Source organism: Pinus tabuliformis, chromosome 9 (genome assembly GCF_031772625.1).
Source record: "Pinus tabuliformis cultivar Carrire ecotype Pingquan chromosome 9, CPIR1, whole genome shotgun sequence".
Taxonomy (NCBI): Eukaryota; Viridiplantae; Streptophyta; class Pinopsida; order Pinales; family Pinaceae; genus Pinus; species Pinus tabuliformis.
This window is the reverse complement of record NC_142307.1, coordinates 1,292,427,534-1,292,499,622: the sequence shown is the minus strand read 5'-3', so window position 1 is coordinate 1,292,499,622 and position 72,089 is coordinate 1,292,427,534.

Sequence of the window (72,089 nt, the reverse complement as noted above, 5' to 3'; positions counted from 1 at the left end):
GAGTCTTGCTGAAAATCAATATATCATCTAAGTAGACTATCACAAAATCATCAAGAAATGGTCTTAAAACATCATTCATAACTCTCATGAATGTTGCAGGAGCATTGCAAAGCCCAAATGGCATAACCAACCATTCAAACAAACCTTGCTTCATTTTGAAAGTTGTCTTCCAAATATCACCTTCAACAATCCTAATCTGGTGATAACCACTTCTCAAGTCCAACTTACTAAAATAAACACCATATTTCAATTGATAAATCAAATAATCAATTCAAGGAAGAGGATAGTGGTTCTTTACTGTGATTTTGTTCAAGGCTCTAAAGTCCACACAAATGTGCCATGTACCATCCTTCTTTGGTACCAAAAAACCAGGAGACCCACAAGGAGCTCTTCTTGGTCTGATGACCCCTTTATCAAGAAACTCTTGGATTCATTTCTTAATTTTTGCATTCTCCATAACTAACATCGTATACATGCCAATATTTGGAAGAGGAGTGTCCTACTGTAATTGGATTTCATGTTGGGTTCCTCTTTTAGGAGGCAATCCTTTAGGTTCCTGAAACGTATTATCATATGTGTTAACAACCTCAATCAAATTAGATTTAAGTTTTGCATCACATCCTTGGAAGGATTCATTTTCAGTATCATCTTTGGGTTTGATCATCAACAATACAAAATTCTTACTAGCATTAACAAGCCTCTTCATTTGTCCAACATTCACAAGAGACAAATTCAATTTCTTGTGATGTGCTCTAACAATATACTCAATCCCATCTTTAAAAAAATGATACTTGTTCTCATGGCGATGAAAGATGGATTTCCTATCATATAAGTATGGGCTTCCCAAAAAAATCCCGCATATGTCAAGTGGTACTACATCAAGTTCTACCTCATCAATAAAATTTGCAGTGATGGCAAATTTAAGTATGCATTTTCTTGTCACTTGCAATTGTGCATTGTTACACACCCAACCCAAAGGATAAGGTTTAGGATGAGGAATGGTTTCCAAATTTAGTTTCTTGACAATGGCCTCTGAAATAAGGTTGGATTGGGATCCATTATCAAACAGAGTATCTACTTTGTTATGTTTTGTTATGACCCTGATATGGAAAAGCTCAATTCTTTCTTTTTCATTTTGAGTTTCAATGGGCTTGTTAGAAGAACTAGTACTTGCAATAGAATCCTTACCTTTCAATCCCATGGCTGTGATTTTGGTTTCATCTCCAGAATCAGATCCTAAATCATGTTGAGTTGTTGCAATAGTCTTTTGTTTCCCCTTGTTGTTAAACTTTTTGGGTCTCAACTCAGGATGAAGTTTCCAACAATGGTCTTCATCATGGCCTTCTTTTGAACAATGTTTACATGTGAGTTTTTCTCCCTCTTTCTTGATTGAAGCATTCTTTTTACCCTTGCCTTTGAACTTCCCCTTTCCTTTGTCTCCACTCTTGAATGGCTTCTTGCTAGTCTCTTGAGGAACATTTTTCCCTCTTGCTTCTAAATGAGTTGTCTGTACACAAACTTCATCTAGCTTTGTAGGGTTAAACATAAGAATTGTATGCCTCAAGTAACTATGTAAACCACCTATGTATTTAAGGAGAGTGTCTTGAGAGGATAAATCTACACCCAAAATGAGAGCTCTTCTTCTAAACTCTTGGGTATAACTTTGAACACTCATACCTTTTGCTTGTCTAAAGTTTTTCCAGTCCATTATTGCTTTTTGCATATAAGCTAATGGATAAAATTGTCTCCTTAATGCAGCTATGAAATCATTCCAAGAAGAAATTATCTTACCTATTTTCTTTAAATCCTCTTGGGTTTTGGCCTCCCACCATATGAGAGCTGCACTTTCCAAATGAAGAGAAGCAAGTTGGATCTTAGTGGAATCATCATCAATTTGTTGAATCCTGCAATAGACTTCAAGTTGATGAACCCAATTATCCAATTTCTCAGCATTTACTTCCCCATTGTACATAGGAAATTCAAATTTGACATCAAGCTTTAACAAAGGTGTTTTAACATGTCCTTTTGGAGTTCTTGGAGGAGTATGTGAAGGGGTTGAAGTAGAAGAAGATGAGGGGTGAAGGAAAAGGTGGAGGTAGAGGTGGTGGTTTGTCACCATTTCCTCCATTACCTTTTGGAGGATTTGAGATCTCTCCTTGCAACCTTGTGTTTCTCTCTTCAAATAGAACTTTCACCATTTCAGACATTTCAAAGAAATATTTTATGAAAGTTCTCTCATCCTCAGACATCATCTCATGTCCTTCTTCATGTGCCATGACTGGTGAAGCTTGAGGTATGTGTGTCTTCCTTGAACCCACTTGAGGATTTGGCTCTTCAAGCACTCCTTCTCCTCTTTTTAGCTTCAACCTTGTAAGCATTAGAAAACACTTGCAAACAAAATCAAACCTTCAAAATAACCTTGAGCTATGATACCAAATTGATCTGTAATTACAAACTTTAAGGTTTATGGAAAATATGCAAGGATTTTTTTATGTATTTTAGATAATGGATCAATTTTTAAAAGTATATAAATTAATTTTTTTAAATTCACTTTGCAGCATAAAAACATAGACAAATATACCATACACAACAACACAAGACAACAAAATGATAAAGGACTTCACCCCTCCTGGGCTACATCTCCTGGTCCAGCTTCCAATGATTGACCTCTTTCATTAAGTGCTCAAATATGTGATTTCAAGGATTTACAATGCCAATAATGTAGAAATAATGTTTCCAATGGCTCGAGAATACCCATAAACCCCAAGTTGGGCTCTTATTGGGAACAAATTGACCAAAAAATGACAGAGTTGTGGCTCAAAGAAGTTTTTCTTCTAATTGATCTACAAATTGGCCATTTTGTCTAACCATCCTACATTTTCTACCATTCTAGAGATCACCGAGTGCCAATTTCGCTTGGCACCGACGAGATTCATGTCGTCTTGGGTGAGATTTATTGGACGATTAAATCGTCCAATAATGCCTAAGCACTGGATTTCTCACCCCACACCTGGTCATGTGGGTGCATGTGGTTGGGGGCTGGGCTAACCGCGCCCTCACCATTCCACACCTTCTGCCATTAGTTGAGGTTGTATCAATGCCCATGAGGTCGGGGGCTGGGCTAACTACCCACCCCTTCCGGGCTAACACCTTTCTTTCTATGAATGGTTCTGCTATGCCACAAAACTTGGAGTGGATTCTTATTCCACGTGCCCATTCCTTAGTTCTCATTCCATGCGCCCACGGTCTTGCACCGTGCCATATGGCCTTGGGTCGGGCTTACCTCTAGCCCTTCCCAACCAACGCACCAAAGCCCTCCACCACAGTGATTTTTCATGTGTTGTGACAATGGGTCAGGGTAAGCCTCGGGTCCTCGGGTCTCGGATCCTGTGGTCATGTGGGGTTCCAGGTAACTGGGGGCTAGGGGCTTAGCCCTAACCCCTTTCCCCAATGTTGATTGCGTTAAATTTTAAATAGAAAATGCCGACTATGGTTATTAAGAACCACTTATGGATTGAAGGTAGAGCGAAGCGTTATATATGTTGAGGTTGGGGTTCGATCCACCCAAGCCTCTGTTCGAACTTACCAAAATTTTAAAATTCCACAGGGGTGCCACGTGGCACCTTGCATTGGACTACAATAAAAACCCATTAACCAATCAGAATTCACCCACGTGCCTAAACCAGAGGAGGCCACTTGTTAGCCTCTGATTAGTCCGAGGGTACCATGTTAGCCTGTCGACTCACTATACAGACTGCCGAGTCAACAGTTCTGTCCTTCAACCTACAAATTTATTTTTAGTTGTTTAGGAAAATGATCATAACACAAGATCTGGAGCGTATGATGTCAATTTTGAGTGATTCAAGTTGTGTTGTATTCAGGACAATGAGCTCTATGCTTTAGCATTGGTTTCGAGTAGTTTTGAACACTTTCATTTTTTAGCACTTTACTAATCCACTATATCACTGGTCAAGAGATTCCTAGGCTCAAACAAAGAAACACACATGACCAGGCTTTACCGCAATCCCACCAAAACCGGTCAAGGGATCACTAGGCTCTAAACAAGCATGGATTCCTCTGGATTTTTTCACCAATACCTTGAGTAGTTATCTCGTCTCCACTCTCAAGCTTTATCGCGTATCTTGTCATTATTAGTCAAGGGATTTCTAAGCCCTTGGGAATTCTTTTGAGTCCACCTCACCAAGTTCCAAAACCATCCAACAATCCAAGATCATCCAAAGAGAGAACCCCATCACACCATGGTTATCTGGAAATGGACAAACAAAGCTGAAACCACTGTCACACCTGGAAAATCCCATGTCAATGACAATAAGAGAACCAAATACACACATGCATGTCCAAATTAAAAAGGAAATCATACATACAACTCGATACCTATAATGTAATCCCACTGTAACCGCTTGATCCAACTCTTTCTTGCTTGATCTTACTTCCCTTGTCCTTCTTTTGCCTTCCTTTCTCCAATGCTAGAGTGCTCCAAGAATGCCGGTGTACAAGAGTATGAGAGAATAGAGAGAACTATCAAAAGTCATGAACTGATCCTCAAAAACCCTTTTATTATTAAGGCCTCTATTTTCTTCATTTTCCGCTATTTTCCTTCAATTTCCTCCTCACATGAAACTTGTGACCTTTTACCTTCTTTTTCTTCTATTTTCCTTTATTTTCATAAATAAAATGTCAATTAATGTCACATTGTCTTTCCAAAGCCTTTGCCAATTCCCTTAGCCATAATAAACCAAATGAACACCCACTAGGATGTTTTGCCCAACATTCAACTTGGAATACATGTCCCATGACCTTGGTCTTATTTTGCCTTTATTAAATTTATTACATAAACTTTTAACTCAAGTTGTTACAGATTACTTGAATGCATCAAACTATTCAATGTTGTTTATAAGCCTACTATGTTGAAAGGACAATTTTTAAAGATAACCCGTTGATCAAACTTTGTGATAAGGAAATGTAGAATAAATTTTAATAAATATTCCTCAAAGTTAAATCTAGGAAATAATAAGCTTTTAAAGTTGATTTAGCAATGTAGGTCATGCAAAAATATATATTTTCCAAAACAAATATTGATTACCAGATGTTGAATCTAAGGTGAATACATGGGCTCTTCTTGACCATGTTGGGGAAGGAAGACATCATGAAAAATACTTAACTCCTTAATATAATATCTTCCATAAATGTCTTAAAAGTCAAATATAATGTAGGGCTCACTGTTTTGAAATATTTAAGAGAAAAAAGTGTTCTCTTTGCAGTTGCAAACATTGGCTTCTCATAAACAATACACACACAAAAATTTATGTCAAACTTTTCCATCTACTTAAATAATTAAGCATAGACATCTTCTTTACAAATGAACAAACAATACACATGCACAAACATTTAAGTCAAGTTTTCCAGCTACTTAAATAATTAGGCATAACATTCATCTTGTGATCTAATCTTTGTATATACGGTGTAACGAATTGCACTTAGTTAATTACGCTCTTGAATTATAAATTATTGAAACTGGAATTTTATTTATTACTTGGAATTTCTTAGTGTAATTACAACAATTACATCAGGTCAAACACATACCACCCATAAATATCTCCATAGTAGAGTGGCAGGAATAACCATAAGATTCACAAGATTCTAATGGTAGTTAGTTTAATCTCAACGATTCTTCTCCCACTAGTCTGGAGCGAAGAAGGAAGGAACCTGCAATGTGCATATGGTGTTTTAACCTTCACTACCATCTATTATCCTGTCGGTAACATAAATTATGTATTTTTTAAGTGTGAAATTTATCATAATTTAGTTGTCAAATCAATAGTGGGGTAACTATCACTAGTTGCTATCTGTGAATGCAAGCTAATTCATCATTGTTATTCAAGGAAAACCATGCTACCTGGAATTACTCACTAGTGGTCCAAGGCTTACTCACTCTCACTCCTGCCAGATGTCGGTGGGCCTTAGGTTGTTAACATGTTTCCTTAAATTCTGGGAAGACTAGCTCTTAGCTAAGCAGAAGCAATTTTAAAGCAATCTCAAAACCCACCACAAACTTTTATGTGCCTTTATAGTGTATTCTCTTTTATTTTTATTTTTTTCTATATTTTAAGAAGAATTTATTGGAATAATAAATTTATATCATTTAAATACTCTTAAAATTTTTCACAACTATAAATATATTTCAATGCAACTTAAATAATATAAAAAATAATTTTATTAAAAATTATATTATTAGATTCTAATAAAAAAGCCAAAATGTAAAACTTACCTTTCTCTATAACAAAAACTCTCTTCAAATGAACATTTCATAAATATAGAAAAAGTAAATTACAAAATAGATTACAAATCTAGTTGGATTTTTTTTTTTTTGCATTCCATAGGCATGCATAAATAAATATAATATTTATAAATTGAACCCTCATTTTGTAAATGTAACATCATTTATATTGTTAAAATATTTTATTGTTAAAATATTTGAAACAGTGGAAAAGACATTGTATCAAATCTCATGATTGAACTTTTCATAGTAGGATTTATGCTTAGTATTAAAGTTTGTGTTGTTTTATGAAAGAATTTGTTGTATTAGGCGTTCTATAATTTAATAAAGTGATGTTATGTAAATATTTTGATTTGATAAAATTACATCCTAGTTTAGATCTACTAACTGTTCAAGAGATTTGATCCCTCTCGACGTTTTGTACATCCAGAATTAAAATAGCTGTAAGATGATTTTAAAAATAATTTCTTCAATATAACATAAATTATAAAACATTAAACTTCATATATAACATAAATTATAAAAATATAAATTTATCATTAAAAAACAAAAATAAAATTTTACAAACACAAATTATAAAAAAAAAAAAAAAAATTAAAATACCAAACTTTATCTTATAATCTCACGATTAAAATTTAAACATAATTGAATTTGAATTTGTACCTATATTAACTTATTAATAAATAATAAACTTAATAAAGAGATTATTTAATTTATATTAAATCAAGTTATATTACTCAGTGATAAATAACAATAAGAAAGATTATTTAATTTATATTAAATCAAGTTATATTACTCAGTGATAAATAACAATAAGAAAGGCCCAGAAAAAAAGAAATTATTTAGTTTATATTACATTGGATTATATTAGTCAATAATAAATAACAATTAAAAAAGCCAAACAAAGAGTGGAGTTTAATACATTTTTATTGTTAGATTTTAAATTACTTACCAGGGACGAAAAACCATTCATGGAAATAGTTTGTGTCACATGCATGAAAAGAGATAAGGTAAGAAAGTGATGGAATCATGAAGCTTCTATATCTGAACACGACACTGATGACAATTTATCACATTGTGCTTTTCCAAATCGTATATGATTCCCACAACAACTAATAGCCAAATTATAATAATTTATATATGTTAATAGTAGTAAATGCCAATAGTAATGATAAAAATAAAGCAAAAGGTTTAAAAGATATTTTTATTGTTCCCATCACATAAATAAAGAGAATGTTTATTTTATATTAGATTAAGTTAATATATATATATATATATATATATATATATATATATCCCATTAACAAATAACAATGAAAAGCTAAAGCAAAGAGTTTAATAGAAATGCTTTTATTGTTGAACTTTAAAATGTTTATACATTGTTGAAAACTACACATCGAATTTGTAAGAAATAAATATAGTATATATTTTAATTCATTTTGGGTGTGGATGTAGCATAGATAAATATTATTCAAAGTCTTAACTAAATTATTTTTTTTGAAATAAAAGATAATTAATTGGAATTTTATGCTTTTAAATAGGCTACATTAGAGAGGAATACCATGGGTTAAGAATATTATGGGAAAAAATCATGGTTGTAAGTCCCAAAACTATAAATGTTTATATGACATAACATTATTTTTTTTAATTTTATTTTATTTTTGTGTTTTTTTTTTAATGTAATTTGATGGAGTCAATATGTTTTAATTAATAATTTTATTTTTTTAAAATTTTTTTTTTAGTTTATTTTTATTTCTATTTTTATTTAATTATTGTCAAAAAATGTTTAGATAACATAACATAATAAGACAAGACATTACACCATCTTTTCCATACTAGGCTAAAGAGCAGGCACACTTTTTTTTTAAAATAATATGATTAATAATTATAATTATTAATTAAAATATTTTGAGTCCCTCAAATTACATAAAAATAATAATAATAAAAAAAACTCAAAAAAAAAATGTTATAACTAATCTAGCCTAGATCCATCTTAACTTGGGATCTATCAAGCTCTGAGAGAGACCAAATCTCTCTAGGTGTAAATTTTTCCTCAAGTTTTGCACTCAAAAAAGAGGTTTGCACTTTTAGAGATTTGATCCCTCTAGGTGCTTGATAGATCTAGAGTTAAGATGGATCTAGGCTGGTTACTAAAATCTTTGCTATTTTTCTTTGTATATATTTATAGATAACAAAATCATAAATACTTTCATTTGTATTAAAAGACATTCTTTAAAGTTCAATGTGTGGGAGGCGTATAATAGGCTATATATATATAGACCATAAAAAATAATTCAACATCGACCTTAAATAATTTATATCAACTCTCTCTCTATAAAGTAATTGAAAGGATAATATGATTATCCAATTTTAAGGTCACGACTAAGCTAGACACCAAATTGGTGTATGAGAGACCCCCTTGTTTGTGGGACAAGGGACCCACCTTCGAGCAACATGATATATATATATATATATATATATATATATATATATATATATACCATAAAAAAATAATTCAACATCAACTTTAAATAATTTATATTAACTCTCTCTCTATAAAGTAATTGAAAGGATAATATTATTATCCAATTTAAAGATCACAACTGAGCTAGACACCAAATTGGTGTATGAGAGACCCCCTTGTTTGTGGGACAAGGGACCCACCTTCAAGCAACCATCCAAATTGGTATATGAGAAGGCGCCTTGTTTGTGGGACAAGGGACCCATCTTCAAGCAACGATTTCACTGCTTCTAAGTCTACGAAGGCATAAATACTCTACCCCCCTCTGGTTTTGAACCCATGACCTCTTAGGAATAATCACATGCTCTTAACCATTAGGCCCACTTAAGCTGTATAATAATAACAATAATAATGTTGTTTTACTTATACATATTTTCTATCATGGTGATTTGTAATTCTTTTAGTATTTAACATGTGTAGTTTCTTTATTACTTAACATGGAGTTGACATGTTGCATTTAAATTTTTTTAATTAAAAAATCAATGTTGACCATAAATAAAATATTTCAATGTGTTGTGTAGTTTCATTTGTCCTCAATATAGAGTTGACAAAAGGCATTAGAAAAAATGGATGTGGATTATAAAAAATATATTTCAATGTCCACCTCAAGTAAAATAATTATGGTGCTTATGTAGAAAATCTTGTAGATTCACAAGCTCATGCAATGCACTAAAGAAAAAGACAAGAATTTACTTCTACTTTCAACCAGCGGAAGCAAATAGATCAATGAAAACAATACGAACAAGAAGAAGATAAATCAATGGCACATAACACAAGATGTATCTGGGGAAATCCATTGCTCAAAACCCCGCTATTTGAATTGCATTAAATCAGAAATATGAGTGAATATACAAAGCTTGTTCTCACAAGAACAATTCCGCACAAGTATTCTCAACTCTCTCAGCTCACAAGCAAGCTCTTGACCAACACTTAGCCAATTTTGTAGCTCTCTAATCCCTTATTTCGTTGCACCCTTGGTCAAAGAATTTGGGTGAATACAATATGTTTTGCTCAACATTGAGCTTAACCTGCACAAGTATTTCCTATCCTCCACCTGATGACTTCCTTTGGCCAATACTTAGCCAAATTTCAAAGCCTCTAAGCTTCTAATTCTTTGCACAATTCCTAGGATGAATAGCCTATATTTAAAGGGAATTCATGCTTCCATAATTGGGCAATCAAAACATAGGTCCTTTTCTGATTGCATGCATGATATTTACAACTCAGTAAATCACACAACTGATAATACACTATCCTTGCAATCCAGTCTCAACTGGGTCTTTCTTAGAATAAACATACATGAGCTTCTGATGAGGGAATCTTTAGTTAACTAGAGTGACACTTGTAGATGCACTAGTGTACCAATTGACTATTAACTCTCTATTAGTTCCACAAAAAGTTTGAAATTAATGTAACTGAACATAACTCAGTAAACTGAGTTATCTAATTTACAACACAATTTAAAATCATACCGGACCCCTAAAACTTAGGGAGAATGTATACATGACTACATAAAGACTTCCAACTCGAAATTCCTAAGCTAATTAAGTTAATTAAACTTAATTAACTATTTAGAAGTTGCTATGAGAATAGAATTCAATTTTAATTCTCAGTTTAATTCAAGGGCAAATTAAACTGGAATTTCTTATTTCCATTTCTCAACACTTCCTCTCAACAAGAAAGGGATTATCAGCGACCCCGATCCTGTCTCTCTAAAACTTGAATTTACATCTTGACAATGCCTTTGTCAAAATGTCAGCATCTTTCTCCTCCATGGGAATGTACTCTAACAACGTAATCTGCCTCAATACAAAATCTCTGAGATGATGCTATCATATATCAATATTCTTGGACCAATCATGAAAAACTATATTTCCAGAGAGTTTGATACAACTCTGATTATCACAGCAAATCACATTTGGATCCATCTGCTGACCAAACAACCCAACCATGATATTCCTCATCTAGATGGCCTCACATGCTACCTGAATCGCATCCATGTACTCTACCTCTGCCGAACTAAGTGCAACTGATATCTGTTTCCTGTTGTACCAAGAAACTGTTGCTGACCCAATTATGAAAATCCCTCTTGATGTGATTTTTTGGTCGGATGAACTCCCTGCCCAATCTACATCGGTGAAGCCTTGAAGCTTCACTCCCTCTATCTGTCTGTACCATAATCCATACTAAGAAGTGCCCCTGAGGTATCTCAACACATGCTTTTCCGCCTTCCAATACAGCTTGGTAGGCCTAACCATCGCTTGACTAAGTTGGTTAACTGCATAGCACATATCCGGTCGTGTATTCACCAAGTACATGAGTGAACCCACAAGCTGCCTATAAATAGTAGCTTCCACTACTTCCCCTGAAGTAGCATCCTCCTTCCTCCAATTACCTGCTAAAAGAGTCTCAATGGGTTTGCTTCTCTCCATGCATAATCTCTTAAGTATCTCATTAGCATACTTTCCCTGAGACACAAACAACTCCCCATCACCCTACCATATCTTCATGCCAAGAAAGTAATGCATGAGCCCCATTGTTGGCATTATGATACAGGTATGACACAAGTGTTGTCCTTCATGGAAACTCTCTCAGATAAAAGATCACAATATAACAGGTAAACATCAAGAATGAAGAAAGAAAGGTATACACAGGTTCACCATATACCAAGTCGCGTATACACGCAGGTTCACTATATAGAAATTTGCGTATATGAAAAGGTATACGCAGGTTCACTATATACCAAGTCGCGTATACACACAAGTTCACTATATACAAAAGCGCGTATAATGTACACACGCACTTTCACAGAAGAAAAAGCGTGTACATGTCGGAAAACTGAGTTTTGGTCTGTGGTATTTGGACCATGGTATTTTCGTATTGGTCCATGGTATTTGGTCTGAGGTATTGACCCTAGGTATTGGGTCCAAGGTATTGGTCCTACATGGTTTTGGACCATGGTACTGAGAGAGGCCTAAACCTATATAAGGAGAAGAAGATCATTAGGCCAAAGGGCAAGTGTGCAAGTGATGAATATCTGATGAAGTGTGAGATCTGGTATGCAGGTTATGGGTATGTGATGATTTGCTAAGGATGCACCTATGTGGCGAATGAAGGTTGATGGACCAGGATCATGAAGACTAAAATGCATTATCATTATATGGTATGATCATGAATAGTTCAGATCTGAATACTGATGCATGTCTTATCCTTTATATCTAATGACCTGGGTATATCTAAAGTAGAAAATTTCAGTGAAGGTATAAGTAATGATTTTCAGATCTGTACGTTGGTTCCCTTCGGTGAAAGGACGTATACACGATAGTTCGACACTGCCAAGTAGCATATACATTATGAGATTTGATATTTGAGGTTGCTGTTGGTTCTAGTGGTTGTTGCAGAGTTCTGGGTTCTGCTTTGTGTTCTGGTGACTGTGTTTTGATGACAGGGTTTCAGTGATTCAGTTGTTGGGTGATTCAGAGATTGATGATGCATATATAGTTGATGGTTGTATTGCAGTGGTGATTGATTTTGTATTGATGGATCCAGTCTGAAAATTTATGAAACGTGGTCCCTGGAAGAAAAGAGAAGGTTGTAGCCTTCTGCAGGTGGGTGCCTACGTACTGGTATGAGTCTGCACCAGTACAAGATTGTAAACAGGTTTTTCTTATCTTAATGAAAACAATAGCAGGTAGTTTTTGTCCCGCATTGGGTTTCCACCTTATATCATGGTGTTCATGTGTGTCTCTTATGTGTGATGATCTGTTTTGTTCTTACTGCACCCAGTTACTGTTTATATGGTTAATGATGTTCTGATGCACTGATTAAATATTAACATATGATGAATTAACTGAATCATAAGTTTGTTGGATATATGCTAGTTGCATTAAACACAGTTGCGTGTACACGCGAGTTTCCTTAACTGAAGTAGTGTATATGAATCTGATTATGGAAATGAAAAATTTATTGATTTGCTAATACTGATTCACCCCCCCCCTCTCAGTATTGTTTCCACCAATTGGTATTAGAGGAGGTCCTTCAGAAGAAGTTTGATCGCTTAAAGGAAGATCCATCATGATGAGTAATCAAGAAAGAGAGGGATCCATCAGATCGCCAATCTTCGATGGGAGAAATTTGGTTTACTGGAAGATTAGAACCACAACCTATCTACAATCGCTTGGAACAGATGTTTGGGAAATCATGGGAGGAGGATATACATTGCCATCAGCAATTCCTACAGATATGGCAGGTAGAAAGTAAAATGAAACCAATGCCAAAGTTGTTACTATTTTACTAGGAAGTTTGTCACCATCAGAGTTTGTCAAGGTCATGTAGCTCAAATCAGCCAAAGAAATATGGGACAAAATCATTTTGAGCTACGAAGGAGATGCTCAGGTAAAACGTGCTAAGCTTCAAACTCTCAGAATTCAGTATGAAACTCTTAAGATGCATAGTGATGAAAGCATAGCTCATTACTTCCTACGTATAGACGAGATTGTCATTTGTATGAAGAATCTGGGTGAAGAAATTAAGGAAGTTGTCTTAGTTGAGAAAGTGTTGAGATCCTTGTCTGCTAAATTTGAACCCAAAGTGTCTGCCATAGAAGAAAAACAGGATCTAAAGAATATTACTATAACGCAACTTCACGGAATCTTAACTACCTTTGAGATGAGAAAAGGAGGACCATCAGATATGAGAGAAGCTGCATTTAAAGCATCAACAAAGGGAAAAGAAAAACACTATGAATCAAGACACATTTCAGAAGAAGAAGATGAGGAAAATTTTATCAAGAAGCTTCAACGGAGTTCTAGAAGTTTCAAAGGTAATCTACCTTTCAAATGTTTTTCTTGTGGTAGAGTTGGTCATTATGCTGCTAGATGCCCTCATAACAAAGGAAATATGTCTGAAGGAGGTAATAGAAGTTATTATACTCATGATGATAATGATGGCTTGTCCAATAGTGATGAAGATGATCAAGAAATTAAACTACTCATGGCACATGAAGATAATGGCTTAGAAAAGGAAGATTTCCTTAAAGAAATCAATCAACTTAAAATCAGTTTGGCAGAAAAGGATACAGTCATAAACACAGTGACACATCAACTCACTGAAAAGGACAAACATAATGAAGTGTTAGAATGTGAAGTATTAAAGCTAAAGAAAAAGAACACAGCTCAAAGGAACGGGGACAGTAGGAGAGACAATTGGCCGTCCGATGAAAGTAAGGATTCAGATTCCAAATCACCTCAAGAAGAGCAAGCAAATGAAGCATCAGATAAAATCATAGATCAACAAGATCTATTCAACAAAAGGGAGAGTGCCCTCAAAGAAGAAGTTATCAACTTAAAAGCTCAGTTGGAGTGTGCTTTCAGAGTATGTCAAATGCTGTAGGAGTAGAATGAAGAACAAGAAAATGAGATTCTAAAACTAAGGCAACAAGTGGAAGAAGGAAGAAAGTCTGAAGAAACCTTAAAGAAACAACATCTGGAAAAGGAAGAACAACATCAGGTTGAGGTAAATATCTTAAAAGGTAAATTAGAAGGAAAAGGTAAACTATTATGATTTTAAGACAATGCTAAGATTTTGGATGATATTCTTAATAGTCAAAGGTCGCTTGCTATCAAAACTGGTCTTGGTTTTTATGAATCTGTTGAAGGTGAATCTAGCTCACAAGGTGAGGCAAGGAACTCTAATGCAAAATATGAAATGCTCAACAAGGAGATGAGAGGTCAACCCCATCAACAACCAAAGAAATAAAGTCTTCAAAGAAAATCTTCTACTCTTAATTGTGGAAGTGATAGTCGGTTATTTCCTTCAAGGAATGATGTTGAATGTTTTATATGTCATAATGTTGGACATGTTGCAAACAGATGCAGAAGTAGAATGGTTCAAAACCATCACACAGAAAGATCATCACGTTCTAGGTACTTTAAGGGATATTGTTTTTCTTGCAATATGTTTGGTCACAAAGCTATTGATTGCAATAAAAGGAATATGAAACATGTAAGATGTTATGCATGTAACAAGTTTGGACATAAAGTAAAGGAATGCAAGAGAAAAATTTGGACACCAAACCAAAAGGAGCATACATCATCACAATCCCAGGAATTGAAGAAGACAGAATTATTGTCAGAAAGATGTGGCATAGCTCAGTTTGCAGACATAACAAACCCAGGGGAAGCTAAAAGTGTAAACCTTTAGTATTCCAATTTTCATACGCAGCTATTATGAAGCGAAGTCGCGTATATACGCGAGTTAGAGGCTGCACAGTCGCGTATATGGTGCTCTGAAGAAAAAGCAGCAGGATAGACTCAGGAAAAGAAGTCTGATATGGTTCGGTCATGGTATGTGTTGGTTGGCACAGGTTCAGGGGGAGCATATGCTTCGAATAATGCATTGTTTGCATTATGATTAGAAATATTTGGTGATGATGCTTATGTGGCTAAATGATACATATTGCTATTTATTGTTGGTTGGCCAAGAAAATGGTATTGCAGGTTACAGGTCTGGATGCTGGTGACAGATGTTTATGGTGCAGATCACATATGGTGTACTATAGTTGCTGATGACTATCATGGTCTTGTTTAGATTGCTAGTCATTGTTATAAAAGTCATGTATATCATTTGATATAAAGGTCATGAAAAGACCTAATTTGTAACCCCACTTTGCATGGGAAGGATGATGTAATAATGTCTATTTCAGTCATGTATAAGCATTTGGTATATCCCCACTTGGTTGGGTGGATGAGTCAAAATGGTGTATCCCCACTTGGTTGGGAGATTGATGTATGTATGATTCATTGGTGATAGGAAGGTCATACTCACTTAGTTGAGTTGTAGAGTCATGTTATTCTTTTGAAAATTATTTTTACAGACTCAGCATGTGCTTAGGGGGAGCATGAATGGATTGCTACATCTTAGCATGTACAAAGGGGGAGCTCAATCAGAGATTTCAGCATATACTCAGGGGGAGTATGGACAACAAAATGTATATCAAGGGAGAGAATATCTTGGTCCGCCCTTTGCCCTTGATGTCAAAGGGGGAGAGTGACTTGGTGTGGTTGTTGCCATCAAGTCCAAAGGGGGAGATTGTTGGCATTATGATACAGGTATGACACATGTGTTGTCCTTGATGGCAACTCTCTCAGATAAAAGATCACAGTATAACAGGTAAACAACAAGAATGAAGAAAGAAAGGTATACACAGGTTCACTATATACCAAGTCGTGTATACACACAAGTTCACTATATAGAAATTCGCATATACGAAAAGGTATACACAGGTTCACTATATACCAAGTCGCGTATACACGCAAGTTCATTATATACAAAGGCGCATATAACGTACACACACACTTTCAGAGAAGGAAAGGCACGTACATGTCAGAAAACTGAGTTTTGGTCCGTGGTATTTGGACCATGGTATTTCAGTATTGGTCCATGGTATTTGGTCCGAGGTATTGACCCTAGGTATTGGGTCCAAGGTATCGGTCCTACATGGTTTTGGACCATGGTATTGAGAGAGGCATAAACCTATATAAGGAGAAGAAGATCATTAGGCCAAAGGGAAAGTGTGCAAGTGATGAATATCTGATGAAGTGTGAGATCTGGTATGCAAGTTATGGGTATGTGATGCTTTGCTAAGGATGCACCTATGTGGCGAATGAAGGTTGATGGACCAGGATCATGAAGACTAAAATGCATTATCATTATATGGTATGATCATGAATAGTTTAGATTTGAATACTGACGCATGTCTTATCCTTTATATCTGATGACCTGGGTATATCTAAAGTAGAAAATTGCAGCGAAGGTATAAGTAATTATTTTTAGATCTGTACGCTGGTTCCGTTTGGTGAAAGGACGTATACACGTTGGTTCGACACAGCTAAGTAGCGCATACATTATGAGATTTGATATTTGAGGTTGTTGTTGGTTCTAGTGGTTGTTGCAGAGTTCTGGGTTCTGCTCTGTGTTCTGGTGACTGTGTTTTGATGATAGGGTTTCAGTGATTCAGTTGTTGGGTGATCCAGAGATTGATGATGTAGATATAGTTGATGGTTGTATTGTAGTGGTGATTGATTTTTTATTGGTGGATCCAATCTAAAATTTATGAAACGTGGTCCCTGGAAGAAAAGAGAAGGTCGTAGCCTTCTATAGGTCAACGCCTATGTACTAGTAAATATATTGGCTAGTACAAGAGCTAGGGGGTTGTAGCTCCCTTCTAGTAGAAGCTTGAGAACAAGAGAAGGTTGTAGCCTTCTACAGGTGGGTGCCTGCGTAGTGGTATGAGTCTGCACTAGTACAAGATTGTAAACAAGTTTTTATTATCTTAAAGAAAATAGCAACAGGTGGTTTTTGTCCGGCATTGGGTTTCCACCTTATATCATGGTGTTCATGTGTGTCTCTTATGTGTGATGATCTGTTCTGTTCTTACTACACCTGGTTACTATTTATATGGTTAATGATGTTCTGATGCACTAATTAAAGATTAACATATGATGAATTAACTGAATCATAAGTTTGTTGGATATATGCTAGTTGCATTAAACACAGTTTCATGTACACGCGAGTTTCCTTAACTGAAGTAGCATATATGAATCTGATTATGGAAATGAAAAAGTTATTGAGTTGCTAATACTGATTCACCCCCCCCCCTCTCTTAGTATTATTTCCAACACCCATGTCCTTCATCTCAAACTCTCTTGTAAGGTCCTCCTTGCAAGACTTGATTAGTTGATCATCACATTAGTATGAGATCATCAACATAAAGTACAAAGATCAACAACTTACCTTGCACCACTATGTGGTACATGTTTGCATCTGCTTCACTCTTCGTGAAGCCTAACCCGGTGAAGTAGCTATCTATCCTGGTGTACCAAGCACGGGGTGCTTGCTTCAGCCCATACAACGCTCTCTTGAGCCGGCACACATGCGAATCACAATCAAAGGTATCAAAACCTTTAGGTTGTTCTATGTACAACTATTCATTAATCATACCATTAAGGAAGGTTTTCTTTACACCCATATGATGTATCTTCCAACCCATCTATGTTGATAGTGCCAATATAGATCTGATCGACGAGTACCTTGCAACAGGAGCATAGGTCTCATCATAGTCAATCCCCTCTACCTATGAAAAGCCATGGGACACAAATCTAGACATATGCTTCTCCAAACTACCATCTGCAACTTGATTTACCTTGTAAATCCAACATGAGCTCACAACTGACTTGTCCTCCAATCTTGGGACCACATCCCAAACACTATTATGAACTATGGAGTCATACTCCTCCACCATGGCATCAACCCAAACCAGCTACTACACTCTTCCTTAAAGGAAGATGGCTCTATCAAAACACATTCGCCCATAAGATACATGTATCCAGTGTACCTCTCGGGTGACCTCCTTTGCCTGTGCTAAGAAGTGAGTTCTCCCACATTCTCCAGTGCATCATCCAACAACCTGTCAGCCTATCAGGTGCAATTTCTTCCCTTTCTGGAAGACTCTGCCTAAGTGGATGTCTCCACTCCCATATCCTTTGCATGTGGTTTCTCCACATCAACCTGAGGCTCCTTAACCTTAGGAGATAAAATCTCCTCATCTGAATGTAGCTCAAGATACCTCTCAAGTGAAACTCACATGGCCTTCTCCTCATCGAATCTGACATCCCTGTGAACCATTGTCATCCTACTATTCAACAAGTACACCCGATAGTTTTGAGGTGTATCAGTGTACCCCACAAATATCCCCAACTCTGTTGTCGGCTCAAGCTTCTTCCATGCATCTTTGGTCACATGGAAATATACCGATGATCCAAAAATCCTAAAGAGAAAAACATCTGGCCTCTTACCAGAATAAGCCTCTGGCCTCTTACCAGAATAATCATGCCCATGCTCCCTCTGAAAAGTAATCGTGCCCAATCCAGTAACAATATACTTCCCATCGTCACCCATCTCGATATGCATATGGAGATATTTCTCCTCTAGGTCACTGAATAACTCTTTGTCGCCAGTCATGTGGAATGAAGCCCCACTGTCTATTACACTTCCCATCATTTATGACACCATGCAAGCAATGAGGGAGAATTCAAATTCAAATTGAGAGGCCAAAACCTCACCCGCCACTCCTCCTGAGGGCTCCTTCTTGGACTTCTTGAGAGGACAATTTGTAGCAAATGGCCTAGCTCATGACAATGAAAGCACTTAACTTTCGTCATGTCTTTCTTCTTACCTCCATGATAAGAATTCAATTTTGGAATGGGAATCTTTCCCTTTACCCTTCTATGCCTTAATCTCTAAGGCACAATTCTCTTTATGATCAGTATTTGATGAAGAGCCATCCCTAGTGTTCCTCTTGACCTCCTCTTGCATGAAATTCGATCATAGTCGTTCCCAACCCAATACCTTCTCCCGACCATTGAAAGAGTCCTGATAACTATGCCAACTGTTTGGGAGTCCTAGAAGATAAAGACTCACCATGTTATCCTTGGAAACCACGATCCCAAAACTTCTAAGTTCATCACAACATTGAGTGAAATTGGTCAAGTATTTTGGAATCATCTCGCCTTTCTCCATTTTGATTTTTTGAAGTTTTTCCTTTAGTGCCAATTTCCTTTGGTCATTGCTATTTCGATACAATTCTGCCAATGTTTTCCACATAGCATACAAAGTTTCCTTTCCATGGAGGCTCGAGACAATGTGGTCTCGAACTCCCTCAAGGATTATCCGCCTTGCCTTCACCACACACTTTTTCCATTCAGCCAAATTTTGTGCATCCGATGTTGCTGGCTTAGGAATTTCTTAATCAATGAATTCATTCAAGCCATTATCCTCTAGCACAACCTCCATTCTATCCCTCCATGCTATAAAATTCGAGCTTCCTTCTAAGGCATACTCGAGCCGCAAACTGTAGAACACGATCTACCGATCCCGAAGTATGTATTGCAAATTTGAGTTTCACCTATAACCTAAAACTTGAAACTTTGAAATTCCCTCTAGTATACTGTCTTTAGCTCTGATACCATGTAGAAAATCCTGTAGATTCACAAGCTCATGCAATGTACAAAAGAAAAATATAAGAATATACTTCTACTTTCAACTAGCAGAAGCCAATAGATCAATGAAAATAATATGAACAAGAAGAAGATAAACCAATGACACATAAAACAAGATGTATCTAGGGAAAGCCACAGATCAAAACCCCACTATTTGTATTACATTAAATCATAAACATGAGTGAAGATACAAAGCTTTTTCTCATAAGAGCAATTTCGCACAAGCATGCTCAACTCTGTCAACTCACAAGCAAGCTCTTGACCGACACTTAGCCAACTCTGCAACTCTCCAAGCCCCTATTTCCTTGTGTCCTTGGTCAAATAATTTGGATGAATAAAATATGATCTACTCAACCTCGAGCTTAACCTACACAAGTATTTCCTATCCTTTGCCTGATGACTTACTTTGGCCAATACTTAGCCAAATTTCCAAGCCTCCAAGCTTTTGATTCTTTGCACAATTCCTAGGATGAATTATCCATATTTAAAGGGAATTCATGCTTCCAAAACTGTGCAATCCAAACATAGGTCCTTGTCTAATTTCATTCATGATATTTACAACTTAGTAAATCATACAACTGATAGTACACTCTCAACTGGGTCTTTCTCAAAATCGACATTCATGATTTTCTGATGAGGGAATCTTCAGTTAACTAGAGTGACACTTGTAGACGCACTAGTGCACCAACTGACTATTAACTCTCTATTAGTTCCACAAACAGTTTGAAACTAATTTAACTGAACATAACTCGGTAAACTGAGTTATCTAATTTACAACTCAATTTAAACTCATACTGGACCCCTAAAAATTAGGGAGAACATATACATGACTACAGAAAGACTTCCAACTCTAAATTCCTAAGCTAATTAAGTTAATTAAACTTAATTAACTACTTACAAGTTGCTATGAGAATAGAACTATATTTTAATTCTCAGTGTAATTCAAGGACAAATTAAAGTGGAACTCCTTGTTGTCATTTCTCAATAGCCTAGAGTAAAATAAATATTGTGCCTACAGTTAAGTATGGGTGAGATGTAGTGACATGTTAAATCAAATAATAATAATAATATGTTAAATAAAAAAATAATAATAATAAAACATAATGTGGGCCCAATTAAAAAATAATAAATCAATCAATTTTAATTTGTTATATAACATTTTTTTCAAATAAATCATTATATGCATATCAAATTAAAATAAATTAAAATAATAAAACACATAATTAGATATAAGAACATTTTTATATAGAAACGTGAAATATATGTGTGTCATAAATTAAGATTAATTTTATAATATATATTAAAATATTAATTCATATTCATAACTATTGCGTTTCATAGCTTTATATATATATATATATATATATATATATATATATATATATATATATATATATATATATATATATATACTAACATTAAAAGAATAATTATAAAAATTATAAAACATGTCAAAGAAAAAAATGTTATGAGCATATATATATATATATATATATATATATTAAAATTTTAATCAAATTAAAAATAAGAGTATGAGGTGAACTTTATATAAATATAAATAATATTATTAAGAACCAATACAGATCCATCTTAACTCATGATCTATTAAGCATATAGATTAATCAAATCTTTTGAGGTGCAAATTTTTCCTCAAGTTTTGCACTTAAAAGTATACTACATCTTGAGAGATTTAGTCCCTCTTAGTGGTTAGCAGATCCAAATCTAGTTGGTTATATATATATATATATATATATATATATAGTGTTCATAAATGATTTTTACATTTGATATGAGGGAGATGTGTAATTCTTTCTAATATGAATTGGATCACTATATTATTATTTGTCATCCATCTCGATGCTTTCAAAGTGAAAAAAATTGGAAGAATAAGTTTGCAAGATAATTTTTACTAATGGGTCTCAATTTGGAAAATTAAGGTTTAAAACATTCAATGGCTATTTTTAGGCATTAAATGAATTTTTTGGGTCCAAAAATTATCACTTATGTTAAACCCTATGGTGTTGTTCTACGCTTAGAGACTTTTTTAAGGGTGAAAGAATTGTGTCAAATAGAGTTTGTATGCAAAATCTATGCCTCCTAAAAGTTGACCTACTATGTTAACCACAAAGTACAAGTGGATGCCATGTTAACCCCATTATTCATGCATATGGAGGATAGCCACATGTGGATTTTTTTGAAGACTCTAAAGTTAAAATTTGTAACTATAGTTGAGGGTTGAGAGAGTCAAATCTTACCATTAGTTGGCTATCGAGCTATGTTAAATACCAAGCCACTTGGAGGACTACATGTTTCATTCTATGCTATTGTACTTTGTTCCATATTTGAGCAGAACAACTGTGAGTGGGATGTTAGAGAGAAAAATAGAGGGGGTTAATATTTTGTGGTATCCATATGTCTATGGGTCTCAAATAACTCCATAAACAATACCTCTTTCTTTATACTTGAACATTTTCCATAACAGATAAAAAATAGCAAAGCAACCTCACCTTCTAGCTGTATTTTCTCCCTTAAGGGTTTCTCAAGGATAATTGTGTTCCTATTGTGGATGGTGTGTGTATTTATTTATGTTTTCTGTTACTCACATTTTAGCTATTTAATTTAATTAGGCAAAAAATCAGCGAACTAAATAATATGAAATCTAAAGGAAAATGTAACAGTAAATATTTCTGTAATTTTATTGGATCTATTGTGATGAATTGCTCCAATGGAATATCCATAGTAGTTTACAAATAATATTGGTACCATATTAAGTTGATTTAAGGTATTTGTGGGAAGTTACAGAGGATCTAGGAATAGGTCTAAGATGAAACATATAGAACTATATCTATGGCCAAGAAGTCAATTCACGATAACCCTCATGATCCAGTGAAAAATATATTTGTAAGGTTTGAAGCAAAATTAATCACCATCAATCACAATATGGACCTCCTCATAACAAATCTAGCAAGAAAGCTTGAAATTAGAGAAGATGAAAGCTCTGAATCAGAGTTAATATTGGAGGATAAATCGAGAGATCAAGAAGATCTAGAAAAGGAGTCAAGGAAAGAACCTAAGAAAGAAGAATTGAGTTCAAGTGTCGCTAACCATTCACAATCCCTATTAAATATGGAACCCAAGGTGGAAATAAGCCATCCCAAGTTTATTTCAATGCGTTAAATTTAAATCATTAGCTATAACAAGTAGAAATTTATTTCAACATTCACCATATAGATGAAGACTAAAAAATACCATTTTCTACACTAAAGTGAGAGGGCCATGCTCTAACCTAGTGGGAAAGCTATACAAAAACACTTAGGTTGGAAGATGATCCACTAGTAAATAGGTGGGAGGAATTCAAAACCATATTTAAGTCTCAATTCTACTCTATCAAGTATGTAAAGGACCAATGGATCTGATGGCACTATTTCAAGTAGAGGTAGGGGCAGAGAGTACAAGAGCACACCATTGGGTTGAGAAAGATGTACATCATGCTAGGTATCTCTCCAAATAAACCATATGTTCTCTTCTATTATAAGGGGGGCCTACATAACCATTTATGAAATTCAATGATGCTTTTCAATCCCAAAACCGTGAATGAGGCGATTTTTCCAGCCGGGAAAAGATTAATTTTTCACTTCTCAAAGTTGTCCCCCATGTCAAGGATTGGTGGGAAACCTACTGTGAGAAAAAGGAAGAAAGCACACCCTCACTATTTTCAACCGCACCCACTTGGAATTTGTTCAGGGATGCCATTAAGGAGAAGTACTACTATGTTGGGAGCTATGAGGATAAATGCATAAAGTGGACCACACTGCAGAAGGGAAGGGACCAAGACGTGTCAAAGTTAACCAATGTTTTTCATACCCTTTACACAAAGTTGGGTATCAAGGATTCTGAGCGACATTTGGTGTTGAAGTACCATGACTGTCTACACAGGTACATCCAGGCCAAGATGGAGTTCCTGGACATCTCCTCGCTTGGCACAATGTATTGATATGATTTCAATATTGAGCAGAAGTTTAAACAAAAGAAACAAGACTTTAGATTTGCGAATCTGAAGCAAGGGAAAGGCCGCCCCCAAATAGTAGAGCAAAGGAAAAAGCGAAGGTAGGGAGACCGCAGACAACCCACCGAAGCCACAAGAAAATAAGAACACCGCAAAGACAAATAAGGACACGGGAAAATTGTTTGAGTTCCATAAGAGCTCCACTAACAACACAAATGAGTTTCGGGCCAAGCAGTCATTGGTGGCTAAGCTGAAGGCCTCTAAATCAAACACATGTTTTGACTTTGAGTCAAAACCCAACAAGGAAAATGAAAAAGGGAGGCAGATCATTGACACAAAGTCCAGTGCCACCATGGCCACCACCAAGATCCATAAGAATGAGCCTAAAGATCCAGAGGAGGGGGAACGTCTCTTCCACTCACATATGTGGGTGAAGGGTTCTCCGCTGCAGTTCATTGTCGACAGCGGGAGACAAAAGAACCACATTTTAGCATAGGTTGTGAAGTGGTTGGTCCTACCGATTACAACACAACCACAACAGTACACCATTAGGTGGCTCCACCAAGGATGAGATCTTCGCGTCAGCTAGAAGTATCACCTTCCCTACAACATCAAGCCCTTCACGGATGAGGTACTATGTGATGTTGTTCCTCTTGAAGTTTGTGATGTGTTATTAGGAAAACCATACTTGTGGAAGTGACATGCTATATATGAGTCTAGACCTCACAATGTGATTATTACTTTGGGAAATAAGTTGTATATGATACCATAGGTAGCCCCGCCTACCGCCATCTCTTTGATCTCTATAAAGAAATGGAGTAGGATCATTTCATAGGCCATGAATTTTTTTTTCCTTATGATTCACCCTCAGGGAAAGAAGAATATTGTGGCCATGGATTCCAAACAGGGATCCTCCGCACAAAAACAACAGATGGAAAGGTTGTGGAGGACTATAGGGATATTTTCTCCCCCCCTACGGGGGTACCTCTGCACTATCAGGTCAAGCACTCCATCGATATGACCCCGAGCACACTGCTATCAAATGGAACGATCTATTGACAATCTGTTCTGTAGACCGATGAGATCAAGAGGTAGATTCAAGAGCTATTGCAGAAAGGGCACATTAGGCCAATCTCATCACCCTATGGGAGCCCAATTGTATTGGTACAAAAGAAGGAAGGGACCTAGAGACTTTGTATTGACTATCAAGTGTTGAACAAGATCAATGTTCAGAATAGGTACCCAATCCCATGGATTGATGAACTTCTGGACCAAATCAAGGTGGCAAAATATTTCAGCAAGATTGACTTGAAGTCTGTTTATCACCAAGTGCCTATCAAACCCTCTGATGTGTGGAAAACTACCTTCAAATCCAAGGAGGGCCTTTTTGAATGGTTGGTCATGCCTTTTGGGTTGAAAAATTCCCCCGCAACCTTCATGATATTGATGTATGACATCTTGTGACCATTCACCAATGCATTTGCGGTGCTTTATTGAGATGAAATATTGATCTTTAGCTAGAGTTGGAAAGAGCACCTCCATCATATTCTACAGGTCCTCCAAACCCTGTGACGACACAAGTTGTGTGCCAATTTTCAGAAATGCACTTTTGGCATGACCCATGTTCAATATCTTGGGTACATCATTGATGAGAAGGGTGTGCATGTGGACCCAACCAAGATAGAAGTCATTCAGGATTGGCCAGGCCCAACCACTCTAATAGAGCTCTGCAACTTTCTGGGTCTTGCCAATTTCTACCACATGTTCATGTTGGGTTTCTCTCATATCACTTGGACTTTAAGTCAAGTCATCAAGGGTGGAGCGAAAGAAAAGATCTTTTAGTACAAAACCCAATAGGAGGCGTTTGACGAGTTGAAGCATCACCTCTGCTCTGCACTAGTTCTCACATTACCTGATCTGCAAAAACCATTTGAGATTGAGACATATGCCTTCGACTATGCTATTGGTGCAGTTCTTACTCAGCAGGGGCATCCAATGGCTTACCACAGTGAGACACTTTTAGATACAGTCCAAAAGTATCCCACCTATGACAAAGAAAAGTATTCCATTATGCAGGCCTATCATCAATGGAAGAATTACATTCTGGGGAATGAAACAATCATTCACATAAACCACCGACCCCTGAAATTCATGCAGACACAAGGGAAGTTTCACAATGATCGCCATCAGAAATGGTCCACATACCTGCAACAATTCCATTTGAACATTAAGTACAAGAAGGGCAGTAGAAATAATGTTGTAGATTTCCTCAGCCAACCGCTAGTCATGGTGCTGATCATTGTGCTTGACTCTTGCAGGCACGAGTCTTCAGGGTGGCTGCATCTTTACAAGAGTGATCCAGAATTTACAACACATACCAGACACTCCTGGAAGGTAAGAAAGTTCCAAATTTTCACCTACAGGATGCACTATTATGCCACTTGTGACACATCTGTGTTCCTTCAAGCGAGTGTGCTAAGATGATTTGGGAGGCACACTACATTCGGGTCGCTAGACATTTCAGAGTAGAGAAAATAGTGGCACTGCTAAAAATTATTTTTGTCGGCCAAACCTTCGTCAGGATGTTGGGAAGTACATTAGATCCTGCACTATCTGTGTCATTGCCAAACCAACAATCAAGAATCAAGGCCTATATACTCCTTTTCCTACTCCTAGTCGACCTTGGGAATCCATCTCCATGGATTACATGTCAGGCCTTCCTTCTACTAAGCACGACAATTACTGCACTTTCGTGGTCGTTGACAGATTCTCTAAGATGGCCATTATGGCTGCCTACAAGAAGAGTATCATAGCAGAGGCCACTACTAAGCTCTTCTATGGGTGAGTGTAGGTACACTTTGGGATCCCACAGTCCATTGTCTCAGATCGAGACAACAGATTCCTAAGTGCATTTTGGTCAAGTCTCTGGTCGATGCTGGATACCAAACTTACTAAGTCCACAAATTTCCACCCCCGAACTGATGGCCAAATAAAGGTCCTCAATAGGATGATTGTACACATTTTGTGCATGTACAAATAAAAGAATCCATGTACATGGGATGAAAGCTTGGCTTATGTCCAACATAGCTACAACAAAGATCTCCATAGCTCAATAGGACATGACCCCTTTCAGATAGTGATGGGATTTTAGCCATTATGTCCCATTAATGTGGTCATACCATTTGCAGCTACTCAAGAAGATTCGGCTTACATCCAGTCCAAAGATGACAGGGCTAACACTTCATTGAGCGCATTCAACACATTTGCCAGTAGGTCCGTGATATATTAAACAGAGCTAATGCTAAGTACAAGAAGCACCATGATCAACATCAGGTATCACACAAGTTCTAGGTGGGCCACAAAATTTGGCTTCACTTGCAGAAGGAGTGCCTCACTGGACTCCACCGCAAGCTCTGCTCACTCTAATATGGGCCATATACCATCATCGAGGCTATAGGGGATAATGAATTTTAGCTCAACATTCCACCGTTACTTGGTCTACACCTAGCGTTCAATGTAGACGACCTTCAGCCATACTTTCCACCATTGCTGGACATGTCCGACATTGCAAAACAACTCACACCAACAGATCTAAACCCATACTGCATGAAACATGCCACAAATGATTAGATCATGGAAACACATATTAAGAACACTCATTAACAGAGGATCCAGCTATATCGAGTTGTCAAAGTTGGCCAACTCCTTCACCAAGGCAAGTGGTTCATTAGGGACCAGGTTGGCAACAAAAATTTCCTCACCTCATAGAGGCTATGTACGTAATGGGGACCATTGATTCCTAAGGAGGGAGGACTAATCTAGGTGGATATTGGTGGCTACCCACCTATTCCACCTAGAGCTCCAGTCAATTTCATCTGTTTCCTTGTTTATTGCAGCATTTACTGTTTTTATCTATTTTCCTGGTCTTGAACTTCTAAAGAAGTTTTGACCCCATAAACGACATTTTTTTGAGGTCTGCAGTAGGTCCATATCCATACGTAGGGGTCTACAGCAATTCCTATAGTACTCAAAGAGATATTTCCAACAAGGTACCGTATGCACCAAACAAAGATAATATGACCAAGTTACGACCCCAGGAAGTTGGTTGCCCAACTAACCCCAACGGGGCCCACAAACTCTTGGTGTTCCATCTCCTGGGGTTAGGGTTTGGTTGTTTAGGGTTTTCCCTTATTGTTCAATAATAAATAGTCCCTTGAGCCTCATTTTAACATATTTCAGAGGCATGTAGCTGCCACATCTCTTCTCAAAGATAAGATACCATCGCCCGAGCTGGTTTATTTTCATTTTGTTTGTAAGCATATTCAGTGTTTGATATTAATGAAATGAAGTGTTATCTATGTTGCATCTCTGTATTTATCGTTATATTTGTAATTTATTGCATTCCTATTTAAGTTTGGATCATACAAGAATCCTAAGGTCTACTAGGATGAAATTGAGAGAGCTATTTAGGAGCGACTTGCACTAGGACACATTCAACCTAGTTCTATCCCATTCACCTCTTTAGTAGTTTTGGTTAAGAAAAAGGACATGAACTTGCATATGTGAAATGATTACAAGGTTTTAAATAAGAATACCATAAAAAAATTAGTACCCTATTCCCATAGTTGATGAGCTAATGGATGAGTTATGGCAGGCCAAGTATTTTTCTAAGATTGATCTCCACTCAAGGTACCAACAGATACGAGTTAGAGAGCAGGACATCTCAAAAACTACTTTCAGATGCCACTATGGACATTATGATTTTTTTTATGCTCTTCGGGTTAACCAACACACCTGCTACCTTCTAGTTTTATATGAATCGTGTTTTTAGCAAGCAGTTGTGTAAGTTATTATTGGTCTTCTTCTATGATATTTTGGTGTATCAAAAGACAAGGGAGGAACGTTTGCAACACTTGAAGGAGGTATTGAGGATCTTGGAGGAACAAAAGTTTTATGAAAATTTGTCCAAGTGTGAGTTTGGATTAACAAATATGCTCTATTTGGGGCATGTGATTGGAGGAAAAGGGGTACAGGTGCATCAAGAGAAGATTCGAGCCATCATAGAATATCCAACTCCCAAGAACATGACAATGTTGAGGGGATTCTTGGGAATTTGCACATATTATAGGTTGTTTTTTAAGGGTTTTTCTTAGCTTGCAGCACCTCCCATATTTCTAACCAAGAAAGAGGCCTTTTCTTGGATGGACGCAACACATAGGAATTTTGAGTGGCTTAATGAGGTAACGAGTACCTACCATGTTTTAGCATTAGCTGACTTCACACAACTATTTGGTTTCAAGTATGATGCATCAAGAGAAGGCATTGGAGCAATCTTGATTCATAATGGTCATCCTATCGCCTTCAAGAGTAGGAATATCAAGGATTATGAGCACCAATACCCCATTTATGATAATGATATGCTAGCAATCATGCATGCATTGACCAAGTTTAGGCCATATTTCGTGGGAAATCAATTCAAGGTAAAAACATATCACAACAACCTTAGATTCTTATTGGACCACAAGGAGTTAAATGATCAATAATAGAAGTCGGTTAGCAAAATTCAAGCCTATGATTTCAAGATAGAGTATGTCAAAGGGAAGAACAATGTGGCTGTAGATGCTTTATCTAGGCTATCCATGTCATTCTCTTTCACACATGCTTTGACAGATTGGAAGACCCATCTCTTAGTGGAGTACTCAAATAATAAGATGACTTGTGAGATTTTGGATGGCCAATTGTAGGATGGAAGGTATATTGTCATTAACGACATCATCTACTATAGGGACATGATATATTTGGTGCCAAAATCACAACTGAAGAAGAGGATCATACTAGCGATACATGATTATCCATTAGCAGGACATCCGAGCTTCCTTAGGACATATAAGGATGTTCAAGAGAGATTATCATGGAAGGGTCTCAAGGAAGACATTCTGAGTTAATTCTAAGAGTGCAACATATGCTAGAAACATAAGGAGGAGCATACACTTCCTGTAGGAATACTACAACCATTTCCCATCCCATTGCAGAAGTGGGAGATTATTTCTATGTATTTTATCACAAGGTTACCATCAGTACAGGGACGAGATTGTATCTATGTTGTGGTGGATTTGCTGACCAAGTATTCTCACTTCTTTGTTATTCCTTATAGGATATTAACATCTCAGGGAGTGAAATTATTTTTTCCAGGAGGTTTTCAGGTTACATGGTTTTCCCAAGACCATTATCAGTGATAGAGACAACCGATTTATGGGAGGATTTTAGCAGGAACTATTTAGATTGGTGGGTACATAAATCACTTCTAGTATGACTTACCATCTTTAGGAAAATGGACAGAAAAAAGATAGTGAAAAAATGGCTATATGGGTACTTGAGAAATTAAGTGAAAAGGAAACAAAGGGCTTGGGTGTAGTGGTTGCACTTGGGAGAGTATTTCTACAACACCACATATCATATGTCAATTGGGATGTCACCATTTAGATAATTGTACGAATATGATGCTCTATCAATTGTAGGTATGGTATTTGGAGATAATTGGGCCCCATTAGCTAAAGATTGGATCCAAGTGTGCCAATATATACTCAAGGCTATCAAGGATAATATACATATGGACCACACTTAGGAGAAGTTGTATGTCGATTAACACTAGATTGGGAGGAGATTTGAGGTAGGATATATGGTGTATTTGTGTTTGCAACCATATAGACAATTCACCTTCAAGCAGAAAGGCACAAAGAAGTTGAAGCCACAATTATATGGGCCTTACATGATCATATACAGAGTAGAAACGACTTATGAATTGGATCTTCTAGAGGGAAGCAAGATAAAATAGGTTGTTACTTCATCTAAGTTACATCTCTTGGATAAGGAAGATAATTTGGTGTTGATTCCTGAGGAGATATTGGACGTGAGCGAGAGGAGGTTGAGGAGTAGGACTATCAGGGAGTATCTTGTGTGGTGGAAGGATCTACCTTCAGAGGATGCAACATGGGAAGGAGAGCATATATTGCATCATCTAGGGCTCAAATTTCTTTAGGACAAGAAATTTCAAGTGGGGAGGACTATAATGTCCCAAACTTCTTAAGCATAGAAATATCATTCCCACTTGCCTAATTGTCTCCTTTAGGCTAGAAAGAGGGGAAATTGCTAAGGGGACTAAGGAGTTTTCGTAGGAAATATTATTATTATTATTAATAAAATGGGAAATAATAAGTGACTTCATCAATAAAATAATAGAAAAAGGGATTTTAGAAGATTGGAGAGGATTTAGAAAAGTCTTGTAAAAATGGAAGAGAAGTCCATTCCTCATCATTCTTATTTTTTTATTCTCTTGATGATTTGTTGGTGCTCAAGCGAGTCTAGCATGAGGGTTGTGGGTGGAGCTCTCTAACTAGTTTCAGTGAAGTTTGAGTGTCACCCTAGCTAGTTCATAGATGATTTTGGTATATTTTGATTTCCACCCTAGTTGGCCATTGGGAAAGATCAATTCATGTCTTCTATTTGTGCTTATTGTAGGTACTGGAAAGAGAATTTTCTGAAGATAAGACCATTGATTTGGAGGATAAATTTGTGAGCGCGTTTTCTCGATTTTACGAAGGAATAAGGAGGCCGAGAGAATATTATTATAGGAGGTCAAATTCATATTGTATTTGTTGGATTATCCATCATTGTGGAAGGGCTAAATTTATCTCTTCACTAAAGGCCAAATTATTGGTGTCATTTCAAGGTTTTGCACTTGGAAATTGCAGATTAATTTATTCATCCTTAGAGGTTGAGATCAGATCCATTAAAGAGGCCAGATTTATCTAATGTGGAGGTCGAGTACTATTCTCTTAGAAGATTGAGTTATACCAATGTTGGAGATTGATTTACTTCATATTTTATCAAGTCGAGTTTTCTATTATTAGAAGGGTAGAGAAAATATTTTTACTAAGGTCGAGCACATTATTTATTCTGGAGGTCAGGAACATTTCTTGAGGTCCAAATGCATGAATTTATTAGAGGTCTATAGATATTATTTTTTGAAGGCCAATTTCACCTTCAGGAGGTTGAGTCCCTTACCTTCTTGAGGTCGATTTAGTTATCTTCAAATTTGTGATATTTATGGAGGGCCAAGTTGCATCTCTTTTAGAGGATAGGGTAATAATTCGAGGAAAATAGGCTCGGTAAATTAATTTTATGTGCTTTCGTTTTATTCTCTTATTGGAGGGCTGATTTTAGTCTTTTATAGGGGTCAAATTCTATTTAAATTTGAAGTTTGTTTTGCATCGTTGGGAGGCTATTTACTGTCCACAATTTGGTAGGTTGAATTTGTATTTTCAACAGGTCGAGTTCTTACATTCCAAGAAGTCAATTTTGGTGTTAAAGAAGCTGAGTTCTAAGAAACTTATTCATAATTGGAGTTTCCATTTATCTTCTAGGGTCCGAATACCATTCTCAAACTAAGCCATTCAATGGAAGGCTAAGTTATCACAAGTATACAGACCTTATTGGCCAAGTTATATCTGAAGGATTTTGTTGGTATTTCAAAGGTCGAGTTGATTACCCATCTATTGGAGCTTATCTATAGGTTCATCAAATGAAAATTTCCTTATAATCTTCAGATCATGTTAGTAAAATATTTTATTTTCCTTTCATATGCTTCTGTTGTAGTTGTTCATTACTTTGCATATCAAGAGTTTGACAAAACTCTTGTGAACTAAGTGTTTGAAGAAATTCCAAAAATAATTTCTTTTATAATTTTTGAATTAAATTAGTAAATCCTAGCTTTGGTACATTAAAAATTCTCTATAATTTTGGATATAGATCTAATGAATTTTGGGTTCCTGAATTCTACTGAAAACAATTTCAAACATGTCAGTTTGACATTTTTTCAATAACTTTTTTTTTCTGTGAGGTTTCAAATAGTGAAAATTGTACCATATTAAGGATAAATCTTGGGGAACATATGACTCAATTTACTGAATTTGTTTAACTATAATTTCATAGTTAGACCCTGTGGAAGTTAGGGTTTGTGAACATTTCTGAAATAAATATAAACATGTCATCTTGGTATTTTTGTTGTATCTTCCTATCTAGGGCCTTTCAAACTATGAAATATTTAGGGATTCAAGAGACATACATAAGTACCTTAGATATAAATTGTAAATTTATATTTAAATAATTGGACATGTTGCATGTTATACAAGTTTTCTCATGGGAAGAGGAAAAGTATCAACACATTTTCAAAAATTTACCATAAGTTTCACTTGGCACATCAAATTCAGTTCATACCTACGGAATTGTAGAAAAGACATATTAGAGCATTATAAAACAATTTTTTGTATCCAGAAGGGTTCGAATCTCAAATATATATCAATAGAGCTTCATCCATTCTAATATTCTCCAAATTAAGGTATGAAACTTACTAGTGACCTAACTGTTGATTAGAAGAATCCTTTTTTTGGGGACTGAAAGTTGTGATAGAGAGTATGTTATGAAACCAACTCACGAAAAGATAGAAAAGATAGATCAACGCCTTAGAATTCAGCCTCTTCGAGGGGGCAACCTCCTTTACATTACATAAATGAACAATTCTTGGATGATACAAATGACAAAACCTCCTTCCTATATATAGGAGTCTAAGGAGTCACAATATAATCCAGCCGACCTAACAATAATAATATAAAGCCACAAAAATAACAATAGAGGGATTCTATGGGGCACAAAAATAACAATATGGGGGTAATAGGGGCACAACGACATAAATAAGGGGTATAACTACAATAGTAATGGGGTAATCACTAGTATTATAGGGACCCAACATGCCCCTCTCCTTCAAAAAAGTGTTGTCCTCAATGCTTGAGTAGTTCTGGATACTTCTGCATAAAATTCTCATCCTCCCATGTGGAATCTTCAACGGATAAGTTCTTCCACTTGATAAGATACTCTGAAATTGATCGATTTAGTAGCTGTCAAGTTCTTGTTTCTGTGACTGCTTCCGGTTCCAATATAATTTTTCCTTCCTCATCAAGTTTTGGCAATATTGTTTGAATTGGGAGCTTGTCACCTATAACCTTCTTTAAACATGAAACATGGAAAACTAGGTGCAATCGAGAAGCTGCAGGAAGCTCCAATTTGTATGCCATAGTACCAATATTTTGCAACACCTTGTACGGACCATAATACTTTGGTGATAATTTATTATCCTTCTTAGCTTTCTTTAGGGACATTTGCTTATATGGTTGTAGCCGTAGGAATACCCAATCACCTACATCAAAACTTCTTTCACTGTGATGTTGATCTGCCTGTTGTTTCATTCTATTTTGTGCCAACACGAGGTTATCCTTTAAGAGTTGGAGGACTTGTTGTTGATGTTCAATGTGATGTTCCACTGCCTGAACCTTAGAATTTTCTCTTAAATATGATGTGATGGATGGTGGTTGATACCCATAAAGTGCCATAAATGGGGTCATTTTTGTTGCTGTATGGAAGGAAGTTTTATACCACCATTCAGCCAGAGTGTTGTGGGGAAAAATGCCTATGCAGGATGATCCTATCCACCTAAGGTGTGACAGTGCCTTAGCAACAAACGAATACAACTATACTGGTTTCTTCCTTTATGAAATGTGAAAGAAGAGAGATCAATAGACTTACCGGTGTCTTCCGTTTGTCCCTCGATCCAATCTCCCTTCTCTTTGGGTGTTCACAGCTACTTGCCTTCTTGCTTATCCAGCTACAACTTCCTGCAAGATCACAAGAGAACAGCTACTTGCGACAAGAGAACAGCTACTTGAGACAAGAGAAGAACACTACACAAAGACAGATGTTCACATTCATAACTAGTTTAGGATTAGAAATAAACCAAATACACTAATACATTCACACATCAAAATACATCAGCATATAGGAGAAACCAAGATAGCTTTATTGATGAATAACAAGGTTCAGGAAGAGATATAACCTAGAGGGCTCCAATCCAGCATCTCCTTCCCAGCAAATGGAATTCCTATCTTCAGCCCCTTCAAAGCATTAAGCACCCAATGATTCCAGTCTCAAACCAACAACAATTCTTTGCAATAACAAAATTCCCGCCTCTAGATCTCATGGAGGAGAGATCCATATATAGATGTTTGGAGAGAGGATGAGTCAGCTTGAGATCTGACTAGTGTCCTCTCCCTCTGTCAGTTCTTGAGTCCAATTGGAGGTTCTTGCTTCCACTTGGAGATTTGGAACCTCTTACTCATCACCAGTCGAATTCCCTGAGGCAAGTGTCATTTTGGAAGCTTCCTGGGTTCTGACACCTTGAGGAATGAGTCTGCCACTTGTCCAATCTCGCTCAGCGCAGGTAGCCAGTGTTGGAGTTGACATTCAGCGCAGGTAGCCAGTGGAGCCATTGACATTCAGCGCAGATGGTCAGTGGAGCAGCTGACATGATCCTGAATTGACTTGTTTTTGAGCAGTTTCAGGTGGAGAACTTTTGTGAATTGCTGTGGTTTGTTAGCCTTGTTCCTCTAGGGGTAGGAACAACATGTTTAGGGACTTTGGATCCTTTAGATTATGGACATTTCATGCTCAATGTTGTAAGGCACAAAAATGTCTATAACAGTTGCCCCCTAAAGTATGAGGTTGTTTATCGGGCGAAATGCTTTATCAGGGGGATCCAAAGTTCATCCAATGCTGGGAGGAAACCTGTAATACAATACAATACAATACATTATTTTTCATACTGCTTTCATGATCTAGCTGAGGCGGGCATTCCCATGTTCAGCTTTATAAATTCATTTTTCTGTACATAGAACAGACAATCGTCTGATGATAGACTAATAATTTTGATGAAATTATCATCCTTTGAGTAGGATGATTATCTGCTGCAATGATGTACATGTCAATGTCTTTATCTTTCCTGAATATATATCGCAGCCCGGATGGATGAAACTAGATCCGGGGTCTTCAAACTCGTTCGATCTTCACTCTAAGTACAAGTCGATCCATGTGAGAAATGTTCTGAAGTCGAACATGGAAAGACATCGCTTGATTACCAGTCAATGATGTAAACCGTTAACAAGCGCGAGAGGAATCACCGATAATGATGATGACCCTCAAGGTACTGCAGTACAATTCACGTGGTGTGAATAAAGGACTTGGCATCGAACACCATGCAAAATCTTTCGGTCGAAGGTCATTGATGTATACCTGTCGCCGGAAGTGAGAAACTTGCCATTGTGGCATGCAAGCTTCAAAGTACTGAAGGGGTTGTTCCTAGATCAACTTCTTGGATAATGAGCTGACGTCGACAAGAAGTGATCCGTCATAGGAGGGCCTTAATGAATCCCACATCAGTGACACAGAACGAAGCTAATGATTTTAATGGAGGTGAAAACGATCTGTGACATATGATTCAGGGTGGCGGTCATGAATGGATGAAGGATAATGTATGGCAGTGGATGGGACACGGTTGACTCTTTCTGAACGACTTCTCTTGAACATATGGCGACACTGATGCGATGGATCAGTAGCATTACCCCAAATATGGATGGTATGGCGAGACCATGGTGATGTGACCGGTGAATGAAACAACCCAACCCGATTGTGGTACGGAGGAAAAGTGTCATGTTCAAGAGCGACTTGCTACCATCAAAGTTTTCTTTAGTTTCTCCCAATTTTTCCCCAGTCATTGCTGACCAGTACCTCTTTATTTTTGTCAAGCTTGAGGAGGATAAAATATGCTTGTTCTATAACCTGCCCTTTGGGCAAGCCCATCGCTATGTTTTAACGAGCCTAGCGATAGTGAAACTCGTTCTCGTCTAAAGACAAGTTTGTCACTATTTAATGATTTTAACGAGTCTAACGACAAGGATAACTCGGTCCTTTTCATTTTTAGAGAGTCTGAAAAGGTACATAAAGTCAACTCCAAAATTCCTTTTTCGTCATCTAATCCCTTAATTCCGAAAAAGTATAAAACAATACAGAAGGGATGAGTTTTCGATAGTTTTAACGAGCCGAATAAAACAAGCGCTCGATCTTTTTGTGCAATAATCCCTCAGGTCCAAAAAGATTAAAATCTAGAGGAGGGATAGCTCTTCCTGTCCTTTAACGAGCTGGAAGGCCAAAAATCGGCAATCTTTTCATATTTTACGAGTCAATTGAAAAGAGCTTAAAGAAGACTCATCTTTTGAGGAACGATTGATAAACAGGGTTAGCAGCAGATTCCAGGTACAGGTTGGAATTTTCCAATCACGGCAGTGTCACAAGGATGGCTAGGTGAAATCACTCTTCGCAGCTGTTCCTCAAAATGGGTAAACAATCATATGGAGGTGAACGATCGGCCAAATGAAAAGTGGAGGTGACGGTGCAAACACGACCAAGGCTTTAATGGCTGATGATATTACATTCACAGTGGTTATTTACCGGGATAGTTCATTTTTTAACGAGCTTAAACGCGGGTGGAAACATTTGCTCGATCTTATGTTTATTTTTTAACGAGCATGAACTTTGCTAAAACTGCTCGGATCTTGCGTTTATTTTTTAACGAGCATGAACTTTATGCTAAAACTGCTCGAAATACCCAGTCATAAGATAAGAGTGTCTCATCAAGATTCTATTTTTTATGGAGCTTCATCTTACTAAGCTTTGCTTCGTATCCTTTCTTTATGCAAGTTAGGAAACGGCTAACCCAAAAAACAGATAAATAACCGCTCTTTGCTTGCACTCCAAAAGGTTTGCATGCCCCCAGGTATAAAGTACGATTTCAAGGTTACCTCTACTTCTCTTCCTTCAAAACAATTGTTTTAAAGAGAGAGGCCTACCTCTTTCAGGTTACCCAAAGATTGTCTCGTTAACTTTTAAACAAAACACTTCCTCGGCAATGTCTACCGAAATAGACAAAGGTGAGTGACAATTCTCGTCAACTTACATAACTTTGACAAAAGAATCTTATTCCAGAATAACCCCTCTTCCTCTTTGGACGGGGTACAGACCAGTCATATTCTCCCGCGGAAACCTACTCTATACCCAAAGTTTCCCTGCCGAAGCAGACCAGGATGCATGCCCCCTGGGTTCCAGTCATATCCTCCCGGATTACTCGCGCTCATCAGGAGGACGGACCGTGGGTTGAGACACTTCTTGCATGAATAGACCATTTAGGGATGGTACATGACTATTTGCGATGCGTGATCCGGGAAACGAAAGTTGGTCTACGAGCTTGACCATTCTTCCTTCATGCGGAAAACACATTACTCTAAAGAGTGAGGAGACTATAGCTCCTATGCAATATATATAGTATCGTCCAAGGAGTAGGTTATAATCCAAGGGTCCTTGAACGACCATCACGTTCATTTGAACGGTCTTCCCTTTCAATGTTATAGGCACATTGGGGAGGATCCCTAAAGGTCGACTGGTTCCTTTATCAAAACCTGATAGATTTCTCATTTCAGGTAAAAGCGCTGGCAAACCAAGTGCTTTCCAAGCAATAGAGGAAAGGATACTCACAGATGCCCCCTCATCAATGATAGTGCCAACCATTACCATTCTGTATACTTGAACGATAATTCTGAATGGTAGGCTTGCTGGCAACCGGGGTCTGCCTAGTTGGTTCCAGTCAAAGGACACAACCAGGTTGCTTGGTGGTGGGACCGAATAAACGGCCGGATATCGCTCTGATGAACTTCCTTCCTGCGATAAAGGAATGGGAGCATTGCCCCCTTGTTCATCAGAGTCAGTGTTGATGAAGAGAATTTGGACGGTGTCGTCTTTATTCTCCTCTGTGATGGTATCATTCGAAGATAGAGCCTCTGAAGGCAAAACCGGGTCAACTGCCGTATCAACCTTTTGACTTTCGTCAGGCATGGATCCAGACGATTCATCTTCAATGATAGGTGCTTCAGCTGACCACCTAAGCGGGCCAGCCGGGTTCTCAACTAGTGAAGGACTTGGCAGGAGTTTTTGATATCCAGGAGGAAGTTGCGCTCGTAAAATCGGGTGATCTTCCAGAACTCTTTTAGCCTCGTCTAAGAAGGGACAACGGTGGATGGCGTGATCACCTTCACACAGTTTGCAGGGAAATCTAGCTTTCCCTCTCTGTCCTGTGACTTCACTTTCACTAGTTGACGGTGAGCAGTCAACATGGCTATCAGAGGTTGATGCTACCGAATTGTGCAAACGGGGAGACCAGTCCCTTAGTATTTGAGGGATACAGGGACAATCTCTATGGAAGTGGTCTCCCTTGCATATGACGCATGGCGATTTAGGCCTGGTCAGTGTTGTGTGTGGATTTTTGTCAGACAACTCTCGTTTACCCCCAGACGCCTTTGGCTCCTTCTTCTCCTTAGGAGCCTGGTTTTTTGTTTTACCAGTTCCGTCTAGCGAAGAAGAAGGAGGAGAGGAAGATGAAGTAGAAGGCTGGTGGGCAACTCTAGTCTGGTCTAACTGTTGACTCGACTGTTCAGGAATGGTGGTGTTCTAAACGACATTGGTTGAAAAGAACCAGACTGGCAGGCCAATTGTCAGTCCTGGAAGCGACAATGTGGCCATGTGGGGTGCACCAACATCTCCCCAAGAGGAGAAGGGACTAGGATTTCCACCAAGGGGAATTCCTTGGTTGGTGTGCTCCATCTTTCAACCCAAAGATCAACGCAGGAATTAAAGGGTGATTGTTCCGTTTAAAATAAATTTTAACGACGCTTTAGACACAACTTGCTTTTTCAGTTTTAGAGAGTCGAGAAAAAGCTAAAGATGACTCTAGTCTCCTTCGATGTTTTAACGAGCCCGAAGTGACAAATGCTCGGATGGACTTTTTCTGTTATAGAGTCTGAAAAAGGCCAAAAGAAACTGCTCTGGAGTTCTAGGCAGAGGGTGTGCCAAACTTTTCGCAAAACCACAGAATACTTTTTAGGGTACGGGCGGTCGATCTTCGTGAATGCTGTGTTCACTGCATTGCGATCACTAGGGCGGCCGACACGGCTTCCTAAGGATAAAGGATATATGCCTATAGGGGTCTCCCAATATATACGCGACGGTACGTGGGAGCACAATCCGTACTAGCGCTATCGTCCCTCAGGAGGAATCACCCACCTTCCACGAGATCGACAGTCACTAGGCTTAACGACGCTGGAACACGTCTCTAGCCTAGACCTCTATGTTGTGCGTTATGTTGCAAAGCGTTGTTAGGTTCATTCAGTTTATTTTAGGTTGATCTTTTTAAAGTTTGCCTTTCAAGGTTCACCACGAGATGTATGATACAAATTCCTAAATGCAGTATAAAGATGATAAGCAAGCTTTATATCTTTTCAACTTTGAAAATCCTAGCTACTAAGGGAAAAGAAAGACACCATCTTTTCTCAAAGAGCAATCAGCACACTCTAATGCACTTTTCCTAAATCCAACATGCAAACTATCAAATGAAAAATGCACAATGCAGGTGTTTGTTTTCCGCTTTCTTAGTATTGATGCCTACAAAGAAAGCTTTTTGTACAACTTTGAATTTGCTTTTAAATGATCAATACAAACAAGTTCACTTTTTCGAAATCAGAGAAGATAGAAGAGATTACAACACTTAACGATTTTCGAAATAAAGACTTTTTTTGACACTTAAAAGAGACAAATTCAAACCAATAAGCAAAAGTAAATGTATAATCAATCTGCAAACAGCCAATGAACTCTCTTCTAAGATCACAATTAATCAGATCTGAATCAAGGGCTACAGGATGACTATTTTACTCATGCAAAGGAAAACTGTAAATGACGCCACAAACACATAAAAACACTCACAGTCTTTTTGTACAAAAGGAGGCGGAATCTAAGCAAAGAAAAGGAGTTATCTGACTGGTACCTATGCTGGTTAAAGGCTGCAAAAAACAGAGATCAAAACAGGGCAACAGAGAGCAGAGAACCCCAGCTGCACAAGGCCAAACTGGTTCAGCGCAACCTCAACACTGAGGACTTGACATTCAATGCAGGTAGCCTTCACGGGACCTGCGTTGAAATGCAGACTGCCTTCACAGTAGTTGCGCTGAAGGAGAAACTCTCGTTTCTCCTGGGTTATGGGTCACAAATTGCTCAAAAATCAACAGTTTCAGGCCAAATCAGAAACACAAGCAACGTATAATCAAAGGGATGCTTTGAAAGCTACTAAGATCTATCACAAGGATCATCAAATCATTTGTGGATCCATTGTTTAGATCATAGACAAGTCCAACAATTGGATCAAAGCAACAACTTTCTACTTTGCATCCGGGAAAGATGCAGTTCGACTGTTGCTGTCAAGTCTATGATGCAAAAAAATGATAGAAACACAAACAAAATGACTAAACAAATTGTCCCCAGCAGAGTCGCCAATTTGTTGTGGGGAAAAATGCTTATGCAGGACGATCCTATCCACCTAAGGTGTGACAGTGCCTTAGCAACAAACGAATACAGCTATACTGGTTTCTTCCTTTATGAAATGTGAAAGAAGAGAGATCAATAGACTTACCGGTGTCTTCCGTTTGTCCCTCGATCCAATCTCCCTTCTCTTTGGGTGTTCACAGCTACTTGCCTTCTTGCTTATCCAGCTACAACTTCCTGCAAGATCACAAGAGAACAGCTACTTGCGACAAGAGAACAGCTACTTGAGACAAGAGAAGAACACTACACAAAGACAGATGTTCACATTCATAACTAGTTTAGGATTAGAAATAAACCAAATACACTAATACATTCACACATCAAAATACATCAGCATATAGGAGAAACCAAGATAGCTTTATTGATGAATAACAAGGTTCAGGAAGAGATACAACCCAGAGGGCTCCAATCCAGCATCTCCTTCCCAGCAAATGGAATTCCTATCTTCAACCCCTTCAAAGCATTAAGCACCCAATGATTCCAGTCTCAAACCAACAGCAATTCTTTGCAATAACAAAATTCCCGCCTCTAGATCTCATGGAGGAGAGATCAATATATAGATGTTTGGAGAGAGGATGAGTCAGCTTGAGATCTGACTAGTGTCCTCTCCCTCTGTCAGTTCTTGAGTCCACTTGGAGGTTCTTGCTTCCACTTGGAGATTTGGAACCTCTTACTCATCACCAGTCGAATTCCCTGAGGCAAGTGTCATTTTGGAAGCTTCCTGGGTTCTGACACCATGAGGAATGAGTCTACCACTTGTCCAATCTTGCTCAGCGCAGGTAGCCAATGTTGGAGTTGACATTCAGCGCAGGTAGCCAGTGGAGCCATTGACATTCAGCCCAGATGGTCAGTGGAGCAGCTGACATGATCCTGAATTGACTTGTTTTTGAGCAGTTTCAGGTGGAGAACTTTTGTGAATTGCTGTGGTTTGTTAGCCTTGTTCCTCTAGGGGTAGGAACAACATGTTTAGGGACTTTGGATCCCTTATATTATGGAAATTTCATGCTCAATGCTGTAAGGCACAAAAATGTCTATAACACAGAGGCAACCATTTGACCCATTGTGTCTGTTTATCAGATACAAAGCAACGAAGATATCCTTCCAAACATTTGTTTACTATCTCAGTTTGCCCATCAGATTGAGGATGATAAGATGAGCTATGAGCTAACTGAGTACCAAGACAAGAAAATAATTCTGTCCAAAAATTTCCAGTGAAAATGGGATCTCTGTCACTTACAATAATCTTTGGGTTTCCATGTAGCTTTTGAACTGTTTCCATAAATGCAGTAGAAACTGTACTGGCTTTAAATGGATGTGATAATGCACAAAAGTGTGCATACTTGGTAAGTCTGTCAACTACCACCATGATGACACTCTTTCCCTCAGACTTGGGTAAACCTGTGATAAAATCCATTGAAACCTCCTCCCCACGTTGGCTTGGAATGGATAAAGGTTGTAATAGACCCGGTGTCTTAATTGTTTCAACTTTATTTTGCTGGCAAACCAAACATTCCGCCACAAACTTTTGAATATCTGATTTAAGGCCATCCCAAAAAAATTCCTTCTTAACCCTGTCGTAAGTTTTTAAAAATCCTGAGTGCCCTCCTAAGGGAGAAGTGTGCAATTCCATAAGAATCTTTTGTTTTAGCTGGGAATTCTTACAGAGGTATAAGCGATCTTTGTACCATAACGAATCATTTTGCCAGCTAAATGTATCAGAAGTACTGGAATTTTGTTGTAACTTTCGAATAAGTGCCCACACTTCTTCATCGTTCTTCCATTCCTCCCTTGCTTCGTTTATCCAATCTGGTTGGATAATAGAAATGGCACACAACAATGCTTCCAAATCCTCATCCTTTCTTGAGAGTGCATCTTCCACCACATTTTGCTTCCCTTTTTTGTAGATGATTTCAAAGTCATAACCCAACATCTTTGTGACCCACTTTTGTTGCTCTTCAAAGGATAATCTTTGTTCTAAAAAGTATTTAAGGCTATCATGATCCGTTTTTACCTTGAAGTGTCTTCCCATTAGGTAGGGTCGCCATTTCTTAAGTGCATGGAGTATTGCCAACATTTCCTTCTCATAAATAGCTTTGCTTAAAAACTTTCCCTTGATTGGACGACTTTCAAAAGAAATGGGTCTTTCATCTTGCATTAGAACAGCACCAATTCCATTTCCTAAAACATCACATTCCACAATAAAGGTTTTTGTGAAGTCCGGTGTAGCTAAGACCGGTGCTTGGAACATTGCCTCTTTAAGATGTTCAAAGGCCTTTGTTGCTTCCGGAGTCCATGAAAATGAATCTTTCTTCAATAATGTTGTTAGAGGTGCTGCTATTCTCCCATAATTCTTAACAAAATTGCGATAATACCCTGTCAACCCAAGAAATCCTCACAGATGCTTTATGGATGTGGGGATTTTCCATTCCTTAATGGCTTTAATTTTGCTAGGGTCTACCTTAACCCCTTCATGAGATACAATATGACCCAAATATTCCACCTCCTGGACTCCAAAGAAACATTTGGATCTTTTTGCATATAATTGTTTCTCCTCCAATAGTTGTAGCACCCTGTCAACATGTTCAACATGATCCTTCCAAGACTTGCTGTAGATTAGTATATCATCAAAAAATACTAACACAAATTTTCTAAGGAATGGTTTGAAAATTGAATTCATCAAACCTTGAAATGTTGAAGGTGCATTGGTAAGGCCAAAAGGCATGACCAAAAATTCATAATGACCCTCATGAGTTCTAAATGCTGTTTTTTGAATGTCTTCAATCTTCATTCTAATTTGATGATATCCCGAACGAAGATCCAACTTGGTGAAGTAAATTGATCCATGCAATTCATCCAATAATTCATCAATAACAGGAATGGGGAACTTATCTTTAATAGTGAGCTTGTTGAGCTCCCTATAATCTGGACACATGCGCCATGATCCATCCTTCTTGTGCACCAATACTACTGGAGCTGAGAAAGAACTTTGACTTGGTTGAATTATACCAGCCTCTAGCATTTGTGCAACCATACGTTCAATTTCACTTTTTTGGGCATAGGGATATTTGTACGGCCTGATGTTTGGAGGAACACTTCCTGGAATCAGATGAATAGCATGATCATGATCACGCATAGGTGGGGGACCTTTGGAAGTCTCAAATACCTTGGAATGATTGTCCAGGACATTTTGGAGATCTGGAGAAATAGATGATTCCAATGTGGAAACATCTAGCGAACATAATTGTGCAATTACACCTCTTTGCTCCTTTTTAAGAAGCTTAGTCATGCCATTAGAGCTAATTATCTTTCCTGGTTTCCCTGCAATACCCCTTAATTCAACTTCCTTTCCTTCCGTAGAAAATTTGATGAAAAGTTCTTGAAAATTAAAAGCTATTGTACCCAAGGATTGTAGCCATTGGACTCCTAGTACAACATCAGCACCTCCCATTGGAATGGAAAGCATTGGGCTAGTCAATACATATTCTCCCATGGATAGCTTGATATTGTGGCACTTTCTAGAGCAATTTATTGTTCCTCCATTTGCAATCATCACTTGACACTCTGGTGCTGGATATAGGAAGCAATTCAATTCTTTTGCTACCCTACAATGAATAAAATTGTGGGTGCTTCCTGAATCAATCAACACTATTACCTTTTTCTTCTTGATTTGTCCTTCTATCTTGATGGTTTGAGGAGTGGTAATTCCCGCCAATGCATTACAAGATATGGTCGGATTTATTTGTTCTTCATCTAGGCTTTGTTCCTGGAGTATATCTTCTTCTTTTGACCTTTCTTGCTCCTTTTCTTCTTCCTCTTCACAATCTATGTAGAATAATTTCTTCTCAGCACACTTATAACCTTTAGTGTATTTGCTATCACAACTGTAACAAAGCCCTTTTGCTCTTTTTTCTTCCAATTGTTGTGGTGTCAACCTTATAGGTTGTGGAAGACTAGGGGCAACAACACTTCCGTCTTTATAGTTGTGAGTGGTATGCTTCCTGGTTGCCATAATTTTGCTTTCCATTTTTCTTGCTAACCTGAATGCCTTCTCTAATGAATCAGGTTCCCAAAGGCGAACATCATGCTGGATATTATCCTTTAAAGACCCTATGAACACATCAATCCTATGCTCCTCTGGAATATCTTTTACCCTTATGTTCAATTTTTGGAACTCCTCAATGTGCTCCATTACTGAACCCTTTTGTTTGAGACTTATCAATTGGCTAAAAAAAGTGTTGCTTTTTGTATCTTCATAATGTGCTATCAATTCTTCCGTAAAAATTGCCCAAGTGATAAATTGTTTACGAGAGCAAAGCCATTGATACCATACAAACTGATTTGGTTCCAAATATACAGTTGCCATACATACCTTTTGTGCGTTTTGCACATTATTGAGATCGAAGAATTGCTCCATCTGTAATATCCATGTGGCGGGATCCTTGCCATCAAACTTCCTCATATTGATTTTTGGAATATGGTGATTCTTCGGTCCAACATTAGCGTCTATGGAATCATGATTAACATTTCTTTTGTTCTCATCATGAGTTTCCTTTACTACCTTTTCACCATCAGTGACCCTTTCTTGTAGCAACTTCTTCAATTCTTCCATGTCTGTCTTCAAATCTATCTTCAAATCTGCTATCGAATCCTCCATCTTAGCTTCCATGCCCTTTATCTTAGATTCCACGCCATTTATCTTAGATTCCACACCACTTATCTTAGCTTCTGTTAGCTTTTGTGAGCGTGACATTTGTTGCACTTGTTCTTGTAATTTTGATATATCATGTAGCATTTCTTCCTCTTCTTCATGAGTCATGCTAGAGCTTTCAGGTTCCTTACTAGATGTTTGCATTTTCTTTCCTCGGGGCATCAGTTACCGATAATAATGCTTTACTATGCCCTTTGAATTCCGTTAAACCAAGCTTACACAAAAATTAAAAAAAAAACTACACACCTTTTTTCGCTTTATAGAAGCCTGATATTGAATCTGATGTATCTCTGTAATTTTGGATCATCCAGTTCTGAAATTGCTACCTGTAGTAGCCTTCTATGTCCTCTTTCCAATGCCACAAGTCTGAGCCAAATTGGATTCTCCAAGGAAGAGTTATGTGAAATCTCCCACAGTGACTTGCTTTTAGACTGGTTCAGTAGAGCGAAATTGTACGACGTGCCACGAGTCACTGTTTCAACCTTTGAATCTAAAACACACACACAAGAAACTACAGTCCGTCCTCTTTCTGTACCTTCTTACGAAATTGCAATCCGATCCCCAGAGAGAAAGTTATGACGATTTTCCCCAGGTCACCTGTTTTAAATGTAATTCAGGAGTCTGCAAAAAGACCAACTTCCTCAGATCATATCTCTGCAAATATCACGCGAAAAGCTCTAAAATTCGGACCCAAGGTTCAGCGCGATTTCTTCTCAAATGGGTTTTTTTTTCGACTTCTGAAACGTCACAGAAAAAACGTTATAGCGAAAATTCCATGATGACCTGTTTGGAGCAGCGAAACCCTAGAATCCAAAGCTCTGATACCAAATGTTATGAAACCAGCTCAAGAAAAGATAGAAAAGATAGATCAACGCCTTAGAATTCAGCCTCTTCGAGGGGGCAACCTCCTTTACATTACATAAATGAACAATTCTTGGATGATACAAATGACAAAACCTCCTTCCTATATATAGGAGTCTAAGGAGTCACAATATAATCCAGCCGACCTAACAATAATAATATAAAGCCACAAAAATAACAATAGAGGGATTCTATGGGGCACAGAAATAACAATATGGGGGTAATAGGGGCACAACGACATAAATAAGGGGTATAACTACAATAGTAATGGGGTAATCACTAGTATTATAGGGACCCAACAGAGTACTATTATTATTTTCTACCATGTCTACAAAAAGGATACCACACTAATTAAATTTACTAAAGGTTCATTCTTGACTAATGAATAAATTGAAGACTTAGGATTCATGTTATCTCAATTAGAGAAGAAAGTTAATGAAATGGATGGTATTATTTTGAACAGGTGGATTTATCATGTTCTTAAAAAATAAATAAAAGAGAAATGGAAAATAATATGAATTAAAATAAGGGAGAAATACAAAAATCCATGATTTCCATGGAAAATATTCTCTTTGAGAGAGATGTTCTAAAAGGGATGTGGAGATCCAAGGAAATCATGAACATAAGGAGAAGCATGTTGTTGAGAATCAATCTCATATGGGGAGTATGCTATCACAATTGTAGATCACAAATATTGAATTACATAACCATAATAATGAATTTTAAATTCAAGATCCACATCATCAAGGCTTCAAGTTAGCAACATGGAAATACTACATTTCGAAGATCGATATGAGGAAGTTTGATGGTAACAATACTGTAACATGGATATTTTAGATGGAGCAATAATTTTATCTACACCAAGTGGCATCCTCATAAAAGGTAAATATTTCATCCATGTTTTTAGAATAAGATCAAGATGTATGGTATTAATGGCTTTGTGAAAGGAAAACATATTGTTTTATATCTTGGTCCATTTTTATAGGGGAATTAATAGCACATTATGGGAATATTAAGAGAAACACATTATTTGGTGAATTGGTAAATCTTAGACAAAAAGGTCCAGTTATAAATAAAATTCAACAATTACAAAAATTGAGACTCAAAGTAAAGAATATTTTAGAGGATAATTTATTAGAGCCATTTATGGGAATTTTAAAGGAAAACATTCAACATGAGGCGTGTCTCTTTGAACCTAAATCTCTATAGCATGCTTTTAGTTCGAAAAGGAAATTTGAAAGTTAAAACATGGCCACTAGAAAATTAGTTACTAATAACTATAATGAATATCATGCTCCCTCTCCTAAACCGACATGGTTGACTCCTAAGAAAATGGAAGAAAGAAGATAAAAAAGATTGTGTTTCAACTTTGACAAGTAAAGTAAGGAGCATAAATGCAGTGAGAAGAATTATTATACATAGAATATGAGGAGGAATAAGATCAAGAATTGGGCCCGTCATAAGATTTAAATCTAGAAGAGACTACTCCAACCATATCCTGTCATGCATTAGCTGGCATCAATACTCCATAAACTCCCAAGATAGAATGATATATCAAAAAGAAAAAAGTAATAATTTTGATTGCTTTTGGTAGTACCCATAACATGATCAATTACAAATTAGGAAAAATTTCTTAATTGTTTCATATATCCAACACCAAAGTTTCAAGTAGTGATTGCATATGGAGGCATGATAAATTGTTCATGGAAGTGCCATAGTATTAATCCCATCATGGGGGAGTATCTATTGGACAGTCCCATGATTGCAATACAAATGAATGGTGATGATGTTGTATCAAGGTTCTAATGGTTAAATAATTGGGAACAATGATATATTCATAAGATTTATCTCAGGAGGAAAGGACATTGAGCTCAAAGGTATCCAAGGGAAACCACCTAAAGTGATGATATCTAATGGAAAGAATTTTTTTTTGAAAAAAGAGCACCAAGGTGTAATGGCACAATTATGTTCACTAAATGTTCAAACACCAATATTATTTATGTCGAGGTATCTCCATAAAGTTTTCAACACACATACCAATGTATTTGGATTAACTCCTAAATTTATTCCACCTAATCTAGATCATGACCATGCAATTCATTTGTAGTCAAGAAGTGCACCCAAAATAAATGAAGAAGGAAAAATCATACTAGGGGTATAAATAATCATTGAAACAAGGATTAAGCAGTCAAATAACCCAACAATTTTGGAGTACATTATCAAATAGAAGAATATACCAGTGGAAGAGATGGCATGGGAAGATGACTTATTCTTGCAAAATCACTAGTACGTAGTTAAGTGTTGAGGATGACACTCGTTTGAAGCTGTTAAGGTGATGGAAATCTATAAACCAAGGGGATCTCCCCATTTTCAAGTCCTAATTATACCTCACCATTTGTTGTAGGAGTCACATCCGGTATAAAGGCTCAGTTTCCAAATCCTCAAAGATCTTCCTTGCCTCTAGCTGTCAGCACAGGAGAGTAATGCAATGTTATCTTCGAACAACAAGGTGAGTGTGTCTGATGAGTGCGCAACGCAATTGCGTCAAGGTTCTATTACTACAAAAGGGGGGAAGAAAACTAAACCTCTAAGTGAGAGGTACCACCCAGGAAGAGACACACATGAACCAGAAAGGCTTGTCCAACATCTAGTGGAATAGTCCACAGGAGATGAGACACTCTTACAACCAATGAACAAGGAAAGCTTCGTTTACCATCCAATGAAGTAGTCCACAACGGATGTGACAGTAATTACAACCGATAAGTAAGGAAAGGTGAGTCTAGTATCATGCGAAATAGTCCGCAAGGATGAGACAACAGTGACAATCATTACAGCACGTTCCTAACAATATAAGCACTAAAATAACTGAAATATTTCAACTATCTTAGTACATGTGAAAAAAAACATGAAATATAAATTCTCACAAAATAGTCTTACAAACATCCAAAGTCATGCATGGAAACGTGTTGACCTGAAAAGGCTTCTGTAATTAAGAAAAAGTTCCAAGGCACATATTTACATCATACATCACTAGCCCCAGTAGTGGGACATTGGAGCCACTCCTTGCTTCTCAAAGAATTGACTGAAATTCTTTATGCTTTGCTGAAGGTGCCAAGGTGAAAATTCATCTCCTCATACAATGAGGGGGTATATATAACCAAGGGGTAATGCTTTACCCTTGTGACTCTTTGACTACCCTCATGACTGTTCAATTTCCTATGAATTTTCAATTGACTTGACTCTTCATATTCATGTGTCCATTGGAATTCCACTTTACATTACATTTGATTTGCAATATACATGGCTCATAATAGTGATGTGGCCTTTGACAACTCATGACACAACTTTACATGACACTGCTTGTTGTTGGGAAAAGTATCTATTCAGAACGCCCCTATCCCACTCTAAGGTGTGATAGTGCCTTAGCAACAAACAAGGAAAACTACTTGAGTATTCTTCTTTATGAAATGTAAATGAAGAGGAAGGATGTAACTAACCTGTGTCTTTCGCTAGTTTGTTGATCCAATCGCTCCTCTCTTCAATAGCTCCCAGCTCCCTGCACCCTCACCGGCCCAGCTTCACCGAATTCCTGCAAGATCACAAGAGAGAGAAACTACACGAAGATATAGATATACATTCATAAAAAGCTCAAGATCAGATTAAGCTAAACATGCAAATATAACAAAACATCATTGATACACATCATGTAGGAGAAACTCAAATAATTTTATTGATATGATAAGAAAGTCCAAGAGGAGATACAACCAAGTGAGTCCCGATCCATCATCTACCTCCCAGCAAAGGAATCCCTTCCTCTCCTCCAACAAAGCATAAATCACCCAATGTACTAATCTCAATCTCAAACCAATAGCAATTCTCTGCAAAGTACAAAATTCCAGCCTCTGGATCTCTGGGATGAGGGATCCATATATAGATGTAAGCAGAGAGGATGAGTCAGCTTATGTTTTGACTTGTGGCTTCTCTCTGTCAGTTCTTGCTTCCACTTGGAGACTGAGAACCTCTTACTCATCACTGGTCGAATTCAGTGAGGCAAGTGTCATTGGAGAAGATTCTGGAAGCTTCCATTGTCTCTCCACCTCGTTGAATGACTCTGCCACTTGTCATTTCCCGCTCATCGCACCTGGGTAGTACATTCAAGTGCGTTGCAACGCACCTAGCCAGTGTATTTGGGTGCTTTGCAACACAGGCAGCTAGTGGAGCTTCTGAATTGATCCTGATTTGACTGGTTTTGAGCAGTTTCTGGTGGAGAACTTCTGGGAGGAGCTGTCATTGGTTGACCTTGTTCCTTTAGGAGCTGTAACAACATCTTTAGGGACTTTGGATCCCTTGTATTATGGACATTTCATGCTTATAGCTGTAAGGCACAAAAATGTCTATAACAGTTGCCCCCTAAAGTATGAGGCCGTTTATCGGGTGAAATGCTTTATTAGGAGGATCCGAAGTTCTTTCAATGCTGGGAGGAGACCTGTAATAAGATACAATACAATACATTATTTTTCATACTGTTTTCATGATCTGGCTGAGGCGGGCATTCCCATGCTCAGCTTTATAAATTCATTTTTATGTACATAGGACAGACAATCGTCTGATGGTAGACTGATGATTCTGATGAAATCATCATCCTTTTGGTAGGATGATTATCTGTTCTGCAGTGCTGTACATGTCAATGTCTTTATTTTTCCTGAATATATATCGCAGCCCAGATGGATGAAACTAGATCCGGGGTCTTAAATCTCGTTCGATCTTCACTCAAAGTACAAGTCGATCCATGTGAGAAATGTTTTGAAGTCGAACATAGAAAGACATCGCTTGATTACCAGTCAATGATGTAAACTGTTAACAAGCGCGAGAGGAATCACCGATAAGGATGATGACCCTCAAGGTACTGCAGTACAATTCACGTGGTGTGAATAAAGGACTTGGCGTCGAACACCACGCAAAATATTTCGGTCGAAGGTCATTGATGTATACATGTCGCCGGAAGTGAGAAACTTGCCACTGAGGCATGCAAGCTTCAAAGTACTGAAAGGGGGTGTTCCTAGATCAACTTCTTGGATAATGAGCTGATGTCGACAAGAAGCGATCCGTCAAAGGAGGGCCTTAATGTATCCCACATCAGTGACACGGAACAGAGCAAATGATTTTGATGGAGGTGAAAACGATCTGATGATATATGGTTCAGGGTGGCGGTCATGAAAGAATGAAGTATAATGTATGGTAGTGTATGGGACACAGGTGACTTCTCTAGATGACTTCTCTTGAACATGTCGGCGACACTTATGTGATGGATTGGTAGCATTTACCCCAAAGGTGGATGGTATGGCGAGACCATGGTGATGTGACCGGTGAATGAAACAACCCAACCCGACTCAGGCACGGAGTGGAAGTGTCATGTTCAAGAGCGACTTGCTACCAATAAAGGTTCTTTGAGTTTCTTCCCAATTTTTCCCCAGTCATTGCTGACCAATACCTCTTTATTTTTGTCAAGCTTGAGGAGGATAACATATGCTTGTTCTATAATTTTCCCTTCGGGCAAACCCATCGCTATGTTTTAACGAGCCTAGCGATAGTGAAACTCGTTCTCGTCTAAAGACAAGTTTGTCGCTATTAATCTTTTTAACGAGTCTAACGACAAAGATAACTCGGTCCTTTTCATTTTTAGAGAGTCTGAAAAAGGTACATAAAGTTAACTCCGGAGTTCCTTTTTCGTCATCTAATCCCTTAAGTCCGAAAAAGTATAAAACAATACAGAAGGGATGAATTTTCGATAGTTTTAACGAGCCGAACAAAACAAGCGCTCGATCTTTTTGTGCAATAATCCCTCAGGTCCAAAAAGATTAAAATCTGGAGGAGGGATAGCACTTCCTATCGCTTTAACGAGCTGGAAGGCCAAAACTCGGCAATCTTTTCATATTTTACGAGTCAAATGAAAAGAGCTTAAAGAAGACTCGTCTTTTGAGGAACGAGTGATAAAATGGGTAGCGGCTGATTCCAGGTAAGGGTTGGAATTTTCCAAGCACGGCAGTGTCACAAGGATGGCTAGTGAAATCACTCTTCGCAGTTGTTCCTCAAAATGGGTAAACAATCAAATGGAGGTGAATGATCGGCCAATGGAAAAGTGGAGGTGATGGTGCAAACACGACCAAGGCTTTAATGGCTGATAATGTTACATTCACGGTGGTTATTTACCGAAGGATAGTTCATTTTTTAACGAGCTTAAATGCGGGTTGAAACACTTGCTCGGTCTTATGTTTATTTTTTAACGAGCATGAACTATGTGCTAAAACTGCTCGATCTTATGTTTATTTTTTAACGAGCATGAACTATGTGCTAAAACTGCTCGATGGCGGGTTTATTTTTTAACGAGCTTGAACCCTACAGTAACACTGCTCGTGATAAGTTTGCATGTCCCCAGCATAATAACGCAAATCGAGGTGCATGCCCCCCAAGCTTCATTGCATTCAACTTGGTGGTTGGAATGAAGGTTTACCTTTGAGATTTGGAAAGGAGATTGTTTCATTTTTTAAAGAGGTTGACACAGTAAAAGAACTATCCTCATGACTCCTTGTTTCATTTTTTAACGAGGTTGACACGAGATAAGAACCGTCCTCGGAGCCCACTGTATTTACAGTATTTGATAGAAAATCGAAAACTGAAGGATGATAAAGGTCATCTTTAGTATCTTCTCCACAATCTGGGAGAAGGGAACGATGGTGGGAATCATTCCATGGCGCCCCGTCAATTACCATTGATTGAATGATTCCTCAGTTTGTAGAATGTACAAGTGATGAAGGATTTGAAGAGGTGCCATTTTCCTTAGACTTATCTATCCAAACACTCGATGAGTGTTGATTTTGGTTTGCCCCCCAGGCCAAGAAAATTGATTGCTACAATATTTCTATTAGGGCGATGATCCATGCTGACAAAATGTTTAGGAATCTTCCGAATCCATTAGATATAGAAGATTTCATATTGTAGGTTTCCACTGTGGCCACTTTCGCCAGATTACTTGGAGGCGGTAGGGCAAAAGTACCCATTAAGGCAGGGTCTTTTAGGAGGCCTATTCCAATATTTTGAAGCGGATGATCGCTTCCATGGATCATTGGAATGCTTCCCGTAACTTGTGAACTGTTGGGGAGAAATGTTTGTTGGTCGATGATTGTAATTCTTCCTTGAAAGGGAAATGCAATCTTCCTGAAGTAGGTCGACACAACTGCGGCCATGGCATATATCCAGGGCCTTCCCAGTAGGATGTTGTAATCGAGGTTTCCGTCGATTACTTCAACATCAACTTCTACTGTTTTGCCCCCTAGTTCAACTTTCAAGTTACTTAAAATCCCGTATGGAGTGTATGATCATCCATCAAATGCTTTTATCATTGTTGAAGATCGCGACAAGGGTGGTGAGCCTAAATTTTTCCAGCAACTCATCGACATAATACATGTGGATGCCCCCTCATCAATAATTGTTCGATGAACAGTTTTGTTGAGGGCTTTCACTTGAATAAGGAAAGCTAGTTGAGCTGGTAATTGAGGGTCATATCCTTTATGATCAAAGGCCACAAGATTGGAATCCATTGGACCAATCCCACCTATTGCTGATAATAAAGCTTGCTTTTGGGAGGGGCAATTTTGCGGTACCTCAAGTGTCGACATAGCGGATGGCGATTGGGCCAAGTCCTCTACTATATTATAATTCTGTGCTACTTTTGTACTAGGATTAAATGTCGATTTGTGTACTACTCCCTTCGGTGACTTTATCATTGGTTCAGGAATGATAGGTGGCACAACTTCAGTCAAAGTTGTTGTCGAACTACCAGGTTGCTCATTAGCCTTGTTATTCGACAGCTGTGGATTCCCGTAATCTTTATTCCTTGTCAAAGCATCATTTTGCTGCTCTGAGATAGACAACATAAGAACTTGGGATCGAGAAGCATTTTGATTAGCAACCAGTTTGGTTCCCGGGTTTGGAAACGGATCAGTTAATACTGCTGAGGTTTTTGAACTCTTAAAGAGTTTCTTAACTTCAGCGTTATGTGGACAATCTCTCGTCCGATGATCCTCATCGCATATATGACACCCCGCAGGGGGTTTCCTTTTCCCAGAAGGGTTTGTAGAAGCTTTATCGTGCTTCTTTTTTCTCCCTTTCTTTCTCTTCTTGCCCCCTGGTTTTTTCAGTTGTTTTCCCTTGTCGGCATTTACTTCCGAGGCGAGAAGTTCGTCTTTTGCATTTTGATCTGAAATCTTACCGGCTTTCTTGGACGTAGCCTTTGTCGATTTCGCGTTTGTCGTGCCAATCACGTCATCGCCGGCGTGAGAGTCATTGTTTGATTTAGGAGGAGGAGGAATTGAGAATTCCGGTCTAGGGGCGTCGGGTATTTTTTCGTAGAGCGTGCCAGACTGAGTATAGACCAAGTCCAGATATTGCGCACGAGCGATGACTTGCTCTTCCATTACGACTCCCCCCTTTGCCACATCTTTCGTGATTGTAGGAAGTAAGGAATTGATAAACCATTCAGCTAATAGCTGATCGGGAACGTACGTTTTTACCATCCTACGACGACGTCGCCACTCATGTATATGATCAGATATGTGAGTGGCCGTTGTCTGTTTGAAGTTGGTTAGGAGTTCCGTTCCCATTTCCTACCTTATCGGTAATTGAAAATGGGTTAAGAAAGTCGTGGCTAAGGTACTGAAGTTGTCGAATGAAGCTCTAGGCAATTCGATGTACCATTTTGCCGCCAGACCAGTTAACGTCCTCTGAAAAAGGCAAAGTCTTATCGAATCATCATTCAAGGTGTTTGATGAACACCACAGATGAAATGTCATCACATGATTCGACGGATCTTCACCCGGATTTCCATTAAATTTAGGAATATCTGACGGAAGTTTATGCAGAATCGCTGGCCACCAAGGGGCATAAGCAATTGGATCATTCGTCAGCTGGTTTAGATCTGGTAATTCTAGAGTTGCTACAAAGGGAAACTGTTGATTCAGGTTAGGCGAAGCATACCCAGGATAAGATGGAATCGCCTGAGCAGTGGGTCTTTGCATACCAGCATAATGTATTTGATGCTGGCAACTTTGACAAGGTTGATGGGCATAACCATTATAGTATGGTTGTTGATAACCGCTTTGGAAATGCAGTTGCCCATTACTTACAAAGACTTGTTGCTCAGGTCCTTGATATGATTGCTGGAATTGCGGTTGTTGAGATTGAACCGGCCCTAGTTGTTGGACCATTTTCTGTTGTCCAATACTGGATGATTGACCAAGATGAGGAGTCATAGTACTTGTTTGAGCCTGAGTTGCTCCAGATAAGGAGGCACTAACCTGAGGTTGTGATTGAGTTGTCGAGACAAGAGGTTGTTGTATTGCAACCTGAGAAACTTGGGGTTGACATACAACAGGTAGCGCTTGTACTTGCGATGCAATCACCATACCAGGTATAGTGGGAATATTCGACACAGCGTGGACTGGTTGCATTGAATATGCAACCCTTGGTTGCTGAGGCAGTATTGGTACCCAACCGTTGGATGTAATTCCAGTTTGACCTGAACTTTGTTGTAAACTCCCATATGGTTGTTCTCCGGGAGGGAACAATGAAAAGGCATACTGCCCTCCATATGGTGGCAATCCAGTACTTAAAGGGTAGATTGGCCTTTGAAGACACATTGGATCAATTTGTTGAGTTTCAACATAAGAAATACCAGATGATAATCTGGATGAAGAAATAGGAACTAACCATGTCGTCGAAGCAGTCCCTGATGGGACTCCGGCTTGTTGTTGATAACTTGCCGGGACAGATGGTATACCATTGAACATCGTTGGAGTAGCAGTAGGAGGCTGTGCCACTGCTGTGTCGGACGACACAGTCCTGGATGTCGACGGTTGTTCAGACATTTTGAGTCTATCCAAAAGATTACCTAGCGATTCTACAGGAACTTCCACTGGTGGTAGACTAACTTCTGATGTCGAAGGAAATAGAGTGACCCTGACTCCAAAATGTGTTGGAGTACTTGCTTGCGGATCTTCTACAATTTCCTCTATCGCAATCAAACCAGGTGGAAGGGGAAGACCGTCAGGTCCGTAAAATATTTCTGGTGCCGAAGAAGGGGTTGAATCGACAGCGACAGATGTTTGAGGAGCAAGACTCTCCGAACCGGTTGCAGATGGAATTGGTTCAATAACACAAGTGTTTGCTCTCAGACTAGGATTAGTATCACTGTCCCTCTGTGGCTGTTGAACTTCTTCTGTAGAGGCAGGGTTTCCAAAAATGTTTGGAGTAACCGGAATCTCGGATGTTGATGGAACACTTGTTCTAACTTTAATAGGAGATTTCGAACCGGTTAAATGAGTTCGCTTTGTCCGTACTGTTTTCGATTCCGGAGACAAAGACGGTTGACTCGTAAGCCTCCGCGAACGACGGGGTTTTAATTGACTTTCTTCCACGATTGCGGATTACTCGATCAACTAAAATACAAAAGGGGAAATATGTTTCCGAATTAAATGAATTTTAGACGCTTCAGACACAACTTGTTTTTTCAGTTTTTAAGAGTTGAGAAAAAACAAAAGATGACTCTAGTCTCCTTCGATTTTTAATGAGCATGAAGTGACAAGTGCTCATATGGACCTTTTCCGTTAAGGAGTCTGAAAAGGAACGAAAGGGACTGCTCTGGAGTTCTAGGTAGAGGGTGTGCCAAACCAATCGCAAAACCGCAGAATACTTTTTAAGGTACGGGCGGTCAATCTTCCCGAATGCTGTGTTCAGTGCATTGCGATCAGTAGGGCGGCCGACACAGCTTCCTATGGATAAAGGTTTTATGCCTATAGGGGTCTCCCAATATATACTCGACGGTACGTGGGAGCACAATCCGTACTGGCGCTTATCGTCTCTTAGGAGGAATCACCCAACCATCAGTGAGACCGACAGTCACCAGGTTTTACGACGCCGGAACACGTCTCTAGCCTAGACCTCTATGTTGTGCGTTAAGTTACAAAGCGTTGTTAAGTTCATTCAATTTATTTTAGGTTGATCTTTCTTAGAAGTTTACCTTTTTGGATCACCATGAGATGTAGATACAATTCCTAAATGCAGTCTAAAGATGATAAGCAAGCATTTATCTCTTTTCAACAATGAAAATCCTAGCTATAAGGGGAAAAGAAAGACACAATCTTTTCTCAAAGAGCAAAGAGCACACTGTAAATGCACTTTTCCTAAATCAAACCATACAAACTATCAATATGCAAATGCACAAATGCATGTATTTGTTTTCACTTTCTTAATATTGAAGCCTAAAAAGAAAGTTGATGTACAAATTTGAATTTGCTTTCAAGTGAAAGACACAAACAAGCTTCTTTTTCGAAATCAAAAAGGTAGAGAAGATTACGACACTTTATGATTTTGAAGTAAACACTTGTTTCGACACTAGAAAGAGACAAATTCAAACCAAAGAAAAAGTAAAAAGTATAATCAACTGTCAACAACAAAGGAACTTTCTCCTAAGATCAAAATCGACACTTACGACAGATCTAAATCTAAGGACGACAGTATGACTATTTCACTTTTCAATGGAAAACTGTAAATGATGTAACAAATACACAAAGAACACTTACAGTCTTTTTGTACAACTAAAGCGGAATTAAGGCAAAGAAAAGGGGTTTTTAGATAGGTACACACACTGATAACAGGCTGCAAAAATCAGAGATAAAACTGAACAAAATGAAGCAAAGAACCACAGCTGCACAGGGTAAAGGCTGATTAGCGCACCTGTTGCACAGAGAAACTGAATTGCAACGCAGGTAGCCCTCTCGGGACCTGCGTTGAAATGCAAAACCTCTTCACAGAGCCTGCGCTGAAGCAGAAACGAGAATTTTCTCTGGGTTCTGGGTCACGGTTTGCAGTTTAATCTATGGTTTTTGGCTGGATAAAAAGCTATCAATAAGGTACAATTAGAAGGATGATTTAAAGGAGGACTAAGAGCTATCACAAAGGGCAGTTAGAGCATTTGTGGATCAGCTGTTTAGATCATAAACAGGCCCAGTGAGTGGACTAGAGTGGCAGATCTCTACTTTGCATTTGTAAATGGCAAATGCAGTTCGATTCGCCACTCCTAAGTTTATGAGAAGAACAACAATAGAAACACAAATAAACTAACTAGGTACGGTTCCCCAGTGGAGTCGCCAATTTGTTGTTGGGAAAAGTATCTATTCAGAACGCCCCTATCCCACTCTAAGGTGTGATAGTGCCTTAGCAACAAACAAGGAAAACTACTTGAGTATTCTTCTTTATGAAATGTAAATGAAGAGGAAGGATGTAACTAACCTGTGTCTTTCGCTAGTTTGTTGATCCAATCGCTCCTCTCTTCAATAGCTCCCAGCTCCCTGCTCCCTTACCGGCCCAGCTTCACCGAATTCCTGCAAGATCACAAGAGAGAGAAACTACACGAAGATATAGATATACATTCATAAAAAGCTCAGGATCAGATTAAGCTAAACATGCAAATATAACAAAACATCATTGATACACAGCATGTAGGAGAAACTCAAATAATTTTATTGATATGATAAGAAAGTCCAAGAGGAGATACAACCAAGTGAGTCCCGATCCAGCATCTACCTCCCAGCAAAGGAATCCCTTCCTCTCCTCCAACAAAGCATAAATCACCCAATGTACTAATCTCAATCTCAAACCAACAGCAATTCTCTGCAAAGTACAAAATTCCAACCTCTAGATCTCTGGGATGAGGGATCCATATATAGATGTAAGCAGAGAGGATGAGTCAGCTTATGTTTTGACTTGTGGCTTCTCTCTGTCAGTTCTTGCTTCCACTTGGAGACTGAGAGCCTCTTACTCATCACTGGTCGAATTCAGTGAGGCAAGTGTCATTGGAGAAGATTCTGGAAGCTTCCATTGTCTCTCCACCTCGTTGAATGACTCTGCCACTTGTCATTTCCCGCTCAGTGCACCTGGGTAGTGCATTCAAGTGCGTTGCAACGCACCTAGCCAGTGTATTTGGGTGCTTTGCAACGCAGGCAGCTAGTGGAGCTTCTGAATTGATCTTGATTTGACTGGTTTTGAGCAGTTTCTGGTGGAGAACTTCTGGGAGGAGCTGTCATTGGTTGACCTTGTTCCTTTAGGAGCTGTAACAACATCTTTAGGGACTTTGGATCCCTTGGATTATGGACATTTCATGCTTATAGCTGTAAGGCACAAAAATGTCTATAACACTGCTGACATGGATTAGGTTTTTGAGGTGGCAATGTTAAGCTGTTGTTGTTGTTGAGTGATAGATGTGTTCTTAGGTGTGCTTTATCTTCTCCTCCGCATAGCTTGATGATGCAGGGTCTTGAATGATATTTTTTCTTGAGAGGTGGTTGCATACACATGCTCTTTGCTTGCTCTCAATAGGTTCGTTTGTCATCTCAGCTACAAGTGAGTCTATAGGCATGCTTCCCTCCTACTTTTCCTTCTTCATCATCTCGCCATGACTTGAGAGTATACCTGTTCCTACAATTCACTCATAACGGCATGACATGAATCCAAAAACTCCCTAATCTAAGATGGTGCATTATCATCCATGGAATGATCTTGGGACAAGTCACAGGCTAGGAGATATGGCTCAGTGACTGCGCAAATTCACGTGTTCCACCAAAAGAAAGGGATGTGATGTGGTGAAGAATAGCATGAAATCAATATGAAGAACATGAAAAACATATCTTGGGCACCACTTAAATAGAGTTGTTCAATAAGTTCATAGAAGAGAATCGTGGAATTAATGTCTCAATCCATACTTTTGTGCAACAAAAACCATGGTATGTTAAACCTATCACTGTATGTGACACTTGTTGTTGTCATTACCATGTGTAATTTCAATTATATTATGACACCTTCCTTAATTTTGCTAAAACATTTTGGAAAAATTCACCTCCTCCTTCCACTATCCATGGTTTCATATCCGAAATTCTATGTGAAAGAGAAATTCATGAATTATTTTACCAAAAGAAATGTGTTGGTGGTAAAAAAAGTGATCATTGTGGAAATTTGACTTTATTTCACAATAAATATTCTATTGATATAAATGATCAATCATTGTCTAACCTAAAAGTGAAATGGAAGAGATATGAATATATACATACATCGATTAGTTCAAATAATAGTACAAGTGCTAAAAGGATTGATTTACAAGAAGAAGAAATTCCTTTGATAGAGTTTTTGAAGAAATTTGAGACATACGTACAACAAGCATTCACATAGAGCTCAATGGTAGGACCTGCAATTCAAGAAATCCCCTGAAATTTTTCCACGAGGGACCTTTTTGTCAATATTTGATTTTGCATAGAATTACACATTTATTGCACAAAATGAAATACAGAGTGAATATTATCATTCTGACCAAGTTTCTATGCTTGTCCATATTCTATATAAATACGTTGAAAAAAATGTTAATGATATAGAAAGCACTAGTGAGAATTGACATGTTATTAAACAATATCACTTTTATATTAATGATGATCGTACACATGATACACATTTTTTACAACATTGTTTTGATAAGATTTATGACTCATTGAAAGGTTATGGAATAAAATCTGATGAAAATTGGATATGGTCAGATGGGTGTGCAGGTCAATTCAAATCCTCACGGTCATTTTTTTGGTTGTGGCATCTTCATAAGAAAACCCACATTAAACATTGTTGGAATTTCTTTGAGACTAATCATGGAAAAGGAGAACATGATGGTGCACGGGAATGTATAAAACAAGCACTTCAAAGATATAAAATGGACCACTATGTAAACAAACTTGTCTCAGCTGGACAAGTTGTTCAATGGTGAAATGTTGCACTAATCCATCAAACTAACCCATCAAGGAAGGTACGGAGGTATGTATATATATATATATATATATATATATATATATATATATATATATATATATATATATACGTGTATATAGTTTTAATATATGATATTTTTTTATTAACTTTCTAATTTTAAACATTTATAAATTATATAGTTTAAACAATATGAGGATGATTATCTTTGATATATAAATTCTATTTTAAATATAATATTTGAATTCTTATTTGAATTTATTATAGGTGTTTTTGGCATATTGGAGTCGAAGAAGTAGATCAATCAATTACATATGAAGCTAAAACAGTAAAAGTGACTCGAAAATTGTGTTCAATTAAAACAAAGGATAACGGAAATGCATTTGCATCTGATAAAAGAAATTTTTTTCTTTTTTGTCCTGTTTGCATAGAGGACACACAATCCAATGATGTTTGTGAAAACAATATGTTTGTGAAACCTTGGGAACATACAAAACTAAATACAAAGGGGAAAATGTCAGTTGCAAGCTTCAAAGAGATGGAACCAGAGGAGACTGTAGTATCATCTGAAGGTGGTCGAGTTTCTGATCTTGTTAGAGAACGTAACATTTCAATTTATTTCAAAATACATATATATGTGTGTGTGTGTGTGTTTTATATTTTTAAAATCAATGTGTATAAGTATCTAGATAATAGTTAAAATATAGAGATCTAGAAATAGATAATAAAATCAAGTCCATATTCATAAAGTTAATTTCATGTTAATTATGATCTCAATTTACACTTGTTTTATTGTGCAGGAGATGTTTTTGTTGTAGTTTCACCCATTAACAACATAGAAGATGTCAAGTATTATTTGATGCAATGAACTCAATGAAAGATGAAGTTATTGGAAGACTATGATGATAACAGTTTCATATATGAAAGATGGTCTATTATACTGAAATGTTATTTCTTCCAAGAAACCCACGAAATTGAGAGAAATGTTTACTTTCAAGACTATCAACCTGATCTCATAATTTGTCAATATAGTCACTTGGTGTGTGCAACACACATAAAGTTGATAGAAGTTCAATAAAAAAAACAATTGAAAGTTAAAAAATGGATAATGTCAAAAGCTAACCATGAACGAATCACTGAAGATGGAATTCCATTAGAATTTTTTTTAATTGAACTTCCCAAAAATTTCGTCTACTTGGCTTCATCTTTGAGAACTTAGAGTTCAAGTAAATTTTTAGCATTTCCTTTTGTGCACTCTTAAGTTGTACATTCTTAAGAATGTGATGATGTGAAAGTGATACTCATTGAGTCTTGCATTGAGTTACAAAGTTGTATTATATTGCCTACTATGTAGACCTGTATTGAGGATTTACTACTCTGTTAATTTGTAATGTATAATGTGTTGTTACTGCTCTGTTAATTTGTGATTGGGGTTGGTTGAGCCATTTACTAAGAATCATTTACTAACATTATAAGAATGATTGAATGCAAAATGTAAATTTACTTTCATTTATACATATTCATGAACTTAAATTATATGTAAAACATTTAAAAGCATCAAACCATGCATGCATCATGCAAATTGTGGGCCATGTTTTATAATGCAATTTTATCTAACTTATGTTTATGCATTCAAAAAACTTTATATTAAAAGTTAACTATCAACCGACATCCATAGTAGCCTTTCTATACATGAATGAAAAATGTACATACCATATTTTATAATGCAATTTTAAGTTATCATTGTTTTAAACATCTACACTGAATTATAAGATTCATTCAAATGCAAAACATAGACCCCACATTTTGTAACTTTCAATTTTAATAGATTCATTTTAACTAACTCAAGACAAAACAAAATTAAACAAAACCTAGGAATCATCTACTATCATTATAGGAATGATTTAATGCAAAATGTACCAACTAAATGCAACTATGTAAAACCTTTAAAATTAGCATCAAACCATGCATGCGTCATGCAAATTGTGGGCCATGTTTTATAATGCAATTTTATCTAACTTATGTTTGTGCATTCAAACAACTTTATATTAAACATTAACTATCAACCAACATCCAATGTAGCCTTTTTATACATGAATGCAAAATGTACATACCATATTTTATAATTCAATTTTAAGTTATCATTGTTTTTATAAATCTACACCGAATTATAAGATTCATTCAAATGCAAAATGTAGACCTCACATTCTGTAATTTGCAATTTTAATAGATTCATTTTAAATAACTTAAGACAAAACAAATTTAAACAAAACCTATGAATCATCTACTATCATTATAGGAATGATTGAATTAAAAATGTACCAACTAAATGCAAATATGTAAAACCTTTAAAATCAACAAACCATGCATACATCATGCAAATTGTGGGCCATGTTTTATAATGAAATTTTATCCAACTTATGTTTGTGCATTCAAACAACTTTATATTAAAAGTTAACTATCAACCGACATCCATAGTAGCCTTTGTATACATGAATGCAAAATGTACATACCATATTTTATAATGCAATTTTAAGTTATCATTGTTTAAGACATATACACCGAATTATAAGATTCATTCAAATGCAAAATGTAGACCTCACATTTTGTAATTTGCAATTTTAATAGATTCATTTTAAATAACTCAAGACAAAACAACTTTAAACAAAACCTAGGAATCATCTACTAACATTATAGGAATGATTGAATGAAAAATGTACCAACTAAATGAAAATATGTAAAACCTTTAAAAGCATCAAACCATGCATGCATCATGCAAATTGTGGGCCATGTTTTATAATGCAATTTTATCTAACTTATGTTTGTGCATTCAAACAACTTTATATTAAAATTTAACTATCAACCGACATCCATAGTAGCCTTTCTATACATGAATGAAAAATGTACATACCATATTTTATAATGCAATTTTAAGTTATCATTTTTTTAGACATCTACGCTGAATTATAAGTTTCATTCAGACATCACATTTTGTAATTTGAAATCTTAATAGATTCATTTTAAATAACTCATGACAAAACAACTTTAAACAAAACCTAAGAATCATCTACTAACATTATACTAATGATTATGCAAAATGTACCAACTAAATGCAAATATGTAAAACCTTTAAAAACATCAAACCATGCATGCATCATGCAAATTGCGGGCCATGTTTTATAATGCAATTTTATCTAACTTATGTTTGTGCATTCAAACAACTTTATATTAAAATTTATCTATCAACCGACATCCATAGTAACCTTCCTATACATGAATGAAAAATGTACATACCATATTTTATAATGCAATATTAAGTTATCATTGTTTTAGACATCTACGCCGAATTATAAGATTCATTCAAATGCAAAATATAGACATCACATTTTGTAATTTCAAATTTTAATAGATTCATTTTAAATAACTCAAGACAAAACAACTTTAAACAAAACCTAAGAATCATCTACTAACATTATAGTAATGATTGAATGAAAATTGTACCAACTAAATGCAAATTTACTTTCATTGCTACATATTTATGAACTTAAATATGTAAAACCAAGTTTTAAGCATCAAACCATACATCATCCAAAACGTACCATGAAAAATGTACATAAACTCCAAAATTAGCATGTATTAAATCATAATAAAGAGTTCAAGATTTAAAACATGTCGAAAAGTTATATCATTATAAAAGTAAATATATAATAAAAAGTTGTCAAATAATAAGATGCATCAATTCATAATAAAGAGTTTTACTTTAAATATGTCCAAAATTTATACCATGGTAAAAGTATATATAACATTAAAAGACCGTCAAATAAAAAGTTTCATCAATTTAGACAATCTCGCTCAAATATATGATCTACCAACCTCCTCGTGTTCTCATCTGAATCATTGGTGCCCTGCACAACATGTGTAATTGCATATATACATAAGATTATGTACTTTAAAATTAAATTTTAATGTTTTAAAATTAAATTTTAATGCTTTAAAATTAAATGAGAATGTAATCATCAAAATATAATTAGAAAAAGTTTCAAATTCCATGCAATACTTCATGGTGCTCCCCCTCCATTGTGCCCTTTTGGTGTTTTCCATGCATTGCACCCTCCTAGATGCCTTGTACAATACATGTACATGTATATATTAGGAATTTTAAATTGTAAATGAAAATGCATAAACTCGCAATACTGAAAAAATGGTTACACGACTTTTTCAAAGTGATTAGATGATCCTATCCCCATTGTTGACTCCATCGTTAAAGTCTCTGGAAAATGGAAATCATCTCCACAAACCTAAAATTCCAAATTTTTAAAACTATAAGATAAATCTATCTCATTTTTTAATGAAACTTGCACTTCAATTTATAACAAAACATAAGTGAAATATTAAATACTTGTGGCACATCTCTTAATAGGGAGGAAAAGGGTGGTGTTATTTCCAAAGCATCGGTCTAAATCAGAATTTGTTAACATTTAATTATATATACATAATTATTTATGTTAAAAATATGTCCTCACAATATACTGATATAATAAAAGTAGAATAATAGTTGTATCAACATGAACTCTTCAAAAAAACTAACATCTCTCAAAATATCTTCATTGGAACCTAAACCTGGGACTGTGAAATTATCAAAATTTTCATTCAACAAACGAGTTAACTGCAAATGGTGAACATATGATACATTTGTGTTAGATTATATCTAGAAAAAATAACAAAATGTATGTGAATCGACATTAACACATACATTACAAATTACATTAAAATATCCACCCTAACCATTAACACATACCGATCCCACACCCTCTTCTTCATGAACAATTAGGTCTTTCCAACCATTACGACAAGCCTTTGCATATGCTTTAAGCTCCTCAATATTCATATTATCTATCTCCTCATATGTTTTATATACAAAATTAGCACGTGCAATAGCTCGTGCTCTTTGTCGATTTAGACCAACACAATTCCGATTAAAGCACTTTGTATGTTGTCTATAATGGCATCCCTTCCTTCTCGACCAATTTGAGAAGTGACATCCATCTCTGACTGCAAAGTTACCAGACGGGGAGCTTGGCATACCAAAGAAGGATGACGACAAGGTAATTCAATATCACGTAATGCACCCTTACGATCATATAAATGAACTTTCCCAATATCATAATATTCAGATGGAAGGTCATTTGAATCAAGTTTCATACCCAAAAAGAATTCTGCATAAAATAATTTTGCAAAATAAATTGGAACCTCATCACTCCATAGTAGCTTTCCATACACTGCAAAGAACCTATCATACAAATGGTTGGCTATAGGGTGCTTCAAATATTGCACCTTGAGCATCTTTCTTTTCGGCCCTTCTTTAAAATTAAACATAGATTTTTCATTTTCTTTAGTAACCCTTTTACTAACCTCGACCCATTTAACGGGACCCATCACTACTTCATTTCTATTCCTCATCATATTTATAAATGAATTTGTGGTTGGCCCAAGCTTCTCGTAAATATTAATAAATGATCTTAGAGAGTGCACAACTATTTCTAAGCTTTCTCTACTCTCTGCAGGAAGCTCCAAACTCCCAAGATCTTTCCTTGATTTAGAATAATGACTTTTTCTCTTTTGTAATGTGCATTGTTGGAGGTTTGTCTCCCAAGGAGGCTCATCCAGAATATCATATGGATAAGTGGTAGTTGATGTCTGGCGCTCTTCTTGAATTGTTTGGCTTCATGTACGTCTACTTGGACCAACATTTTCACCCTCTAGATCAATATATAAAATTACATAAATATAAAAACATGTGAACAAATGTATTCATACATGTATGGAAGATAGACATGTACACGCATATGTACATACAATTCATTTACATGTACAAATTTGTTTTAACATAAAAAATAAAAATTATATAATTTACCAAAATGATGTTGACCACCCAGAGAATGTTGACCACCCTAAGATTGATGACCACCTGGAGAATGTTGACCACCCTAAGATTGATGACCACCCGGAGAATGTTGACCACCGTCACACGACAACATTGTGAGTGAAGCATCTAAAAAAATAGAAAATCAATTCAATATTTATGTGTACATACATATGATTCTACTTATTTATCATTTAAGTAAATGCACACACACACACACATATAATACCATGATGTGAACGATGGACCTCCCCCGATTCATTTGATATTCTCTTTGATCCATGACCTCGACCTCCCGCTCTAGTAGATGCATGAGACTCTATTGATGTTCGCCTCAAAGAATCATGTGGCAAATGTTCATCCATGATATGGATATCTATAGATATATAGATGCATGATATTTAAAAAGTTACCTCATGCATTTACAATTCTTTTTAAAATTGTTATTTAAAAAGATCAAGAATTCAGAAAATTGTTGTAACCCTTGAAGTTACCTCATGCATTTAAAAATCTTGAAATTTCTATTTAAAAAGATTAAGAATTTAGAAAATTGATATAACCCTTGAAGTTACCTCATGCATTTAATTGATGTAACCCTTGAAATTACATCATGCATTTTAAGATCTTAAAATTGCTATTTAAAAACATTGAAAGAATTCAGAAAATTAATGTAACAATTTGAAGCTCTTCATTTAAAATATACTCAAGACTAAAAACACAAATGTTGAAGCACACACATTTTGAAAATTAAATACAAATTTTTCTAAAACATGTCAATTTCACCAAGTTGTGCTTACATAGTGGGGGCACACTTGGTATAGAATTGAAAAAAACACATGGTCATTAAAAATTACACATTTATAACTAAAAAACATGAACATATCAAAGATATCTTACAATGTCCATCAATAAATATTGATGGAGTACTTCTTAACACTAATTCATTTTTCACACACAAATCTTGAATTGGCATTGCCCCATACTATAAATCACTAGACATCCTATTAACATTTGCATAATTTCTTATGCTAAATGATTGAAATTGACTAGAAACATTTTTTGCTTCTCCATGCAGTTGTTTTAACCTCTCTTTTTTAACTTGGTACACGTTTTTCATCTGGTTGCACACAAGTTCGGAATTGTTGAAGACTATAATTCCATTGGATCCATACTCCCTAGTTGTTCCTAAGCCTTCTATCAATGCAATATAATATGCTTCATTGTTTGTTGTTCTTCCAGGCACATTCCTTTTCCTTTGGAGAACTTTGTTCTTTACAATGTTTCATAGCACATAAGTAATCACTTCTTGCCCTGGATAGGATAACAAGAAACTTCTATGAAAAATGTCCAATTTTCAACCATGTTTAATGGGTTTTCTGATCCCTATAAAAAACAAATTCAATAAAATGAATTTAATATATTTATACATGTATTGTTAGGTTGTGCAAAGGATCATTGTTTAGACAAATTTATTGGAAGGCTAGGTAGCAAGAAGCGTTGTTTCTACTTGGTTGGATGGTTGGAGAATTGCAAGAAGAAAACAACTAGAGATCTCTAATTCAACTCAAATACAAATCTCTAATTCATTCAACTTAGCTTCAAGTCAACTGAATGTTGAAAGTAATTTACTAATTTACTTTTATGTTCATTCCACAGATAAATCGTTCTAATTCAATTTAGCTTCAAATCACCCAAGTTTGAAAGTATTTCTTAATTTATTTTTATTTTCATTCTTGGAATTTTAACTCTTACTAATTGTTATAAAATTTGTTTATTAAATCTATAATACATGTTTATATATATGTCATACACGGGTCTATTTATATGCTTCTTTAGAAACTACAGTTAAAAAAAAGGAAAAAAATGAAAAATGATAGACCGATTTTATTCTAGTAAGTTTAACACTTATTTTTCCTTGTTATAAAATTTCCTTACTAAAAATATAATACATGTTTACTTGTATGGCCTAAATGGGTCTATTTATATATGCTTCTTTCAAAATATAGTTAAGAAAGAGGGAAAAAAAATGGAAAATGATAGAAAATTTTATTCTAGGAAATTTAATATCTATGTTGCCTTCTTAAAATTAAAACACTAACGTTAAAATTAAAACACCAAAAATAGATGGCAAAGAAATGCCAACACTCTAATTAGCTTCAATCTCATGCACCCAACAAAATAGAAATGAAAAATATGTATCTCAAAAAGAAACTACTACTTGAAAAGAGCAAGTACAAGAACCTTCAATTAAGTGTATTCTACCTCATCTTAGGAAGCTAATAAGACCCATGTTCTAAGAAAAAATGGAAGCTTGAAGTGAATTACACATAATGAAAAAAGAAACATAAATGAACATATAACAACAAAAGTAAGGAAAGTATGTTACCAAGAAGCATCAAAGTTGTTCTATGAGAAAAATCAAGGTAGAACAAGTCAACCCAATAACATTAAAATTAAAACACCAAAAGTAGATAACAAACCAATGCCAACAGTCTAATTAGCAACCCAATAACATTAAAATTAAAACACCAAAAATAGATGACAAAACAATGTCAACGCCCTAATTAGCTTCAATCTCATGCGCCCAACAAAATAGAAATGAAAAAGATGTATCTCAAAAAGAAACTACTACTTGAAAAGATAAAGTACAAGAACCTTCAATTAAGTGTATTCTGCCTCAACTTAGGAAGCTAATAAGACCCATGTTCCAAGAAAATAGGGAATCTTAAAGTTATTTACACATAATGAAAAAGGAAACATAAATGAACATATAACAACAGAAGCAAGGAAAGTATGTAACCAACAAGCATCAAGGTTGTTCTATGAGATAAATCAAGGTAGAACAAGTTAAATCAATAACAGTAAAGTTAAAACACCAAAAATAGATTACAAAAAAATGCCAACACTCCAATTAGCTTCAATCTAATGCACACAACAAAATATAAATGAAAAATATGTATCTCGAAAAGAAACTACTACTTGAAAATATAAAGTACAAGAACCTTCAATTAAGTGTTTTGTCTCATCTTAGGAATCTAATAAGACTTATGTTCCAATCAAATAGGGAAGCTTGAAGTGATTTAATCATAATGAAAAAAAGAAACATAAATTAACATATAACAACAGAAGCAAGGAAAGTATGTTACCAAGAAGCATCAAGGTTGTTCTACAAGATAAATCAATGTAGAACAAGTCAACCCAATAACATTAAAATTAAAACGCCAAAAATAGATGACAAAGCAATGCCAACACTCTAATTAGCTTCAATCTCATGCACCAAACAAAATATAAATGAAAAATATGTATCTCAAAAAGAAATTACTACTTGAAGAGAGCAAGGACAAGAACCTTGAATTAAGTGTATTTTTCCTCATCTTAGATGATAAGATGACCCATGTTCTAAGAAAATAGGGAAGATTGAAATGAATTACACATAATGAAAAAAGAAACATAAATGAACATATAACAATAGAAGCAAGGAAAGTATGTTACCAAGAAGCATCAAGGTTGTTCTACGAGATAAATCAAGGTAGAACAAGTCAACCCAATAACATTAAAATTAAAACACCAAAAATAGATGACAAAGCAATGCCAACACTCTAATTAGATTCAATCTCATGCACCCAACAAAATAGAAATGAAAAATATGTATCTAAAAAAAGAAAATACTACTTGAAAAGAGCAAGTATAGGAACCTTCAATTAAGTGTGTTATGCCTCATCTTAGGAAGTCGATAAGACCCATGTTCCAAGCAAAAAGGGAAGCAAAGTGAATTACACATAATGAAAAAGGAAACATAGATGAACGTATAACAACATAAGCAAGGAAAATATGTTACCAAGAAGCATCAAGGTTGTTCAGTGGCCATGATATCATCATCTTTTTCATTGGCGTCCTCTTCGTTGATCAAATTTTTCATTTTGTCGATTAAAATGTTATGTGTTGAGAATATAGGAATATGATACTAGCATTAATGATAGGTGCATCATTTCTAGTTCTTTGGCACTGCATCATATGCCCATATTCTCAGGATAGACCAAATTTTGGTCTCAGTGGACGTTAACCATCATCATCATCATCGATTTTCCTAATTATTTTAAAAATAGAAATGATATCCTTTCTATATGAAACTTAACTATACATTTATGGTCTTCTATACTAAAAAAATGTTTTTCATCATAACTGGTCTGGTTATTAGTTGAAACATTAATAAATTCTTAAAACTTTTAAAGATACAAGTTGTATTTACTCATATCAATTTTACAATTATGTTTTTTTGGGAGTCGATTTTATTTAATATTGAAAATTTTCGAATATTTTTTAATTATATTTATATATTAGTATTTATGTTTTTTAATAAATATTTTATAATTTTTTTAACTAATTTATAAAAAAAAAAAAAAATTGAATTTCATAGTTTACATAATACTTTATAACATCACGATCAATAATAAAAAAACTCAATGTTTTTTAAATAATTTTATAATTTTAATTA